Source organism: Artemia sp. Qi Xiang Cuo, chromosome 1 (assembly GCF_049724085.1).
Source record: "Artemia sp. Qi Xiang Cuo chromosome 1, ASM4972408v1, whole genome shotgun sequence".
Taxonomy (NCBI): domain Eukaryota; kingdom Metazoa; phylum Arthropoda; class Branchiopoda; order Anostraca; family Artemiidae; genus Artemia; species Artemia sp. Qi Xiang Cuo.
In genome coordinates, this window is record NC_142794.1 from 87,646,371 (window position 1) to 87,709,207 (window position 62,837).

At 36.4% G+C, this 62,837-nt stretch overlaps 1 protein-coding gene and 1 pseudogene across 1 annotated transcript; one reads left to right on the plus strand and one right to left on the minus strand.

The window, feature by feature from the left end:
* The first annotated feature begins 7,170 nt into the window (after positions 1–7,170).
* On the plus strand, positions 7,171–35,559 carry LOC148956879 (uncharacterized). The gene is made up of 3 exons (XM_089092503.1): positions 7,171–7,228; positions 30,154–30,666; positions 35,360–35,559. Exons 1-3 carry the CDS (start codon positions 7,171–7,173, stop codon positions 35,557–35,559), a joined length of 771 nt encoding a protein of 256 aa, XP_088948629.1.
* A 253-nt stretch (positions 35,560–35,812) lies between these two features.
* LOC148956880 (uncharacterized) lies at positions 35,813–46,243 on the minus strand (annotated as a pseudogene).
* Between the last annotated feature and the right edge of the window lie 16,594 nt (positions 46,244–62,837).

Sequence of the window (62,837 nt, forward strand, 5' to 3'; positions counted from 1 at the left end):
GCCCCTTTCATATACGGAATAATTTCTGTTCGTTTTAAGTTTTAACGTCGTTCCTTACTTTCAGCTAAAAAAAAAACTTGTTTTTTTTTATTTAATTTCCCAATAAGGCATCTCAGCAGTATCCTTAGAACGACTTAGGGTATTATATTCAAATTTTTGGCGCTGCTTCTGCTCTTAAAATTTAACCAAATCATAATAGCATAAGTGTATCCAAGCTATCAAAGAAAGTAAACAGATTTTTTGCGAATGATATCAAGTTTTCCATTTCAGGTCAACTAGAGGAGGTATGAAACTAGATTGAACACTACTATTTGTGTCCAGGATTTTAAGAGGGTGTATGATGTTAAAAATTGCTGGAAATTTTTCTCCAGCATAGAGATAGCTGGCCAAACTATAAATTCTTAAGAAAACGAAAAGATTTAAAGCATTATTTTCTTTTTCTCTGAAAAGACTTTGTCAATATAATTCGAACAGAAATTAACTAAAAAACTTTTTCCACAAAATAAGTTTTTCAAAGAAAAGTAGAGAACTCCATTAAACAAAAAATGAGCAAAAATAAAATCAAATATTCTACCAAGCGTGAAACTACCACAAATCAGCATCGATAAATAACTGAAACCCAAAACAAGCAGAAATTACAATAAATAACCAAGTCAAACTCAAAACGAGCAGACATTTTCAACATTTTCTTTTTTTCAGAATACTCAACCGTCTTTCGAACCTCCTATCGCTTCCGAGCTAATAAACCATAAAATAACTTTACTTGGTGTGGTGATTTCTTCTGACCTCTCATGGTTTGAGAATACAAAGACAATTGTAAAAAAAAGCTAATGCAAATGCTAAAAACACTGAAAAATTTTGAGTTCCTAAGGACAAGCTGAAACTAATATTTTACACTTTCATCTGCCCCTTAGTTGAATGTGCTTGTCCAGTTTGGCACTTTGCCCTTACCCAGGATGAAACTGATAAAATAGAACGAGTTCAAAAGAGGTCCCTGCAAATCATTTATGGCGGTTCCCCTTTACCTTACTCCTTTTACCTCAAATAATTTAAACTTGAATCCCTTTCTTCCCGCCGAGTAAAATTACACTAAAGATTTGGCTCCTCCCTCCTTCAACATCCCATCTACCGATCATTCCTTCCCCCATCTTTTGTCTCTATAAGATCTCGTCCCCCCAGGGAAGTGGCTGAGAAGGTTCCGAAACAAACCCCAGTCCACTGTAACAACATGTGCTACAATAAAAGCTCTGTGCCAAGCTTTGTGAAACATTACAATGACCCCTAGTGTTTTTATTGTTTAGTTTATTTTATCCTGACGAAGTTTTATACGACAATTTTATTCTCAATCTCAAGTGTTTTTATCCTTTGGTTTAATTATCGTGACGAAGTTTTATAAGAGAACTTTATTTTGCTAATTATGACTAAGAGACATCATATTTGAGCTTTGCCCACGAGAGCTATGTCTTGCTTTTGAATTAAATGAATTTCAATTTGAGTCAAAAGAGGTGTAATACGTCAAATTGCATTTATCGTGTATGTTCGAAAAAAAGTTAAATCTGTTATAAGGCATGCAAAATTAAGATTGATTATGTCGGTTGGTTGAGTGTAAGATCCGTAAAAAAAAGACAGGAATAAGGAGAAACAGCAAAAATTTACTAAAACCCAGACTCCACAGTCCTGCATACAGCAGACGAGTACTCACCGGTTTTATCCATTGCTGCATTAGGTTCTGCTCCTTGCATAAGAAAGTCAGACACCATCTGAGAGGAGGGATCTTGCTCATCCCCTGATTCCATTTCAAGGCCATGGCTTCGACTGCAAGCAGCGACCATTAAGGGTGTTATACCATATGGGCCACGCATATCAACATCAGTTCCACCAGACTATAAAAAAAGACAAATTGAAGAAAACAACTCATATCGGTACTTGTATAATATAGCCCTTACCGCTCAAATTGTTTATTCATAGGCGCATTATAAAACAATTCTTACTTCATAATACGCAAAATAATTGTATCTAGCACATTAGGCTGCCAGACCTGCTATACTTTATCCCCACCCCCCTAATGTGCAAACATATAGCTCAAATTTGTTTTTAAAGTAATATATTTTTAGCATACTTAGGTATATTTCCTTAGGATTGACTGTCAGGGAAACATATTAGAAGAATATTAAATAGGGACTATATCATACAAGTACCCTCATATCAAGCCAAATTTACTGTCTACCCTTACACAAAACCTAAAAATGTCATAATTGTAAAACTGAGGTTTAGACTGAATCTAATTACATTTTCTATCTTCCGTGGAATTATACATGCAACATTTTAAATGTTCTGTTTTACTAATTTGTGTTAATTGTTTACCGACCTTTTTATTTTTGATAAATTTCTTGTTTGATAAATATTTCAAAATTTATGTTGTTGTCTTGGTTGTTTTTGTTTTGTTTTCCTTTTGACGACATTAGAAGCGAATTCACCTCTCTTAGAGCCTGTGATAATCTTTTGAAAAATTATCTCTCCCTATCTCTTAAAATGATTGATAAATTTCCGATTTTCTCCAAACATTGCAGATATTTTTTATAGACTATAAAAAAAAAGAAAAAAAAAAAGATTGAAGTGGCTGTAAATGACACAATCATTTCGTCATTAAGGCTCAACTAAAATTCTTGGTTATGGTTCCTTAGCACGAACTGTTTGATTCGAAAAGTAGTTGCAACATTGACAACATTGAACACTGCTGCCTTAAGTTTTGCTTGGGGGACCAACACTGAGTAAAGACTAGAATATGCATGAGTTTCTTACAGAGCATGTTGTCAGTAACTGGAATAGCCTGCAAGACAAACAGTGACAATGCTTATTAATGCAGCCTTCAATCAATAAAGTTGACAAACAGTGGAATAAAGAGCCATAGAGGCATGAGTGAGGCATTCAATCCTACCAGTCACTGGGCCAGTTACACAGTCACTCTTCAACGTTCATCATCAACAACATGGAGCAGAAAAAATTCAGCATGGACCTTAATTTAACTGAGGTGCAAATCAGGGTAATTTTCAATGATTGGGGAACCCAATCCATGATTGTCACAAAAAATATGACTGTCAGTATGTTTTATTGAAAGATGACAAAGTTTGTTCCTAAACAAGGTCTTGTGAGCATACCTTGCTTTGACTAGCGTCTAAACTGGCTTATCTGGGGGGTCCTGGGCTGACCAAGATTTTTCTTGCGCCCGGCTTTCCCAGTTTTTTTTTTTTCGTTTTTCACTCTTTTTTTAGAATAGATTTGCCAATTTCTGGTACCTTACTTAGTAAGGTACCTAAATATTGCTGGGAAATCCGGCACCCCCTTTATAGAAATGTATTACCCCTGGAAAAAAAACAACAAACAAACAAATAAACACGCATCCGTGATATTTCTTCTGGCAAAAAATGAGAAATTCCACATTTTTGTAGATAGGAGCTTAAACCCTGAATCTGTTGTTTGATTTTCATAAATATTTTATCATTTTTAGGGGGGCTTTCCACCTCTTTTTTCGAAAATAAGGCACATTTTTTCAGGCTCGTAACTTTTGATGGGTATGACTTAGCATGACAATCAGCTACGGTCGTCTTTCCATCGGTTTTTTAAAGCTCTAACCTTGCACTACGGGATTCCAACAAGAAATTACCCAAAAGCTGTCTTTTTGAAAGACAAAAAAACATAGGCTACAGAATCAAAATCAAGGATGGGGTAAGGTTTAAATATAAGACAACCTCCTTTAGAAGCAAAAGAATAAACGATAGTAAATGGAACAGTACTCTACCGATTCCAGACTATCCATAAAAAAAGATAACATTACATGGATTCCGGAAAAATCCATGGTGTAATGGTGTTTAACGCACATTATGAAATTTATAACTGTTGTATTTAGTTATGAACTTGGTTTTGATATTTTTCCGATTTACTAACGCTTTATTTCTTTTCTATTTCTGATATTTTTTTGCTATTATTTCTCCTTCTCTACTGATTTGATAATTATTTCACCAAGCACCAACAATTCAAATCGCAACTGAATTTCCAGCGAAACTTTGTGAATAACTTACATTGTTGTGAAGTTGGGAAGGCAGAATATTCTCTTGAGACAATTTTCCATTAGCAGCATTAACATGCTGTTGAGACCAGCTTCTTATATCCGGCTTCTCGTCCAATTCAGTCAGTCTGGTTGTATCACTTGGAGAAACGCTTAAATACAAAGAAATATACTGATCAATACAGCAGACATAGAATAAATAACCGTCTATTCCACGAGTCACTACATAAGTTACGGTGAAGTTGGTAAAAAGAAATGCTAAAGAAAGGCAATGGTAAAGATGGTAAAGAAAGGCAATGGTAAAGATGGTACTGAAAGATATGTTGTCATATACTTACTTACTTTTACTTGTAGCAGGAATCGAGCATCTCCCCTCTCCCTGGCGTCCAGTAGCTTCGTCATTGTAGTAAGCCAAAAGTCTCCGTCGTTTGCGAGTGGCTCAATGAAATCGAGCCATGACTTTTCCCATCTTCGTCCATACTTCCTGAAGCCACCGATTGGATCTAGGTCAGCCTTGATGCAGGCGAGGCATGTGTTCTTTTATCCCCCACCTGGGTACCCAGATGGGGGACAGGGGGGCATCCCCCTGGCTGAATGATTCTTCCTTATTTTTATATTTTTGTTCTGAGATTTCTATTATGTAGCATTAAAAGTGCCAATAAGAACAGGTTAGTTCATAAAGCCCATAGACAAGTGCTGTCCCTCCAGACTTGTAAAATTCAGCCAGAATGGCATCAGGACCAGGGGCGTTATTGCTTTTAAGGCAATTGATTGCTTGTGGGACTTCATTTAACGTGGGGGAGCTACATTCACGTCATAGTCTTGGTCATTCACGAGTTGGTGCTCCAGAGAGTCGTCAAAGTGCTTACGACGATTTATCATTTCGGCATTATTCAACAGCAGCTTGCTGTTTTCACCTTCGACGGCGGTTAAACAGGGGTTCAGTTGCACGGGGGCTCAACTACAATGGAACCGTGGTACTCACAAATTAGAAGGGGATAACCCTAGTCATGAAATGGGCGCCCGTAAGGAGGGGCACCAGCCCCTCCCTTCCCCCTTGCTGAATAACGGTGTCATATATTTGTATTATTGTTGCTCTTACAACTAAATCACTATCAGAAATTAAATGAAACTCAAAACGAACAGAAACTATAAAAAAAGGCCAACTCAAACTCAAAACGAGTAAAAATTAACATCACTAGGGCTGACAAACCCCATGCCTTCTAACGACCAGAACATAACTTAGGCTTTACCAAAAAAAAGATGATGGTGGATTGTCAGTTTAGTGTACCTATAGGCCTACTGATATTCCTTAAAATAAAAAAAGGTAAAAAAAAGTTAGCGAAGAAAGTTGTTTACATATTTAAGTAAAAAAAGTGAAAATATTTAAACATATCTCGTTTTCAGCAAAGTGAAAATTATGTTCTGGTCTTGAGAAGGCATGAGGGTTATCGGCCCCACTTTTGTTAGTTTTTGCTCGTTTCGAGTTTGACTCTGCTATTTATTCTAATTTCTGATTATTTTGAGTTTCATTTATTTATTGATAGTGATTCGTGGTTGTTTTACGCTTGGATGATTACTTCATTTCTGCCCAATTTTGCTTAATGAAGCTCTTTACTTTTCTTTGAAAAACTTGTTTTGTGGAAAAAAATTTTTTAGATGAATTTCTGTTCATTTTTTAGTGACAAAGTCATTTTCATTAAAATAATAATATTTTATAAAACTTTTCCTTTTTTTCTGTAAGAAATCGATAGTTTGGCATAATTGTGGGGGTTTGAAATGCCCAAAATCCGTAAAGACATAGTTGCTGGACTGTTCTACTATGCTGAACAAAATAGTTGTGTCAAAATTTTGCCTAGATGTGTTTGGGAAATATATCAGCTTGAGAAACGGGCTGATTGCCCTCCAATCTCTTTTTATTCTTAGAAAGGACCCTAGAACTTTTAATTTTGAATCGAATTATCTTCTTTAAATGTTTCAACGATATTTCTAGCTATTATAGAATAGTGCTGCCTACGATATTGTTTATATGCCTTTTTGAAAACCTGCATTTATACAGTTTTTTCGTTTAATTAGAACGCCCCCTAAACACTTCCTAGAATTTTCCCCTTAGTACTCTTAGCGTCATTAGCTACAGTAGCTATCAGTGTTGGAACCAGGGGGGCGAGGGGGTGCCCCAAGGCGTAGTCTAATGTAGTGTAATTTACTTAATTAACTCAAGTTTGCGTTAATTAAACTTGTTCCTAACGCAATTTTACTGGATCAACTTATTCCCCACCTAATTCTTTTATCGGATCAACCTATTTATCGCCCCCCTAAAAAAAAATCATGGATCCGCCCCTGGTCAATGTAGCTTTAGTAGGCCTACTGAAAGTATAAACATAGTACCTTCTGGAAAGTTCAAAATCCCTCACAATGTACCCTTAAAGATCTATCTTAATAAAATAAGTTGTTCTTGAGATATTGCTTTGTCACCTTTTTGAAAGTCCACATGCTCATAGTTTGTTTTGATTTAGTGCATCGTCCCCCTAAATATTTCTTGTATTTGATTACTGAAGACGTTGTTATGTTCTCTTTGCACTATTTGCTACAAAATGACTATCTCACAATTTGAATTTCGATCGAACGTGTTTGGGGAAAAGAGGATATCAGGGAGGGAGGAGGCTGTTTTCTCTTCATCACGCTTGACTCTTAAAATGGAACTAGAACCAAGCATTTCCAATCAAATGCGCCTCCTCTCAAATTCACAAGACCACCTCTTCATAAAAACCTCACATCCCCCTGGGACATAACTTAAAACCCTAGGGGTTTTGTCAACCCCAAAGGCCGTGTTATGAGATCTCTGGACTATTTCTAAACAAATGACTATCTTAAAATTCCTATCGGATGCATTTGGGGAAAATATGATGCAGGGCCGGGGTATAGCTGCCCTCCGATAAATTTGACTCTTAAAATTGGCTCTTGAACTTCCGATTTCCAATTCAATGAGCCCCCTCCGAAGTTAATACGACCACCATTTCCATAAAAACCTGAAATGCCCACGGTGCATACCTTAAGACCCTTGCCCTGACGACTGTGAGGGGGTTATCATCCTCAAAGACATAATGTCTGGGCTTTTAAACTATGTCAAACAGAATAACTATCTTGAAATTTTATCTGGAGGTGTTTAGGGATATGATGGGCGTGGGGGGCATGGTTGCCCCCTAATCACTTTTGACTATTAAAGATGGCAATAGCCCTCTCAATTACCAACCGACGGAGCCTTTACCGAAGTTTCTACGACAAAAAAATGGTCATCTTAAAAATTCTATCCGATGCGTTTTGGGAAAATACAACGTGTGTGTGTGTCGGGAGGGGTTTTTGCCTTCTGATCACTTTGAATCTTAAAAAGAGCACTATAACTTCTAATTACCAATCCAGTGAGCACTCTTTGAAGTTTATAGGACCAGCATTTCCATGAAAACCTTATATACCCCCAGGGCGTAACTTACAACCCTTGTCCTGAGGGCTGTATCGGGGGGGGGGGGTATTCTCAAAGACATAAAGTCTCGACCTTCCAAGTACACTGAACTAAATGACTATCTAAAAAATTATGACTGAAGGTGTTTGGGAAAATGATTGGTGTACATAGGGGGGAGGGGGCTGGTTGACCTCCAATCACTTTTGCTCGTTAAAAGGCCAGTAGAACTTCTGTCCAATCAAATGAGCCCCCTCTGGGGTTTATAAGACCACCCTTTCAATACTTATATCCCCCAGTGCATAACTTGCAACCCTTGCTCTGAGGGTTGTGTGTGTGTGGGGGGTGTCATTCTCAAACTCATAATTTCTGGGCCTTTATTCTACGCTGAAAAAATGGCTATTTCAAAATTTTGATTAGATGTGTTTGGGGAAGTGATTGACGTGGGGGAAGGGGAGCTGGTTGCGCTCCGTGAGCTCTTTTTGACGTTCCTATGATATTTCTCAAACAGTTCGTGGTAACGAACTGTAAGTAAGGAGCGACCCGTCACAAAAGTAACCGAAACTCTAAAAAACGGAATTTTGATACCAATAAATACATCAGAATCAAATTTTTATGCTGATTTCAAATATATAAGTTTCATCAAGTTGAGTCTTACCCGTCAAAAGTTAAGCGCCTGAAAAAATTTGCCTTATTTTCGAAAAAAGATGAAAACAACCCCCTAAAAGTTATAGAACTTTAAGGAAAATCACACCATGAGATCCAGCGTATCAGAGAATACTATAAAGGTTTCAAGTTCCTATCTGCAAAAATGTGGAATTTTGTATTTTTTGCCAGAAGAAAGATCACGGATGCGTGATTATTAATTTTTTTCCCAGGGGTGATCGTATCGAAACAGCAGTCCTAAAATATCGTGAGAAGGCTCATTCGAACGGAAATTAAAAGTTATAATGCCCTTTTTAAGTGATCAAAAATATTGGAGGCTAACTTGTCCCCCTCCCGCGTTATTTTTTCCCAAAGTCACCCAATCAAATTTTTACATAGCCATTTCGTTCAGCATAGTCGAAAACATAATTAATATGTCTTTGAGGATGATTTAATCCCCCACAATTCCCGGGGGAAGGGCTGCAAGTTATAAACTTTAGTAGAATGGGGGGTGCTACTCGTGTCAGGGCTCCTTTTATGGGCATAGAATACTGACAGGGCTCCAAATAAGGGCATAGAGTCATTAGGGAGAACACGTGGTTAATGGGGTCAATGACCTCTTTTTCCAAGGTTGATTTATTTGATGTTTCTATGTGTAATAACTCCGGGACGAAGGTTGCACATGCGCATTGAATTCTAACGGGAAACAATGTTATTGATCTAGGACTCGAGGGGGAAGTGAATTTCCGAGAAATTGATTGCGTAATCGAAGGGGAAGTGAATTTCCGAGAAATTGATTTGCGTAATCAAAGTGTGTCAACAACAACAACATCGACCTTGACATTCACTGAGAGCGTGCACTTACAACAACAAAAACCCAGAATTTGGAACACCTCTGCTGTCGACCTCAATTCACCTATCGTGAATCAATATGTCCCCTTAGAAACAACAAATTAATTTCCCTTTCTTGACAGATCAATCAATCAATGACATCATCTATCAGACTTTATAAATTTTCGCCTAGAAACATTTCTCCAGGAATAGATTCAAGTCATTAATGTCTTTGCCTCGGGAACAGTTCTACTGGTCGAACTCCAAAAGATATTAATAACCAAAGACCATGGAAACAATTAGGCAAGAAACATCTTAGCGATGAATTGTTTTAGCGCGCGAAAAGGTTTCATATTAATTTGAAATGCGTTAGCACAGAGATGCCAATAACAAAGGAACACGCTGAATTTACGTTTAGGGATTATTTGGGCGAAACCGTTTTAGACATGTTATGGAACTATTTCGGCGAAACAGATAGAGACATTTTAAAAGAAGATTTTTGAAGAGATTTTAGAAGAGAATTTAAAGGTGAAACAGTGTTGTGAGGTCCTCTAACCCAACCCCAAAGGGTTCCAATCCTCCTACCCCAACCCCGAAGGAAGCCCCCGGTCCTCAAAGCCCCCCAAGCTCCCAAAGGACCAACGGGGTCACAAAGGCCCACCCAGACCCCCAAAGGCCATCCCCAGGCCTCAAATGTCCCCCAGGCTCCCAACTGTCCCCCGGACCCCCAAAGGCCATCCCTGTGCTCCAAAGGGCCACCGGCGCCCCCAAAGGCCCTCCACCGGCCCCCAAAGGCCCATCGAGCTCCCAAAGGACCAACGGGGTCCCAAACGCCCTCCACCGGGCCCCAACTGACCCTCCCGCCCCCCAAACGCCCTCCCTGTGCTCCAAAGGCCCTCCATGGGCCCCCAAAGGCCCTCCTCCGGTCCCCAAAGGCCCATCGAGCTCCCAAAGGACCAACGGGGTCCCAAAGGTCCTCCTCCGGTCCCCAAAGGCCCATCGAGCTCCCAAAGGACCAATGGGGTCCCAAAGACCCTCCACCGGTCCCCAAATGTCCCACAGGCACCCAAAGGCCCTCCCTGTGCCCCAAAGGCCCTCCCTGTGCCCCAAAGGCCCTCCACTGGTCCTCAAAGCCCCCCAAGCTCCCCAAAGGGCCACCAGCGCCCCCAAAGGCCCACCCAGACCCCCAAAGGCCATCCCCAGGCCCCAAATGTCCCCCAGGCGCCCAACTGTACCCCCCGGTCCCCCAAAGGCCCTCCCTGTGCCCCAAAGGCCCTCCCCCGGCCCCTAAAGGTCCCCAGGGCTCCCAACGGACCAACAGGGTCCCAAAGACCCTCCCCCGGTCCCAAATTAGCCCCAGGCCCCCAAAGGCCCTCCAGGTGCCCCAACGGCCAACCCAGAGCCCCCAAAGTCATCCGCCGCTCCCCAAAGGCCCATCGCGCGCCCACAGGACCAACGGGGTCCCCAAGGCCCTCCACCGGTCCCCAAATGCCCCCCAGGCACCCAAAGGCCCTCCCTGTGCCCCAAAGGTCCTCCTCCGATCCCCAAAGGCCCATCGAGCTCCCAAAGGACCAACGGGGTCCCAAAGGCCCTCCACCGTTCCCCAAAGGACCAAGGCGCTCCCAAAGACCCAACGGGGTCCCCAAGACCCTCCACCGGTCCCCACATGTCCCCCAGGCACCCCCCGGCCCGCCCCCGGCCCCCAACGGCCCCCCAAGCTCCCAAAGGATCACCGGCGCACCCAAAGGCCCACCCAGACCCCCAAAGGCCATCCCCGGGCCCCACAAAGGAATTATTTACTGACCTTCAGTTGTTGTGATTTTAAAAGTTCTGCTTTTGTTTTCTAAAATCATCGCCTAAAATGCCTCAAACTGTTTCACCCAAAGAGACACATACACAGAGACACACACACAGAGACACAAACAGAGACAAACACACAGAGACACACACACAGAGACACACACACAGAGACACAAGCACAGAGACACACACACAGAGACACACACACAGAGACACACACACAGAGACACACGCACAGAGACACACACAGGTTGTGGTTTACCTTGTCACAGTTACATTTTCATGATTTTTTCAATGTTCATTTTGAATTTCTTTCATTGAAATGCAAGAGTTGGAATATTTCAGCAGTGTTTGGTTGTGGTTTACCTTGTCACAGTTACATTTTCTTGATTTTTCAAAGTTCATTTTGAATTTCTTTCGTTGAAATGCAAGAGTTGGAATATTTCAGCAGTGTTTGGTTGTGGTTTACCTTGTCACATTTACATTTTCTTGATTTTTCAAAGTTCATTTTGAATTTCCTTTGTTGAAATGCAAGAGTTGGAATATTTCAGTAGCGTTCGGTTGTGGTTTAACTTGTCACAGTTACATTTTCTTGATTTTTCAAAGTTCATTTTGAATTTCTTTTGTCGAAATGTAAGAGTTGGAATATTTCAGTAGTGTTTGGTTGTGGTTTACCTTGTCAAAGTTACATTTTCTTGATTTTTCAAAGTTCATTTTGAATTTCTTTCTTTGAAAAGCAAGAGTTGTACTATTTCAGTAGTGTTTGGGTGGGGTTTACCTTGTCAAAGTTACATTTTCTTTATTTTTAAAAGTACATTTGAATTTCTTTCATTGAAATGCAAGAGTTGGACTATTTCAGTGGTGTTTGGTTGTGGTTTACCTTGTCACAGTTAAATTTTCTTGATTTTTCAAAGTTCATTTGAATTTCTTACGTTGAAATGCAATAGTTGGAATATTTCAGTAGTGTTTGGTAGTGGTTTACCTTGTCACAGTTACATTTTCTTTATTTTTCAAAGTTCAATTTGAATTTTTTTCGTTGAAATGCAAGAGTTGGACTATTTCAGTGGTGTTTGGTTATGGTTTACCTTGTCACAGTTACATTTTCATGATTTTTCAAAGATCATTTTGAATTTCTTTCATTGAAGTGCAAGAGTTGGAATATTTCAGTAGTGTTTGGTTGTGGTTTACCTTGTCACAGTTACATTTTCTTGATTATTCAAAGTTCATTTTGAATTTCAATCGTTGAAATGCAAGAGTTGGAATATTTCAGTAGCGTTCGGTTGTGGTTTACCTTGTCACAGTTACATTTTCTTGATTTTTCAAAGTTCATTTTGAATTTCTTTCGTTGAAATGCAAGAGTTGGACTATTTCAGTGATGTTTGGTTATGGTTTACCTTGTCACACTTACATTTTCATGATTTTTCAAAGTTCATTTAGAATTTATTTCGTTGAAAAGAAAGAGTTGGAATATTTCAGTAGTGTATGGCCGTGGTTTACCTTGTCACAGTTACATTTTATTGATTTTTCAAAGTTCATTTTGAATTTCTTTCTTTGAAATGCAAGAGTTGGAATATTTCAGTAGTGTTTGGTCGTGGTTTAAATTATAACAGTTACATTTTCGTGATTTTTATATGTTAATTTTTAATTTCCTTTGTTGAAATGCAGGAGTTGGTATATTTCAGTAGTGTTTGGTTGTGGTTTAACTTGTCACAGTTACATTTTCTTGATTTTTCAAAGTACATTTTGAATTTCTTTTGTTGAAATGCAAGGGTTGGAATATTTCAGTAGTGTTTGGTTGTGCTTTACCTTGTCACAGTTACATTTTCTTGATTTTTCAAAGTTCATTTTGAATTTCTTTCGTTGAAAAGCAAGAGTTGGAATATTTCAGAAGTGTTTGGTTGTGGTTTACCTTGTCACAGTTACATTGTCTTGATTTTTCAAAGTTCTTTTGAATTTCTTTCGTTGAAATGCAATAGTTGGAATATTTCAGTAGTGTTTGGTTAAGATTTACCTTGTCACAGTTACATTTTCTTGATTTTTCAAAGATCATTTTGAATTTCTTTCGTTGAAATGCAAGAGTTGGACTATTTCTGTAGTGTTTGGTTGTGGTTTACCTTGTCACAGTTACATTTTCATGATTTTTCAAAGATCATTTCGAAATTCTTTCGTTGAAAAGCAAGAGTTGGAATATTTCAGTAGTGTTTGCTTATGGTTTACCTTGTCACAGTTACATTGTCTTGATTTTTCAAAGTTCATTTTGAATTTCTTTCCTTGAAATGCAAGAGTTGGAATATTTCAGTAGTGTTTGGTTGTGGTTTACCTTGTCACAGTTACATTTTCTTGATTTTTCAAAGTTCATTTTGAATTTCTTTCGTTGAAATGCAAGAGTTGGACTATTTCAGTGGTGTTTGGTTATGGTTTACATTGTCACAGTTACATTTTCCTGATTTTTCAAAGTTCATTTTGAATTTCTTTCGTTGAAGTGCAAGAGTTGGACTATTTCAGTAGTGTATGGTCGTGGTTTACCTTGTCACAGTTACATTTTCTTGATTTTTCAAAGCTCATTTTGAATTTCTTTCGTTGAAAAGCAAGAGTTGGAATATTTCAGTAGTGTTTGCTTATGGTTTACCTTGTCACAGTTACATTGTCATGATTATTCAAAGATAATTTTGAATGTCTCTCCTTGAAAAGCAAGAGTTGGAATATTTCAGTAGTGGTTGGTTGTGTTTTACCTTGTCACAGTTCCATTTCCTGAATATTCAAAGTTCAATTTGACTTTATTTCGTTGAAATGCACGAGTTGATCTATTTCAATAGTGTATGGTCGTGGTTTACCTTGTCACAGTTACATTTTCTTGATTTTTCAAAGTTCATTTTTAATTTCTTTCGTTGAAATGAAAGAGTTGGAATAATTCAGTAGCGTTCGTTTGTGGTTTAACTTGTCACAGTTACATTTTCGTGATTTTTCAAAGTTCATTTTGAATTTCTTTCATTGAAATGCAAGTGTTGGAATATTTCAATAGTATCTGGTTGTGGTTTACCTTGTCAAAGTTACATTTTATTGTTTTTTCAAAGTTCATTATGTATTTCTTTCGTAGAAAAGCAAGAGTTGGAATATTTTAGTAGTGTTTGATTGTGTTTTACCTTGTCACAGTTACATTTTCTTGATTTTTAAAAGTTAATTTTTATTTATTTCATTTGAAATGCAAGAGTTGGAATATTTCAGAAGTGTTTGGTTGTGGTTTACCTTGTCACAGTTAAATTTTCTTGATTTTTCAAAGTTCATTTTGAATTTCTTTCGTTGAAATGCAATAGTTGGAATATTTAAGTATTGTTTGGTTGTGGTTTATCTTGTCACAGTTACATTTTCTTTATTTTTCAAAGTTCATTTTGAATTTCTTTCATTGAAATGCAAGAGTTGGACTATTTCAGTAGTGTTTGGTTGTGGTTTACCTCGTCACAGTTACATTTTCTTGATTTTTCAATGCTCATTTTGAATTTCTTTCGTTGAAAAGCAAGAGTTGGAATATTTCAGTAGTGTTTGCTTATGGTTTACCTTGTCACAATTGCATTTTCTTGATTTTTCAAAGTTCATTTGAATTTCTTTCGTTGAAATGCAAGAGTTGGAATATTTCAGTACTGTTTGGGTATGGTTTACCTTGTCACAGTTACATTTTCTTGATTTTTCAAAGTTCATTTCGAATTTCTTTCGTTGAAATGCAAGAGTTGGAATATTTCAGTGGTGTTTGGTTATGGTTTACCTTATCACAGTTACATTTTCTTGATTTTCAAATTCATTTTGAATTTCTTTCGTTGAAATGCAAGAGTTAAAATATTTCACTAGTGTTTGGTTCTGGTTTACCTTGCCACATTTACACACATGTATACACATGTGTACACACACACACACACACATACCCGCATACACAAACAAACACACACATACACACACACACACACACACACACACACATATATACAAACATACATACACACACACATACACACACACACACATACATACACACATACACACACAAACATACACGCACACATACACACACACACGTTCGGTGAAGTTAGGTTAGGTTAGCCACTGTACGCTTCACTTAGGTTAGCTTAGGTTAGGTGAGAGACAGGCAAAAAGTTAGGTGTATGATTAGGTTAGGTTAGGTTAGATTAAGTTAGGTTAGGTTAAGTTAGGTTAGGATAGGTTAGCCTACGTACGCGCATATAGGTTAGGTTAGGTTGGATTAAGTTAGGTTAGGTTAAGTTAGGTTAGGTTAGATTAAGTTAGGTTAGGTTAAGTTAGGATAGGTTAGATTAAGTTAGGTTAGGCTAAGTTAGGTTAGGCTAGGTTAGCCTACGTACGCGCGCGTACGTAGGCTAACATAGCCTAACCGAACTTAACCTAACCTAACTTAATCTAACCTAACCTAACTTAACCTAACCTAACTTAATATAACCTAACCTAACTTAACCTAACCTAACTTAATCCAACCTAACCTAACCTATATGCGCGCGTACGTAGGCTAACCTAACCTAACCTAACTTAACCTAACCTAACTTAATCTAACCTAACCTAACCTAATCATACACCTAACTTTTTGTCTGTCTCTCACCTAACCTAAGCTAACCTAAGTGAAGCGTACATTGGCTAACCTAACCTAACATAACCTAACGTGTGTGTGTATGTGTGTGTGTATGTGTGTTTGTATATGTGTGTGTGTATGTGTGTGTGTGTGTGTATGTGTGTGTGTATTTATATGTGTGTGTATGTGTGTGTGTGTGTGTGTGTGTGTGTATGTGGGTGTTTGTATGTGTATGTGTGTATGTCTATGTGTGTGTATACACATGTCTATAAATGTGTGTAAATGTGGCAAGGTAAACCAGAATCAAACACTAGTGAAATATACCAACTCTTGCATTTCAACTAAAGAAATTCAAAAGGAATTTGAAAATCAAGAAAATGTAACTGTGATAAGTTAAACCATAACCAAACACCACTGAAATATTCCAACTCTTGCATTTCAACGAAAGAAATTCGAAATGAACTTTGAAAAATCAAGAAAATGTAACTGTGACGAGGTAAACCATAACCAAACACTACTGAAATATTCCAACTCTTGCATTTCAACGAAAGAAATTCAAATGAACTTTGAAAAATCAAGAAAATGTAACTGTGACAAGGTAAACCATAAGCAAACACTACTGAAATATTCCAACTCTTGCTTTTCAACGAAAGAAATTCAAAATGAGCATTGAAAAATCAAGAAAATGTAACTGTGATAAGGTGAACCATAACCAAACACCACTGAAATAGTCCAACTCTTGCATTTCAACGAAAGAAATTCGAAATGAACTTTGAAAAATCAAGAAAATGTAACTGTGACAATGTAAACCATAACCAAACACTACTGAAATATTCCAATTCTTGCATTTTAACGAGAGAAATTCAAAATGAACTTTGAAAAATCAAGAAAATGTAACTGTGACAAGGTAAACAATAACCAAACACTACTGAAATATTCCAACTCTTGCATTTCAACGAAAGAAATTCAAAATGGGCTTTGAAAAATCATGAAAATGTAACTGTGACAAGGTAAACCACAACCAAACACTACTGAAATAGTCCAACTCTTGCATTTCAATGAAAGAAATTCAAAATGAACTTTGAAAAATCAAGAAAATGTAACTGTGACAAGGTAAACCACTACCAAACACAACTGAAATATTCCAAATATTTCATTTCAACTAAAGAAATTCAAAATGAACTTTGAAAAATAAAGAAAATTTAACTGTGACAAGGTAAACCACAACCAAACACTTCTGAAATATTCCAACTCTTGCATTTCAAATGAAATAAATTAAAATGAACTTTGAAAAATCAAGAAAATTTAACTGTTACAATGTAAAACACACGAAAACACTACTTAAATATTACCAATATTTATTTTCAAATATATAAAATAAAAATTAACAAATAATTATAATGATATTCTAAATTTGACAAGGTAAACCACAACCAAACTCTGCTGAAATATTCCAACTCTTGCATTTAAACGAAATAAATTCAAAATGAACTTTGAAAAATCAAGAAAATGTAACTGTGACAAGTTAAACCACAATCGAACGCTACTGAAATATTCCAACTCTTGCATTTCAACGAAAGAAATTCAAAATGAACTTTGAAAAATCAAGAAAATGTAACTGTGACAAGGTAAACCACAACCAAACACTGCTGAAATAGTCCATCTCTTGCAATTCAACGAAAGAAATTAAAAATGAACTTTGAAAAATCAAGAAAATGTAACTGTGACAAGGTAAACCACAACCAAACACTGTTGAAATATTCCAACTCTTGCATTTCAACGAAAGAAATTCAAAAATGAACTTTGAAAAATCAAGAAATATAGCTGTGACAAGGTAAACCACAAGCAAACACTACTGAAATATTCCAACTCTTGCTTTTCAACGAAAGAAATTCAAAAATGAACTTTGAAAAATCAAGAAAATGTAATTGTGACAAGGTAAACCACAACCAAACACTAGTGAAATATAACATAAATATAATTAAAAATTAAGACATTAAAAATTAACTTTTAAAAATAAATAAAATGAAAATTTGACACGTTAAACCACAAACAAACAATAATTAAATATTCCAACTCTTGCATTTAAGCGAAAGAAATTCAAAATGAACTATGAAAAATCAAGAAAATGTAAGTGTGAAATGTTAATCCCAAACCAAACACTACTGAAATATTCCAACTCTTGCTTTGCAATGAAAGAAATTCTACATGAACTGTGAAAATTCAAGAAAATGTAACTGTGACAAGGTAAACCATAACCAAACACTACTGAAATATTCCAGCTCTTGCATTTCAACGAAAGAAATTCAAAATTAACTTTGAAAAATCAAGAAAATGTAACTGTGACAAGGTAAACCATAACCAAACACTACTGAAATATTCCAACTCTTGCATTTCAACGAAAGCAATTCAAAATGAACTTTGAAAAATAAAGAAAATTTATCTGTGTCATGGTAACCCACAACCAAACACTACTGAAATATTCCAACTCTTGAATTTCAATGAAAGAAATTCAAAATGAACTTTGAAAAATCAATAAAATGTAACTTTGACAAGGTAAACCACAACCATACACTACTGAAATAGTCCAACTCTTGCACTTCAACGAAAGAAATTCAAAATGAACTTTGAAAAATCAGGAAAATGTAACTGTGACAAGGTAAACCATAACCAAACACCACTGAAATAGTCCAACTATTGAATTTCAACGAAAGAAATTAGAAATCAGCTTTGAAAAATCATGACAATTTTTCTATGACAAGGTAAAAAAAAAGAAAACACTGATTATATAGTCCAATTAGATAATTACAACGAAAGAATATGTTAGGAGAATTTAAAAATCAAGACTCAGTAACAGCGACACGGACAAACACAACCAAACAATCCAGACATATTCCAACTCTAGCATTTCAGCTAGCGACCTTCAAATTTAACTTTGAAAATTCAAGAAAATGTAACTGTGACAAGGTAAACCATAACCACACACTACTGAAATAGTCCAACTATTGCATTTCAATTAAAGAAATTCAAAATGGTCTTTGAAAAATCATGAAAATGTAACTGTGACAAGGTAAACCACAACCAAACACTACTGAAATATTCCAACTCTTGAATTTAAATGATGTAAATTCAAATTTATATTTTAAAAAAAAATATATTTTATATTTTAAACGTTACAAAAAGACCAACAACTAATTAAATAATCAAACTATTGCATTTAAACGAAAGAAATTCAAAATGAACTTTGAAAAATCAAGAAAATTTAACTGTGGCAAGGTAAACCACAACCAAACACTTCTGAAATATTCCAACTCTTTCATTTCAAATTAAAGAAATACAAATGAACTTTGAAAAAATCAAGAAAATGTAACTGTGACAAGGTAAACCACAACCAAACACTACTAAAATATTCCAACTCTTGCTTTTCAACGACAGAAAATCATAATGAACTTTGAAAAATCAAGAAAATGTGACTTTGACAAGGTAAACCAAAACCAAACACTACTGAAATATTCCAACTCTTGCCTTTCAATGAAAGAAATTCAAAATGAACTTTGAAAAATCAAGAAAATGTAACTGTGACAAGTTAAACCACACCCGAACTCTACTGAAATATTCCAACTCATTCATTACAACAAAAGATATTCAAAATAAACTTTGAAAAATAAAGAAAATGTAACTGTGACAAGGTAAACCACGACCAAACACTACTGAAATATTCCAACTCTTGCATTTCAACGAAAGAAATTCAAAATGAACTTTGAAAAATCAAGAAAATGTAACTGTGACAAGGTAAACCACAACCAAACACTGCTGAAATATTCCAACTCTTGAATTTCAACGAAAGAAATTCAAAAATGAACTTTGAAAAATCAAGAAATATAACTGTGACAAGGTAAACCACAAGCAAACACTACTGAAATATTCCAACTCTTGCTTTTCAACGAAAGAAATTCAAAAATGAACTTTGAAAAATCGATAAAATGTACGTGTGACAAGGTAAACAACAAACAACCACTAGTTAAATATTCCAAATAGATAATTACAAAGAAATAAATTAAAAATTAACTTTGAATAATCAAGAAAATGTAACTTTGACAAGGTAAAACACAACCAAACACTACTGAAATATTACAACTCTTGCATTTCAACGAAAGAAATTCAAATTGAACTTTGAAAAATCAAGAAAATGTAACTGTGACAAGGTAAACCACAACCAAACGCTACTGAAATATTCCAGCTCTTGCATTTCAATGAAAGTAATTCAAAATGAACTTTGAAAAATCAAGAAAATGTAACTGTGACAAGGTAAACCATAACCAAACACTACTGAAAAATTCCAGCTCTTGCATTTCAACTAAAGAAATTCAAAATGAACTTTGAAAAATCAAGAAAATGTAACTGTGACAAGGTAAACCATAACCAAACGCTACTGAAATATTCCAACTCTTGCATTTCAATGAAAGAAATTCAAAATGAACTTTGAAAAATCAAGAAAATGTAACTGTGTCATGGTAAACCACAACCAAACACTACTGAAATATTCCAACTCTTGCATTTCAATGAAAGAAATTCAAAATTAACTTTGAAAAATCAATAAAATGTAACTTTGACAAGTTAAACCACGAACATACACTACTGAAATAGTCCAACTCTTGCAATTCAACGAAAGAAATTCAAAATGAACTTTGAAAAATCAAGAAAATGTAACTGTGACAAGGTAAACGATAACCAAACACCACTGAAATATTCCAACTCTTGCATTTCAACGAAAGAAATTCAAATTGAACTTTGAAAAATCAAGAAAATGTAACTGTGACAAGGTAAACCACAACCAAACACTACTGAAATATTCCAACTCTTGCATTTCAAGGAAAGAAATTCAAAATGAACTTTGAAAAATCAAGAAAATGTAACTGTGACAAGGTAAACCATAAGCAAACACTACTGAAATATTCCAACTCTTGCTTTTCAACGAAAGAAATTTAAAATGAGCTTTGAAAAATCATGAAAATGTAACTGTGACAAGGTAAACCACAACCAAACACTACAGAAATAGTCCAACTCTTGCATTTCAACGAGAGAAATTCAAAATGATCTTTGAAAAATCAAGAAAATGTAACTGTGACAAGGTAAATCTTAACCAAACACTACTGAAATATTCCAACTATTGCATTTCAACGAAAGAAATTCAAAAGAACTTTGAAAAATCAAGACAATGTAACTGTGACAAGGTAAACCACAACCAAACACTTCTGAAATATTCCAACTCTTGCTTTTCAACGAAAGAAATTCAAAATGAACTTTGAAAAATCAAGAAAATGTAACTGTGACAAGGTAAACCACAACCAAACGCTACTGAAATATTCCAACTCTTGCATTTCAATGAAAGAAATTCAAAATGAACTTTGAAAAATCAAGAAAATGTAACTGTGACAAGGTAAACCATAACCAAACACTACTGAAATATTCCAAATCTTGCATTTCAATGAAAGAAATACCAAAGGAACTTTGAAAAAACAAGAAAATGTACCTGTGACAAGGTAAACCATAACCAAACACTACTGAAATATTCCAACTCTTGCATTTCAACGAAAGCAATTCAAAATAAACTTTGAAAAATCAAGAAAATGTATCTGTGTCATGGTAAACCACAACCAAACACTACTGAAATATTCCAACTCTTGCATTTCAATGAAAGAAATTCAAAATGAACTTTGAAAAATCAAGAAAATGTAACTGTGACAAGGTAAACCACAACCATACACTACTGAAGTAGTCCAACTCTTGCACTTCAATGAAATAAATTCAAAATGAACTTTGAAAAATCGAGAAAATGTAACTGTGACAAGGTAAATCATAACCAAACACCACTGAAATATTCCAACTCTTGCTTTTCAATGAAAGAAATTCAAATTGAACTTTGAAAAATCAAGAAAATGTAACTGTGACAAGGTAAACCCCAACCAAACACTACTGAAATATTCCAACTCTTGCTTTTCAAGGAAAGAAATTCAAAATGAACTTTGAAAAATCAAGACAATGTAACTGTGACAAGGTAAACCATAATCAAACACTACTGAAATATTCCAACTCTTGCTTTTCAACGAAAGAAATTCGAAATGATCTTTTAAAATTCATTAAAATGTAACTGTGACAAGGTAAACCACAACCAAACACTACCGAAATCGTCCAACTCTTGCATTTCAAAGAGAGAAATTCAAAATAATCTTTGAAAAATCAAGAAAATGTAACTGTGACAAGGTAAATCATAACCAAACACTACTGAAATATTCAAACTATTGAATTTCAACGAAAGAAATTCAAAAGAACTTTGAAAAATCAAGACAATGTAACTGTGACAAGGTAAACCACAACCAAACACTACTGAAATATTCCAATTCTTGCATTTCAACAAAAAAAAATTCAAAATGAACTTTGAAAAATCAAGAAAATGTAACTGTGACAAGTTAAACCACAACCAAACACTACTGAAATATTCCAACTCATGCATTTCAACAAAGGAAATTCAAAATGAACTTTGAAAAATCAATAAAATGTAACTGTGACAAGGTAAACAACGACCAAACACTACTGAAATATTCCAACTCTTACATTTCAACGAAAGAAATTCAAAATGAACTTTGAATAATCATGAAAATGTAACTGTGACAAGGTAAACCACGGCCATACACTACTGAAATATTCCAACTCTTGCTTTTCAAAGAAATAAATTAATAATTAACTTTTAAAAATCTTGAAAATGTAACTTTGACAAGGTAAACCATAACCAAACAGAACTGAAATGGTCCAACTATTGCATTTCAACGAAAGCAATTCAAAATGAACTTTGAAAAATCAAGAAAATGTAACTGTGACAAGGTAAACCACGACCAAACGCTACTGAAATATTCCAACTCTTGCATTTCAACGAATGAAATTCAAAATGAACTTTGAATAATCAAGAAAATGTATCTGTGACAAGGTAAACCACAACCAAACACTACTGAAATATTCCAACTCTTGCACTACAATGAAAGAAATTAAAAATGAGCTTTAAAAAATCATGAAAATGTAACTGTGACAAGGTAAACCATAACCAAACACCACTGAAATAGTCCAACTCTTGCATTTCAACGAAAGAAATTCAAATGAACTTTGAAAAATCAAGAAAATGTAACTGTGACAAGGTAAACCACGACCAAACACTACTGAAATATTCCAACTATTGCATTTCAACGTAAGAAATTCAAATGAACTTTGAAAAATCAAGAAAATTTAACTGTGACAAGGTAAACCACAATCAAACACTTCTGAAATATTCCAACTCTTGCATTTCAATGAAAGAAATTCAAATGAACTTTGAAAAATAAAGAAAATGTAACTATGACAAGGTACACCACACCCAAACACTACTGAAATAGTCCAACTCTTTCATTTCAACGAAAGAAATTCAAAATGAACTTTGAAAAATCAAGAAAATGTAACTTTGACAAGGTAAACCACAACCAAACACAACTGAAATATTCCAACTCTTACATTTCAACAAAAGAAATTCTAAATGAACTTTGAAAAATCAAGAAAATGTAACTGTGACAAGTTAAACTACACCCGAACGCAACTGAAATATTCCAACTCGTGCATATCAAAAAAAGAAATTCAAAATGAACTTTGAAAAATCACGAAAATGTAAATGTGACAAGTTAAACAACAACCAAACACTACTGAAATATTTCAACTCTTGCATTTCAACGAAAGAAATTCAAAATGAACTTTGAAAAATCAAGAAAATGTAACTGTGACAAGGTAAACCACAACCAAACACTGTTGAAATATTCCAACTCTTGCATTTCAATTAAATAAATTCAAAATTAAAATTGGAAAAATCAAGACAATGTAACTGTGACAAGGTAAACCACAACCTGTGTGTGTCTCTGTAAGTGTGTCTGTGTGTGTGTGTCTCTGTGAGTGTGTCTCTGTGTTAGTGTCAATGTGCTTGTGTTTCTTTGTGCGTGTCTCTGTTCGTTTGTCTGTGTGTGTGTATCTCTGTTTGTGTCTCTGTGTGTGTGTCTCTGTGTATGTGTCTCTTTGGGTGAAACAGTTTGAGGCATTTTAGGCGATGATTTTAGAAAACAAAAGCAGAACTTTTAAAATCACAACAACTGAAGGTCAGTAAATAATTCCTTTGTGGGGCCCGGGGAGGGCCTTGGGGGGTCGGGGGGGGCCTGTGGGGGCGCCGGTGATCCTGTGGGAGCTTGGGGGCAGTGGGGGGCCGGGGGAGGGCCTTGGGGGGCCGGGGGGACCTTGGGGGACCGGTGGAGGGCCTGTGGGACCCCGTTGGGCCTTTGGGAGCGCGATGGGCCTTTGGGGACCGGTGGAGGGCCTTTGGGACCCCGTTGGTCCTTTGGGAGCTCGATGGGCCTTTGGGGATCGGAGGAGGACCTTTGGGGCACAGGGAGGGCCTTTGGGTGCCTGGGGGACATTTGGGGACCGGTGGAGGGCCTTTGGGACCCCGTTGGTCCTTTGGGAGCGCGATGGGCCTTTGGGGACCGGAGGAGGACTTTTGGGGCACAGGGAGGGCCTTTGGGGCACATGGAGGGCCTTTGGGTGCCTGGGGACATTTGGGGACCGGTGGAGGGTCTTTGGGACCTCGTTGGTCCTTTGGGAGCCCTGGGGACCTTTGGAGGCCGGGGGAGGGCCTTTGGGGCACAGGGAGGGCCTTTGGGGGTCCGGGGGGACAGTTGGGGGCCTGGGGGACATTTGGGGCCTGGGGATGGCCTTTGGGGGTCTGGGTGGGCCTTTGGGGGTGCTGGTGGCCCTTTGGGGAGCTTGGGGGGCTTTGAGGACTAGTGGAGGGCCTTTGGGGCACAGGGAGGGCCTTTGGGGCACAGGGAGGGCCTTTGGGTGCCTGTGGGACATTTGGGGACCGGTGGAGGGTCTTTGGGACCCCATTGGTCCTTTGGGAGCTCGATGGGCCTTTGGGGACCGGAGGAGGACCTTTGGGACCCCGTTGGTCCTTTGGGAGCTCGATGGGGCTTTGGGGACCGGAGGAGGGCCTTTGGGGGCACATGGAGGGCCTTTGGAGCACAGGGAGGGCCTTTGGGGTCCGGAGGGGCAGTTGGGGACCAGTGGAGGGCCTTTGGGACCCCGTTGGTCCTTTGGGAGCTCGATGGGCCTTTGGGGGCCGGTGGAGGGCCTTTGGGGGCGCCGGTGGCCCTTTGGAGCACAGGGATGGCCTTTGGGGGTCCGGGGGGACAGGTGGGCGCCTGGGGGACCTTTGCGGCCTGGGGATGGCCTTTGGGGGTCTGGGTGGGCCTTTGTGACCCCGTTGGTCCTTTGGGAGCTTGGGGGGCTTTGAGGACCGGGGGCTTTCTTCGGGGTGGGGGTAGGAGGATTGGAACCCTTTGGGGTTGGGTTAGAGGACCTCACAACACTGTTTCACCTTTAAATTCTCTTCTAAAATCTCTTCAAAAATCTTCTTTTAAAATGTCTCTATCTGTTTCGCCGAAATAGTTCCATAACCTGTCTAAAACAGTTTCGCCCAAATAATCCCTAAACGTAAATTCAGCGTGTTCCTTTGTTATTGGCATCTCTGTGCTAACGCATTTCAAATTAATATGAAACCTTTTCGCGCGCTAAAACAATTCATCGCTAAGATGTTTCTTGCCTAATTGTTTCCATGGTCTTTGGTTATTAATATCTTTTGGAGTTCGACCAGTAGAACTGTTCCCGAGGCAAAGACATTAATGACTTGAATCTATTCCTGGAGAAATGTTTCTAGTCGAAAATTTTTAAAGTCTGATAGATGATGTCATTGATTGATTGATCTGTCAAGAAAGGGAAATTAATTTGTTGTTTCTAAGGGGAATTATTGATTCACGATAGGTGAATTGAGGTCGACAGCACAGGTGTTCCAAATTCCGGGTTTTTGTTGTTGTAAGTGCACGCTCTCAGCGAATGTCAAGGTCGTTGTTGTTGTTGTTGACACACTTTGATTACGCAATCAATTTCTCGGAAATTCACTTCCCCTTCGATTACGCAATCAATTTCTCGGAAATTCACTTCCCCCTCGAGTCCTAGATCAATAACATTGTTTCCCGTTAGAATTCAATGCGCATGTGCAACCTTCGTCCCGGAGCTATTACACATAGAAACATCAAATAAATCAACCTTGGAAAAAGAGGTCATTGACCCCATTAACCACGTGTTCTCCCTAATGACTCTATGCCCTTATTTGGAGCCCTGTCAGTATTCTATGCCCATAAAAGGAGCCCTGACACGAGTAGCACCCCCCATTCTACTAACTTTGCCCATTATTTTCATATAGTATTGGTTATTGGGAAGTATACAGGCGTTTTTAGGAGTAAATTTTTTTAGTGGAGGGTCGGGGTCGGATTAGAAGATACGGGGGAGGATCTTTCCATGGAGGATATTTCCTTGGGGGAAGGAAAATTTCCATGAAGGGGACGCCAGATTTCCCATCATTATTTAAAAAACGATCAGAAATTAAATAAGAAAACAAGTTTTTTTTTTCAATTGAAAGTAAAAAGCAACTTAGGGCTGTTAAAAAAAATAAATTAAAACAGCCCTAATATCATTACTTCAAGGAAGTTGCTTGAAGTAATGATATTAGGGCTGTTTTAATTTTTTTTAACTTTTAAGTTTTAATTGTTGAATTTTAATGTAAGTTTGTTTTATTTTGTTTTTTATTCTCTTCGTTTGTTTTGCTGAGGACGGCCGTTGGATATAGGGTCGAAATATTTATTTAAAATTGCGTTCCACTGTCTTGTATAAAAATTTCCCTGTTTTTCTACTTATTGTTTACCATGGAAATATCCTCCCCAGTAACGCTCTAGTCTGACCCCCCCCCCCCTCCCCACCACCAGAAAGAAATTGCTCCTGAAAACGTCTGTATACTTCCCAATAACCAATACTATATGTAAACAATGGGCAAAATATATAACTTGCAGCCTTTCCCCCGGGAACTGTGGGGGATTAAGTCATCCTCAAAGACATATTCATTAAATTTTCGACTATACTGAACAAGAAGGCTATCTCAAGATTTTGATTGGGTGACTTCGGGAAAATAATGAGCGTGGGAGGGGGCCAAGTTGCCCTCCCATTTATTGGGTCATTTAAAAAGGGCATTATAAATTTTAATTTCCGTTCGAATGAGCCCCCTCACGATATTCTAGGACTACTGGATCTATCAGAGAATACTATAAATGTTTCAAGTTCCTATCTGCAAAAATGTAGAATTTTGAATTTTTGCCAGAAGAAAGATTACGGATGCGTGTTTATTTGTTTGTTTGTTTTTTTTTCTTTTTTTTCTTTTTGTTCAAAGTTTCTTTTATATTGTTTTTTATTCTCTTCGTTTGTTTTTCTGAGGCCTGCCCTAGGATATAGGGTCGAAATATCCATTTAAAGTTGAGTTCCACTTTCTTGTATAAAAATTTCCCTGTTGTTTTACTTATTGTTTACCATGGAAATATCCTCCCCGGTAACGCTCTAGTCCGACCCCCCCCCCAGATCAGAAAAAAATTGCTCCTGAAAACATCTGTATACTTCCCAATAACCAATATTATATGTAAACAATGGACAAAATATGTAACTTGCAGCCCTTCCCCCGGGAACTGTGGGAGATTAAGTGATCCTCAAAGACATAATCATTAAATTTTAGACTATGCTGAACAAAAAGGGCATCTCAAAATTTTTATTGGGTGATTTCGGGAAAAGGATGAGCGTGGGAGGGGGCCAAGCTACCCTCCAATTTTTTGGGAAATTTAAAAAGTGCACTAGAACTTTCAGTTTCCGTTCTAATGAGCCCTCTCACGATATTCTAGGGCTACTGGATCTATCAGAGAATACTATAAAGTGTTCAAGTTCCTATCTGCAAAAATGTGGAATTTTGTATTTTTTGCCAGAAGAAAGATCACGAATGCGTATTTATTTGTTTTTCCCCAGGGGTGATCGTATCGATCCAGTAGTCCTAAAATATCGTGAGAGGGCTCATTCGAACGGAAATTAAAAGTTCTAATGCCCTTTTCAAGTGACCAAAAATATTGGAGAGTAACTTGTCCCACTCCCACGCTCATTTTTTCCCGAAGTCACCCAATCGAAATTTTGGCATAGCCATTTTGTTCAGCATAGTCGAAAATCTAATTAATATGTCATTGAGGATGATTTAATCCCCACAGTTGCCGGGGGAAGGGCTGCGAGTTATAAACTTTGCTCATTGTTTACATATAGTATTGGTTATTGGGAAGTATACAGGCGTTTTCAGGAGGTATTTTTTTTGTGGAGGGTCGGGGTCGGATTAGGGGTTACGGGGGAGGATCTTTCCATGGAGGATGTTTCCTTGGGGGAAGGGTTATTTCCATGAAGGGGGCGCCAGATTTCCCAGCATTATTTAAAAAACGATCCAAAATTAAATAAAAAAACAAGTTTTTTTCAACTGAACGTAAAAAGCAACTTATGGCTGTTTAAAAAAAAATTAAAAGCCCTAATATCATTACTTCAACGAAGTTCAACCAGGACTCAACCAGGAGTCCTGGTTGAACTTCCTTGAAGCAAGGATATTAGGACTGTTTAATTTCTTTTAAAACTCTTTTCTGTTTTAATGGTTGAATTTTAATGTAAGTTTCTTTTATATTGTTTTTTATTCTCTTCGTTTGTTTTTCTGAGGCCTGCCCTTGGATATAGGGTCGAAATATCCATGTAAAGTTGAGTTTCACTGTCTCGTATAAAAATTTCCCTGTTGTTCTACTTATTGTTTACCATGGAAATATCCTCCCCGGTAACCCTCTAGTCCGACCCCCCCCCACATCAGAAAAAAATTGCTCCTGAAAACGTCTGTATACTTCCCAATAACCATTACTATATGTAAAAAATTGGCAAAATTTATAAGTTGCAGCCCTTCCCCCGGGACCTGAGGGGGGGGGGGATTCAGTCATGCTTAAAGACATAGCCATTAAATTTTCGACTATGCTGAACAAAAAGGCTATCGCAAAATTTTGATTGGGTAACATCGGGAAAATAATGAGCGTGGGAGGGGCCAAGTTGTCCTCAAATTTTTTAAGTCACTTAAAAAGGGCACTAGAACGTTTAATTTCCGTTCGAATGAGCCCTCTCACGATATTCTAGGGCTACTGGATTGATACGATCACCCCTGGAAAAAAAACACAAATAAATACACATCCGTGATCTTTCTTCTGGCAAAAAAATACAATATTTCCACATTTTTGAAGATAGGACCTTGAAAATTCTATATTACGGTTCTCTGATACGCTGAATCTGATGGTGTGATTTTCATTAAAATTCTTTCACTTGTAGGGGATGTTTCCCCCCTCTTTCAAAAAAAAGGAAAATTTTCTCATTCTCGTAGCATTTTATAAGTAATACTAAACTTAATTAAACTTAAATATTTAGAATCAGCATTATAAGCCAATTCTTTAGATACATTTATTGACATAAAAATTCCGTTTTTTAAAGTGTCGATTACTATTGAGCCGTATCGATTGTTCTTTTTATTGTTTTTTTTTTATTACGTATATTGGGACGACAGTTTTTTTTTTTTTTTTTTTTTTTTTTTTTTTTTTTTTTTTGCCAAGTAATTACCTCTTAAACATAATATGTATATTTAAAAGACTATGCTAAACAAAATGGCTATCTTAAAATTTTAAGTGGCTGACTTCGGACTAAAATGAGCTTGGTAGGGGGCCAAGTTGCCCTCCAATTTTTCTGGTCACTTAAAAAGGGCACTAGAACTTTTAATGTCCGTTCAAATGAATTCTTTCAAGATATTCTAGGACTAATGGATCGATACGATCACCCCTGAAAAAAAAAAAAAAAATCACGCATCCACGATCTCTTTCTGACAAAAATTACAAAATTCCACATTTTTGCAGATAGGAGCTTGAAACCTCTACAGTAGGGTTCTCTGATACGCTGAATCCGATGGTGGGATTTTCACTAAAGTTTTACGACTTTTAGGGGGTGTTTTCCCCTTTTTTTGAAAGTAAGGCAAATTTTCTCAGGCGCATAACTTTTTATGGGTAAGACTAAACTTGATGAAACTTATATATTTGAAATTAGTATAAAAATCTGATTTATTTGACATATCTATTGGCATCACAACTCTGTTTTTTAGAGTTTCGGTTACTATTGAGCCGGGTTGCTCCTTACTTACAGTTCGTTACCCCGAACTGTTTGATTTCGGCTCAAAAATGCGTCACCTCTTTATCTTTTACCGAGGACTCTCTGGGGGGGGGGGGGGGCTTCCTTGCAAAAAACTGAATAAAATGAAATAAAAAAAATTCACTAATACAGTTTAGTGTTTGGTTGAGAGGGAAAGCAGAGGAAGATGTCAGATCCATCGTTTTCAGTATAAGTAGGCCTATAAGCGTAAATGAATTTAAAGTCAAGTTAAAAAAAACAACAACAGTTGATTTTTTTAGCGCCTTGTTTATATATTCTTCTACATTCTGTATTGTGTTTTTATTCTTATGTATCTCTCCTTCATCTTTCAGTTATTTTATCCTGTTAAATGTTATGCTTTTAAAAAGGGATAAAAAGGAAATATCCTCCCTTTTGAAAAAAAAATCCCTTACAAAATTATGAATTATTTTTTTTGACTGAAGCAAAAAAAAAATGTTGATTTAATCTTGTTTTAAAAAACTGATTTCATCTTAAATAGTAGATGTGCAAGTGTCATAATTTCGTGCTGCGTTTCATAAATTTTTTTAATAAACGTATCTTCGATAGGGTTTACTGGTACAAACCGCGAGATCAATATTGACGACTGTCCGGGAAATCTATGCCAAAACGGTGCAACATGTGTACATGGTGCCAATGGCTTTATCTGTACATGTCCACCAGCCTTTACTGGGGAGTTTTGCAGTGAAGACATCGATGAGTGTGCTTTTCGCCCTTCTTTCTGTCTGAACGGTGCAACATGCGCTAATAAACACGGTGGATATTCTTGCATTTGTGTGAATGGTTGGACAGGAGCCGATTGTGGTGAAAATATCGATGATTGTTCTGGAGCAGCTTGTTTTAATGGTGCCACTTGCCATAACCGCGTTGGAAGTTTTTACTGTCAGTGTGCACCAGGCAAAACCAGATTATTATGTCATCTTGATGATGGCTGTGCATCTAACCCTTGTCACCCTGCTGCTGAATGTATGACATACCCCGTAGATGGCACTTATTCATGCGATCGTCTGAGAGGATACAAAGGAACACACTGTACTGAAGATGTTGATGAATGTGAAGGTGGTAAGCTCTTCTACGCTATTTTCCATGCTGCTTTGTGCTTTTGGATTTTTGATTGCAGTATAGTGCTAAACAGCTTAACGTGAATTGTAGCTGATTTTTTTTCAAATTTTTTTCTTCTTTAGCTAAATTTTGTTTATTTCTTCTCTTTGATTATGGTAGATATCGCCTATTATTTTGGATTCTAACCGCAAGGCTACATTGTATTTGATGACTTAGAATATCTATTAGCACTAATTTTTCAAGGGTGTTGGTTTAATAAGTAATGCTTCGTGTCATAGTTGACGCTAATCTTTTGCTCTAGGCAAGGCCGTACCCAGGATTTTTTCCGAAGGGGATTTTATTCAATTTTTTTTTTTTATGGGAGGGGGTACACAGAAAAACATCAAAAACGCATGCAAAATTTGTTTAGTTCTCGTTTTCAATACATTTTGTCATTTTTGATCGTAAACTACCCATATTCAAGTTTCGATGGTTAACTTGAGTATATTTACATAAAATCCTGCCTATTAGCATTAGTACCTATTTTTCCATTTAGATGTACTATTAAGAGTATCTTAGGTGTGGAAGACACGAACAAATTTTCCCTCCTCAAGAGCTGATACAAGAATATATTCTGTTTGCCAAAATTGCAATATAAGCCTATATCCACGCAAGTGTACCAAATACCTAAAAAAGGACTCATAGAAGTGCAATAACTAATTCAAAGAAGAAAAAAAAATGTCAATTACAACTATTGGTATAACGGTGACAATAGGTTTTCACAGGCACGGTAGGTGCACTTTGCATTGGGCCTGAGCATTTGAAATGAGAGGGAGAGGGATTGAATTGACAAAATCATGTAGGCTCCTGTTGGTCCACTTCCACAGGGGGTTAGGTAACCCGACTAGTATCAGGAGTGGGGACTCACTGTTTTCTTTATATGCCAAAGTCATATATAAAATGGTCTTCTAAGATTATTCCCAGGACAAGGGTTTTCAGGTTTTTGCCCCTGCACTCCCCCCCCCCAAAGTTCTAGAATTTCATATAGCTGAAAGCTTTCTGGAACAGCTCAAGAATCACCCAGCCACGAACCAAATCGTGGGGTAGTTGGTGTGTTACGAGTGTTACTGGGTTACTAGTATTACTAGTATCGTAATTATGGTTGCAGTGGTAGCAACAACCTAGTAAAGAGCGAACCACACCCCATAGTAACCAAAAGTTGAAAAACGTGTTTTCAAAAAAAACTGTCTAATGAGGAAAAATTCATCAGGAATGAATTTCTGAATCAGGAATGGTAACTATTGTTTCGGTTAATCTTAGAAGTAAAAGTTTATTGAAAAGAAATTTATGGTAATTTCGGAAAAGAGCCCGAAACCCCTTAAGAATTGCGTCAATATTGACGCCATTTTTTGTCGCCATTGGAATCAGCATGCTCCAAAACCTTTTGTAGGATAATTAAAATCCGCCACCTTAAACACCAAGGAAAATGACTTCTTTGCGTGGGTAGCACTCATCTCTCCCCTTTTTTTTTTTTTTTTTTTCTACCAGGGCTAGGGAATGGCCAGAGCATCATAGAGAGGTGTGTAATAGCTCCTTCGAAAGGGATTTAAATTTGTAAGTACCCTTTTTAAGTGACCAAAAAGATTGGAGGAAAAATTTCCCCCCCCTCTCCACAGGCCCCGTCTCCCAACTAGTCCTATAAAAATTTTGAGATTATTAACCATTTTGTATAACATAGTTCAAAGGTCCAATATATATGGTTTTGATAATTATTTGGCCCTTCATAGTCCCTGGGGAAGGGCTGTATGTGTTATCGGTTGTATCGATATCGCGCGGATCGTTATCGTGTGCATTGGTATCGCATGTGTTGTATCGGGACTATCGGTATCCGCTATTGTCCTGGCAAGATATCATGGTTGCAGTGGCAGCTGCAACCTAGAAAAGAGCGAACCACAGCCTATAGCCTAGTAACCAAAATTTAAAAAACACGTTTTGGAAAAAAACTGCCCAGTGAAAAAATTCCTATCTGACACTGACAGAGGAACGTTAACTGTTATTTTGGTTCGTCTTAAAAGTAAAAGTTTATATCGAAAAGAAATTTATGTTGATTTCGTACAAAAACGTCACAACGCTCGAAAATGGCGTCAAATAAAAATGAAAAGTGTACCATTAGAATCAACATGGTCAAAACCTTGTACAGGGAAGTTACAGTCCCCCTTCCTGAACAGCACGGAAAATCACTTTTTTGCATCGGTAGACCTTATCTATCTCCCGTTCATTTTTATTTATTTTTTCAACAGGTCTAGCGGGCTACTAGAACATAATAAAGAGATTTTTAATGGCTCAATCACAATCTATTTCTCATATCTATGTGCTTTTTATAAATTAAACAAAAAAACAAGTTTTTTTTTAACTGAAAGTAAGGAACGACGTTGAAACTTAAAACGAACAGAAACTATTCCATATATGAAAGGAGCTGTCCCCTCCCCAACGCAACACTCTTTACGCTAAAGTTTTTCATTGTTTAAAAAAATATAGTTGTGAGAAAGTCAAACTTTAGCGTAAAGAGCGAGGCGTTGAGGAGGGGAAGGCCCCTTTCATATATGGAATAATTTCTGTTCGTTTTAAGTTTCAACGTCGTTCTTTACTTTCAGTTAGAAAACTTGTTTTTTAAAATTTAATTTTTGAACGTTTTCGAATTAATTCCGGTTTTGACTTTGGCTCACCGTACATGAATAATTAAAACAAAATTTGAATATTAATTTTACTTTTATTTGGTTAACATAAACAGCAATGTATTGAAGAGGAGGTAACCCTTCATATACGGAATAATTTCTGTTCTGTTTGATATACGTATATGAGGCGGTTCGCCCCCTGGTCTCTTTACGCTAAAATCACAAAGGCCGTTTAAGTAGAATAAATATTACGCACACGCACAATACACACGCACACGCACACGCAAACGCACAGAGATAACGGAAGTGCACAGAGATAACAGACTGGGACTAAAAATAAAAGTAGTTACTTCCCGTGGACTTGGTCTGGTACTGACCAGGAGCGTTATTATCCAAAATATTTTTGGGGGAGGGGTAATGGATTTTACCCACTAGATGGTCATTTTTACCCACTGATGTGAGTGATGCTGCTATTAAAAAATTGCTTCATTTTTTGTTCTTTTGCCGACTGAATTTGATCTTTCATTAATTTTATGTTTTATATTACCATCAGCCCATAAGCCCTAATAAAAAAAATATCCATTAAAATCATTGCAATTTGCGCCACTATATCGCCAACTCAAACTTATCATCCATCTGGCTAAAAATCTTAGAGGAGGGTCTCCCCCCTACCCTGTACGTTAAGCCCCTACCAACAGCTATAGTATATGATAACAGCGCAGCACTTGCAATAGAGAAAGTGTCCACTAGGCGTATATCAGAAGGTTTTCACGTCTGTACCTTTGAGGGGCTTTTTTTTCTAATTTAAAAACGAGGAGTTGAACTGTAAGTCAGAACCAAACAAATTAAAAACTGACAGAGCTCCTTATTCCAAATATGCAAGGAATTTTTTAAGCAAAGAAAGTTTTCAAAAAGTCATAAATCCCCATTCGCAAAAATTATTGAGTGTTGTCCACTAGGTGTGCTTCAGAAGGTTTTCCACTCGGAAGTACCTTTACTTTTAAGGATTTCGTGACTTTTCAGGAACGAATGCACAAACGTGCGGAATTACTTCCTCTACAACTCGGAAGCTCGAAATAGAGTTTGTTGATTCTTTTGAATCGATGGGATATCCCTTAATTTTAAATCATTTGCAACGGGGGCCTTAATGGTACAAAGTCGTTGTTTGGCTTATTTATAAAATTGGCATAAAACGCCACTTTCCCACGACTCCGTCTTTTTGGTGACTTTAAAAGGGGTCTAGAACTTTTAATTCTCGTTCGAATGAACTCTCTATTCGATTTTTTAGGACTCGTTCGATATGATCACTCCTGGGGGAAAAAAATAAATAAAAACAAATATAAACATGCATCCGTGATCTTTCTTCTGGGGAAAAAAAAATGCAAGATTCCAATTTTTTTTAGGTAGGAGCTTAAAATCTATGCAATATAGTTATATACTATGCATAATCTAATTGTTTGTTGTTAATTATGTTCAGGGGCCCGCCTTTTCGGGGTGTTTTCCCGTTTTTTTTTTTTTTTTAATAAGGCAGGATTTTATCAGGATCGTAGCGTTTGATGCGGAGTATTAACCTTAATGTATTTGGAATCGGCGTAAAAAAAACAATTATTGTATTTATTAATTATTATCAAAATTCCTTTTTTTATGTTTAGTTACCGCCTCGAGTAACTCCTTACTTACAGTTCTTTAACACGAACTGTTTGATTCTACACCATAGATTCTACGTGCATTTTGGAATATAGGTGAAATATTCTATCCCTAATTTTCTTCATTCTTTTTATTTGTCTTAATTTCCTATAGGCTGCTCAATCTTACACGTGAGGAGAATTTTTCAGGAGAGGATTGTCGTGGAGGGATAGAATTTTATAAAGAGAGGATTTTCCGAGAGAAGAATAGGGGGATCTCGCTAATAAGACGTTAAACTTTTTGCCTGAAAAAGTGGTGTTATTGATCCAGGTTAAAGCGTTTATTTCAATGTAGTTTTTTAAGTTTTATTGCTGTTTGAACCGTTTGTAACTTTAGTCTTTCAATTTCTCAAGAATTTGATAATTCAGAAGAAGAAAATAAATCGGATTCAGACGAGGACGAAGTAGTAGCTGCCATAATAAAAGCCGCAGAGCCTAAGGCTCGCAGATATCCCAGACCAATTACTCTTGAGACCGAAGCTTCCGCAATTTCTTTCCACCCGTATAAAGAAGCGATAGCTGTTGGAGATATGGATGGATCTGTTTTAATGTAAGGATCATTGGCAGCGCAATAGCGCTGCCTAAGCAAAGAGCAATGCAGGCACAATGTTTTTTTTTTTTAATAAATAAGGGAGAGTACAATGGAATTCAGAAAACAAAGGAAAAACTATTTGGATCGCGTGCCATACATCTGGTTAGAGTGAATATTGATGACCTGGTGCATAAATGTCCAGATATACTCATCCTCTCAAATTTTGACTTTGTATATATTTCTGTAAAAATGAAGTAACTATAAGAATGGCAGACCTATAATGCCATCTTTTCCGGTCTCTTCAGTAAGCTTAGCTGTGAAGGCTCCCTATCACATGTCGATAGTTTTGTCCTGAGGAAAGGGGATCTGGACATTAAATCTCCTTTGAAAAATTGTTGATATAGGCTAATTTGTATCAAGGTTTTCACTTCCAATATTACAAAAAATAGTTTGAATAATAGGGCAAATTTTGGTTTTTAATCAGATTAAATTAGAAAAACAAATCTGTTATTCCTAGTGAAATTAAAAGCCAGCGTTAAGAATCTCAACAGATAGAATTATCGTAAATATATTGAGGTCATGCCCCCTAAGCCCCTCTCCTTGTTCTAAGCTAAGTTTTAACTTTATTTTTATCACAAAACACTTTCTCACAACTCAATTTTTCACAACTCAATTTTTTTAAACTTTTAGACTTTCTCACAACTCAATTTTTTTAAACAATGAAAAACTTTAACGTAAAGAGTGAGGCGTTGAGGAAGGGACAACCCCTTTCATATATGGAATAGTTTCTGTTCGTTTTAAGTTTCAACGTCGTTCCTTACGTTAAGTTAAAAAAAAAACTTGTTTTTTTGTTTAATTTATAAAAAGCACATAGATATGAGAAATAGCTTGTGATTAAGCCATTAAAAATCTCTTTATTATGTTATATTAGCCCGCTAGACCTGTTGAAAAAAAATAATAAATAAATGAGAGACAGATAAGGTCTACCGATGCAAAAAAGTGATTTTTCGTACTGTTCAGGAAGGGGGACTGTAACTTCCCTGTACAAGGTTTTGACCATGTTGATTCTAATTGTACACTTTTCATTTTGATTTGACGCCACTTTCGAGGGTTGTGAGGTTTTTTTACGAAATCAACATAAATTTTTTTCGCAATTAACTTTTACTTTTAATACGAACCAAAATAATAGTTAAGGTTCCTCTGTCAGTGTCAGATAGGAATTTTTTCACTGGGCAGTTTTTTTCCAAAACGCGTTTTTTAACTTTTGGTTACTATGGGCTGTGGTTCGCTCTTTACTAGGTTGCAGCTGCCACTGCAACCATGATATCTTGCCGGGACATGCTTTAAAAAAATGAGCCTAGAAAATGACTGAAAAAAACAATAGCGGATACCGATAGTCCCGATACAACACATGCGATACCAATGCACACGATAACGATCCGCGCGATATCGATACGCCCGATAACACATACAGCCCTTCCCCAGGGACTATGAAGGGCCATATAATTATCAAAACCATATATATTGGACCTTTGAACTATGTTATACAAAATGGTTAATAATCTCAAAATTTTTATAGGACTAGTTGGGAGAGGGGGCCTGTGGAGAGGGGGGGGCAATTTTCCCTCCAATCTTTTTGGTCACTTAAAAAGAGTACTTAAAAATTTAAATCCCTTTCGAAGGAGCTATTACACACCTCTCTATGATGCTCTGGCCACTCCCTAGCCCTGGTAGAAAAAAAAATAAAGAAAAAAGGGGAGAGATGAGTGCTACCCACGCAAAAAAGTCATTTTCCTTGGTGTTCAAGGTGGCGGATTGTAATTATCCTACAAAAGGTTTTGGAGCATGCTGATTCCAATGGCGACAAAAATGGCGTCAATATTGACGCAATTCTTAAGGGGTTTCGGGCTCTTTTTCGAAATTACCATAAATGTCTTTTCAATAAACTTTTACTTCTAAGATTAACCGAAACAATAGTTACCATTCCTGATTCAGAAATTCATTCCTGATGAATTTTTCCTCATTAGACAGTTTTTTTTGAAAACACGTTTTTCAACTTTTGGTTACTATGGGGTGTGGTTCGCTCTTTACTAGGTTGTTGCTACCACTGCAACCATAATTACGATACTAGTAATACTAGTAACCCAGTAACACTCGTAACACACCAACTACCCCACGATTTGGTTCGAGGCTGGGTGATTCTTGAGCTGTTCCAGAAAGCTTTCAGCTATATGAAATTCTAGAACTTTGGGGGGGGGGGGGAGTGCAGGTGCAAAAACCTGAAAACCCGGTTCCTGGGAATAATCTTAGAAGACCATTTTATATATGACTTTGGCATATAAATAAAACAGTGAGTCCCCACACCTGATAATAGTAGGGTCACCCAACCCCCTGTGGAAGTGGACCAACAGGAGCCTACATGATTTTGTCAATTCAATCCCTCTCCCTCTCATTTCAAATGCTCAGGCCCAATGCAAAGTGCACCTACCGTGCCTGTGAAAACCTATTGTCACCGTTATACCAATAGTTGTAATTGACATTTTTTTCTTCTTTGAATTAGTTATTGCACTTCTATGAGTCCTTTTTTAGGTATTTGGTACACTTGCGTGGATATAGGCTTATATTGCAATTTTGGCAAACAGAATATATTCTTGTATCAGCTCTTGAGGAGGGAAAATTTGTTCGTGTCTTCCACACCTAAGATACTCTTAATAGTACATCTAAATGGAAAAATAGGTACTAATGCTAATAGGCAGGATTTATGTAAATATACTCAAGTTAACCATCGAAACTTGAATATGGGTAGTTTTCGATCAAAAATGACAAAATGTATTTAAAACGAGAACTAAACAAATTTTGCATGCGTTTTTGATGTTTTTCTGTGTACCCCCCCCCCCCCAAAAAAAACATTGAGTAAAATCCCCTCCGGAAAAATCCTGGGTACGGCCTTGCCTACAGCAAAAGATTAGCGTCAACTATGACACGAAGCATTACTTATTAAACCAACACCCTTGAAAAATTAGTGCTAATAGATATTCTAAATCATCAAATACGATGTAGCCTTGCGGTTAGAATCCAAAATAATAGGCGATATCTACCATAATCAAAGAGAAGAAATAAACAAAATTTAGCTAAAGAAGAAAAAAATTTGAAAAAAAATCAGCTACAATTCACGTTAAGCTGTTTAGCACTATACTGCAATCAAAAATCCAAAAGCACAAAGCAGCATGGAAAATAGCGTAGAAGAGCTTACCACCTTCACATTCATCAACATCTTCAGTACAGTGTGTTCCTTTGTATCCTCTCAGACGATCGCATGAATAAGTGCCATCTACGGGGTATGTCATACATTCAGCAGCAGGGGACAAGGGTTAGATGCACAGCCATCATCAAGATGACATAATAATCCGGTTTTGCCTGGTGCACACTGACAGTAAAATATTCCAGCGCGGTCATAGCAAGTGGCACCATTAAAACAAGCTGCTCCAGAACAATAATCGATATTTTCACCACAATCGGCTCCTGTCCAACCATTCACACAAATGCAAGAATATCCACCGTGTTTATTAGCGCAGCTTGCACCGTTCAGACAGAAAGAAGGGCGAAAAGCACACTCATCGATGTCTTCACTGCAAAACTCCCCAGTAAAGGCTGGTGGACATGTACAGATAAAGCCATTGGCACCATGTAAACATGTTGCACCGTTTCGGCATAGATTTCCCGGACAGTCGTCAATATTGATCTCGCGGTTTGTACCAGTAAACCCTATCGAAGATACGTTTATTAAAAAAATTTATGAAACGCAGCACGAAATTATGACACTTGCACATCTACTATTTAAGATGAAATCAGTTTTTTTTAAATTAAATCAGCATTTTTTTTTTGCTTCAGTCAAAAAAAAATAATTCATAATTTTGTAAGGGATTTTTTTTTTCTAAAGGGAGGATATTTCCTTTTTATCCCTTTTTAAAAGCATAACATTTAACAGGATAACATAACTGAAAGATGAAGGAGAGATACATAAGAATAAAAACACAATACAGAATGTAGAAGAATATATAAACAAGGCGCTAAAAAAAACAACTGTTGTTGTTTTTTTTAACTTGACTTTAAATTAATTTACGCTTATAGGCCTACTTATACTGAAAACGAGGGATCTGACATCTTCCTCTGCTTTCCCTCTCAACCAAACACTAAACTGTATTAGTTAATTTTTTTATTTCATCGTTTTCAGTTTTTTGCAAGGAAGCCCCCCCCCCCCCAGAGAGTCCTCGGTAAAAGATAAAGAGGTGACCCATTTTTGAGCCGAAATCAAACAGTTCGTGGTAACGAACTGTAAGTAAGGAGCAACCCGGCTCAATAGTAACCGAAACTCTAAAAAACAGAGTTGTGATGCCAATAGATATGTCAAATAAATCAGATTTTTATACTAATTTCAAATATATAAATTTTATCAAGTTTAGTCTTACCCATAAAAAGTTATGCGCCTGAGAAAATTTGCCTTACTTTCAAAAAAAGGGGAAAACACCCCCTAAAAGTCGTAAAACTTTAGTGAAAATCCCACCATCGGATTCAGCGTATCAGAGAACCCTACTGTAGAGGTTTCAAGCTCCTATCTGCAAAAATGTAAAATTTTGTAATTTTTGTCAGAAAGAGATCGTGGATGCGTGATTTTTTTTTTTTTTCAAGGGTGATCGTATCGATCCATTAGTCCTAGAATATCGTAAAAGGATTCATTTGAACGGACATTGAAAGTTCTAGTGCCCTTTTTAAGTGACCAGAAAAATTGGAGGGCAACTTGGCCCCCTACCAAGCTCATTTTTTTCCGAAGTCAGCCCCTTAAAATTTTGAGATAGCCACTTTGTTTAGCATAGTCTTTTGCATATACATATACGCAATAAAAAAAAAAAACAATAAAAATAACAAGCGATACGGCTCAATAGTAATTAACACTTTAAAAAACGGAATTTTTATGTCAATAAATGTATCTAAAGAATTGGCTTATAATGCTGATTCTAAATATTTAAGTTTAATTATGTTTAGTATTACTTATAAAATGCTACGAGAATGAGAAAATTTTCCTGATTTTTGAAAGAGTGGGAAAACATCCCCTACAAGTGAAAGAATTTTAATGAAAATCATACCAGCAGATTCAGCGTATCAGAGAACCGTAATATAGAATTTTCAAGGTCCTATCTTCAAAAATGTGGAAATATTGTATTTTTTTGCCAGAAGAAAGATCACGGGTGTATATATTTGTGTCTTTTGTTTTGTTTTTTTTCCCAGGGGTGATCGTATCAATCCAGTAGCCCTAGAATATTGTGAGAGGGCTCATTCGAACGGAAATTAAAAGTTCTAGTGCCCTTTTTAAGTGACCAAAAAAATTTGAGGGCAACTTGGCCCTTCCCACGCTCATTATTTTCCCGAAGTTACCCAATCAAAATTTTGCGATAGCCTTTTTGTTCAGCATGGTCAAAAATTTAATGAATATGTCTTTGAGGATGACTGAATCCCCTTCGCTAACTTTTTTTTTACCTTTTTTTTATTTTAAGGAATATCAGTAGGCCTATAGGTACACTAAACTGACAATCCACCATCATCTTTTTTTTGGTAAAGCCTAAGTTATGTTCTGGTCGTTAGAAGGCATGGGGTTTGTCAGCCCTAGTGATGTTAATTTTTACTCGTTTTGAGTTTGAGTTGGCCATTTTTTATAGTTTCTGTTCGTTTTGAGTTTCATTTAATTGTTGATAGTGATTTAGTTGTAAGAGCAACAATAATACAAATATATGACACCGTCATTCAGCAAGGGGGAAGGGAGGGGCTGGTGCCCCCCCCCCCCTTCCCTATGGACACCCATTTCATGACTAGGGTTATCCCCTTCTAATTTGTGAGTACCACGGTTCCATTGTAGTTGAACCCCCGTGTAACTGAACCCCTGTAACTGAACCCCCGTGCAACTGAACCCCTGTATAACCGAACCTCCGTGCAACTGAACCCCCTTACAACTAAACTCCCGTGCCGCTGCCATTTTGAAAATCTGCATGCACATAGTGTCTTTTGATTTAGTTCAAGTTCCACCTCAAATACCTCATTCTGTCAAATTTTCAACTTGATATGCGTAGCCTTAATAGTGCTAGTTTAATAGTTGCAGAGGTCGTAGTACGACCAGTAAAATTGATAAGAATGTTGAATTAGTAGTAGTAGTAGCAATATTAATAGCGGTAACAGCAGGTAGATACACCAGAAGTTTCATCTTGATAGGCAAGGCTGTTCCAAAAAAAATTGCTGATACACTTGTATCAGCAACCTGAATGTTATTGCAAGTTACCAATTGTAAAAATTTTAGGTTTTTATAGAAGGGATGATCGTAAAAACTTTGAAGGAGGCTCATTCGATTGGAAATTGAGAGTTTAAGTTCAATTTCGAAGAATCAAAGGTAATCACAGGACAATCAGCCTTTCCCTATTAACCGACTTCCTTTCCCCCATAAACATCCGATCAAAATAAAAATAAACATTTTGTTTAAAATTGTCTTAAGATCAAATAACCATGCCTTTAGGGCTAACAACCCCACAAGTAGTATCTGGGGCAAGGGCTGTAAGTCAAGCTAGTTGCTCATTGCTAACACATAAGGTTTTTGTAGAAAACATTTTGTATGAACTTTGGGGGGGGGGGCTCATTCGATTGGAAATGAAAATTTCCAGTGCAATTTTTCAGAGTTAAAAGCGATCGGAAAGCTTCCACCCCACGCTATTTTTCCCCAAATACATCCGATCTAAATTTTGGGACGGCAATTTTATTTAAACATTTTAAAGGTTAAATAACTATACCATAGTTAAATAACTATGGTTCATAACCCCATTGTGTTTTGCCCAATGTAAGTACGGTGGTTGAGTTGCACGAAGGGTTCAGTTGCACAAGGGTTCAGTTGCACGGGGGTTCAGTTGCATGGAGGTACAGTTGCACGGTGGTTCGGTTATACGGGGGTTGGGTTGCACGGGGGTTCAGTTACACGGGGGTTTAGTTAAATGGGGTTGAGTTGCACGGGGGTTGAGTTGCACGAGTGTTGAGTTAAAGGGGGGTAAGTTGCATGAGGGTTCAGTATCACGGGGGTTCAGTTGCACGGGGGTTCGGTTATACGGGGGTTCAGTTGAACGGTGGTTCGGTTATACGGGGGTTCAGTTACAGGGTGATTCAGTTACATGGGTTCAGTTACACTGGGGTTCAGTTACACGCACAAAGGGGACCACACCCAATATTTCATCACCATTCCTTAAAAATAAAAGTACGTACGTAGTGCGTCAACCATCCCAATAAAAATAATATAGACGCATAATACCCTGACACCTTTTTTATGACCATTTACTTCCACTTCCGGCTTCTAGATGCTAGACTCATGAAATCCGTGAAATTTTATCGAAACGTCGATAAGAAACTTAGCATTCTGAATGTTTTGGAATCACAACGAAATTAGCAAAGCAGACAGGGTGAGTTTTTTACTTCCGTCAGCAACAGTTACAACGAGTCAAACACAAAAGTAAAGAATAACACCGTTTTTTGTTAGTTTCTTCGTTACTTTAGAAATACATTTGCGCTATAGCTTTGCACATTAGGGGGGGGGAGGTAAGCATAGCACGCCTGCATGCAAAATGTGTTTGGTACGACTGTTCTGCACATCAGATAGGTAGACAAATAAGTATTTTCCAGGGAGGACGGTATTTTTCGGGGGGGGGGGGGATTTCCATGGGGATATTTTCAGCGGGGGTATTTTCCGCTAGGGTATTTTGTTCAGTGTAAAGTATTTAGAACATCAATTCGAGAAGCTTTTCCGGGTGTCTCATTTCTTAGTTATTTGGCCATTTATGTGTCAGCGAGAGTGGTCCAGGGGGGGGGGGACTCTTGGGACTAAAGCTAGTCGTGGGAAAGGGCTCGTTCCCAGGCATGGTCAAACAACCAATAGCTGGAACGTCCGTTCCAGGAAAGTTATATTCTTGGTTCATTTAACTAAATAGAGGTTTACATCACCATAGTCGAAAGTTTAATAAATATTTTTTTGAGAATGAATCAATCCCCCACAGTTCCCAGGGGATGGGCTGCGAGCTATGAACTTTGCCCATTGTTTACATATAGCATTGATTATTGGGAAGTATGCAGCCCTTAATTTACCAGCAAATTAAGGGCTTAGCGATGGGCACTCCCCTCTCCGGGTTACTGGCGAATATTTATGTGGAACATATTGAAAATTGGGCATTAGATTCGTATTTTTTGAAACATATCTTTTGGGGAGGGTACATGGATGACGTAATTTCACTCTGGAACTATGGGGAAAATGAGCTTAAGGTTTTTTTAGATCAATTTAATACATACGATAGAAATTTACAGTTTACTTTAGAAATCGAAATCGCAAATAAAATCCCATTCCTAGATGTGTTAGTTATTCGTAGCTTTGATAAACTAAATTTTACTATTTATAGAAAACCAACACAAAATAATATATATTTATATTTTACATCAAACCCCCCCCCCCCCAAGTTAAAATAGCAGTCGTAATATCCCTCGTTGATCGTGCCCTAAACATTTTTTCTGATTCCCACATCACAGCAGAATTAAACTTTATCAAGGACATACTTTTTGGAAATGGGTATCCTATGTTATTTATTCATAATGTAATTAACTGTAGACTGAAAAGACATTCCGTAAAATTAATGATAGTTTACCAAGTGACATGTCTGACAAGCCCTTAAATATAATTTACCTCCCCTATATCCCAAAAAATCACTACAAATCTTAAAAAAGTTTGCACAAAAATAATCTGTATGTAGTATTCACAAATAATTTTAGAATCATAAATTTTCTAAATTCTGGTAAAGATAAAACCCCAGTTACTCGCCAAAGAGGGGTCTATCAAATACCATGCGATTGTGGCAGAATTTAGAAAAGCGCATACAACAGCATAAAGATGATATTGTCAAAGCTTTAAATTCTAATATTTCCACTGTTTCATCTGATTCTGCATTAGGCAGCCATATTTTTGAAAACCCTAACCACAATATACTTTTTGATGAATCCACCCTTATTAGCAATGACCTGGGCATAAAGCAGGTAGTCCGAGAATCAATTGAAATCAGACTTAAGATTAATAATAATATTTCCTTAAATAGGGACCTGTGGGAATATACACTAAATGCTCTATACACAAATTTAATTAAAAATGATCTTACAAAATATTTTAAAAAACCGATAGACATTAACACAGAACCGGTCACAAAAGGACCTTTGAGGTTAGCTGCCAAAAAAGCTGGATTAGCAATAAGAACGTGTTTTTAATTTATTTTTCATTCATTTCATTGAATCGTCTTGTTTTACCTTACTTTTTATCAGTCCTGGTTGAACTTCGCTGAATTAATGATGCTAGGACTGTTTTGAAAAAATTCTCACTTTTTTGATTTTATTGGTCGCATTTTGTTGTGAGTCTTTTTTCTTTTATATATTTTTGTCTTGCTGAGGACGGCCCTTGGATATAGGGCCGAAATATGCATTAAAATTATCTCCACTGTCTTACAAAAAGATTTCCCTTTTGTTCTTCGTACTTTTGTTGTAAGTATGCAGACGTTTCCAGGAGGGATTTTTTCTGGGGGGGGGGTCGAAGGAGGAGGCTACATGGGAGGATCTTTCAATGGAGGATGTTTCCTTGGGGGAAGGGACATTTCTACGAAGAGAGCATCGGATTTCCCAGCATTATTTGAAAAACGATCAGAAATTAAATAAAAAACAAGTTTTTTCAACTGAAAGTAAGGAGTAACATTAAGACTTAAAACGAACAGAAATTATTACGTATAAGAGGGGGTTCACCCCCTAGTCAATACCTCGCGCTTTACGCTAATTTCTTATGTACTTTCAAGAACTATCTAGTCTAATTAAACAGGCATTGTTATTCAAGGATTTGTGATTCGAGCAAAATTTGAACTTTAGCATAATATTTGAACCCACAATACACGAGTAACAAAACTCCTTCTCTCTACAGAAATTCAAAAATAAAACTAAAATAAAATTATCAAATTTGGAAAGCCTTTTTTTCACGGGGTAAAAGTATTTAGACAGTTTGAAGTCAGAAAACAATTCTTTCTAGGTCTATAGCGACTTAAAAATTACAGAAGAATAGAGATGTATCTGGAAATTTTGTTAACTAAAAAAAAGTATATATATATATATATATAGCCGTTCCTGGGGGGGGGGGCAAAACTGGGTTAGCTTTCTTGTACGCCGTAGCTGTGGGAGGGGGCACCGCAGTTTGGGTATCGTCTACTCTGATCAAATTTTTTACTTTTATTTGGCTCTTTCTGCTTATATTTGAGTTTGATAAGAAGTGCTGTAAATAATTTTCCCCTAACACCACCAAAGTGTTGCCAGGTTGTGCTATTTCCCACCAATAGGGCTATAAATTTTCACCTTCGTGGGACGAGCTACTAAAAACCGGCAAGGCGGATATGTGGAATCTCGCTACTTTTGGGGTAGAAATTTCATTCGCTTACCCCCCCCCCCCCCCCAAAAAAAAAATTATGTTTGAAAATTATACCTATTTGGTCGTTTGCCTTTTTTTGTAGATTTGAAACACAATATAATTACAATTTATCTTGACTCATGGGCACCAATTGGCAATTTTTTTTGGGGGGGGGGGGCTTACCTGGTCTTACCGGCACTTCCATTGCTGTATAATTAAATCTCAAGACAAAATATCAAAGGCAGCGTAGTGCTGCTTATGATATTAGCGATGTGGGCATAATATAATGTTTTGTTTTTTAGACCAAGGCACTTCTTATAAAATTCAACTAAAAAAACAAGTTTTTTTTAACTGAAAGAAGGAGTGACATTAAAACTTAAAACGAACAGACTTAATTCCGTATATGAATGGGGCTGTCCCCTCCTCAACGCCTCGCTCTTTACGCTAAAGTTTTTTATTCTTTAAAAAAAAAAGTTGTGAGATAGAGTCAACCTTTAGCGCAAAGAGCAAGGCGTACTTGGGATACCACCAGATGGCTAATTTGACAGTGTATATATATACAAATCTTTGAATTAGCCAACCAACCACCAGCATTTTAAGCCTTGGAGTCCAGCTGCACATAAGGAAACATATTAAGAAAACAATTCTTACTCTATAATATGCAGAATAATCCTAGTTACACATTTTGAAGGGGGAGGTGGATGTTTAGCCATCTGGCCATGTTTAGCTACATTTTAGCCATGTGGTGAATGTCCTACCTTATTCGTAAGTCAATAATATGAACAAGGAAAAATTTTCATCGGAGGAGGGATTTTGAATTGAAAGTTAAGTATTTTCCAGTAGTTATTTTTGCATGACTTGTGACCACATGAGAAGGACAAAGCTATAAGATTAAGGAAACAGAATGTAAAAAGGGAGCCTTGACATTTATCTAGTAACAAAGCGTAAGAATTTTCTGGAAGTGAGGGAGATATTTTAATAAAATTAAAAGCCAGACAGTAACTATATCAAAATAATACCTCATTTTGTTCATGCAGTTTTTCACACAGGTCATCACAATAGGTTTTCTATTCTGTTACTGACCCATTAAATTTTATAACATTAAGCGTGCAACCGATTGAAATGACTGTCCCTAAATTTGGGTTAAGGTTTGAAATTCGAGAATATGATAGATAGGGAAAATCGTCCGTATCAAATGTGTGTCTTTTCTGGGGCATACGCTTACAAACCTTCTTAAACTTTTTGGTGCCATATGTTTTAGCTTAATAGTGATGATTGTTTGCCTAAATTGTTATTCTTCTTGATTTGTTTTTTTAATTTGGCACCCGCTACTGCCAAAAGTTGTAGAAAATCATATAGAAGCCTTTTCAACACAAATGGATTGGTGGTTTTTTTCTTAGTTTTTAAGACACTTCTGGTGTGTAATTTCCTCTTTTTCCCGATCCTTAGCACTTTTCAACAAAACTATAAAAAAATACTAAAATAAAAGTTTCAAATTTAGAAACCTTATTTCCCACGGGGGGAGGGTCTTTTCCAAGGAGGGGGTATTTTCTGCGGGAGTACTTTCCGAAGGAGGGGGAGGGGTATATTTCCCGATGGAGGGCATTTTTTGGGGGTTACACCTCCCCCCCAATTAACTATATTCATTTATGTTATTTACTGTGTTCATGACCGTTTAATTAAATTTAAAATACAGTTTTTTTTTTATCAACTTAATATCCAGAATAATTTTACGAAATATATTTTGCATGTAGACTCATTATGATTACCCTGACCCCCTAATGTGCCAATCTATAGAGCAAATTTATTTGTAAAGTAACGAAGAAACTAACAAAAAAAACAGGTGTGTTCTCGAATATCACACAGCTTAAACTTGAGTGAGTGGCGCATAATACACAAGTACAAAAATTCAATCCTCCTACGGAAATTAAAAAAAATAAAACTCAAATAAAATTCTCAAATTTGGAAAGCCTTGTTTTCCACGGGGGGTATTTTTCGGGGGGATGGGGGTTCTGCGGGGGGGTATTTTACGGCAGGGTATTTTTCGCGGGGGGGGGGAGTTCTGTGGGAGGATTTTCCGGGGGGGGGGGTTTCTGCAGGGGCCATTTCCCCCGACTGAACGAACAGAAATTACAATAATTAACCGAGTCAAACTCAAAACAAGTAGAAATTAAGACAAGTTGGGCGCAAAACCCCTATGCCTTCCCCAGACCAAAACAAAGTATCACTTTACTGAAAAAATATAAATTTTTTACTTTTATAACTATGTCAGTAACACTGCATAGAAAAAAAGTTTAAACTGCGTGTAACAAAATGGCTATCTAAAAATTTGATTGGATATGTTTGGGGAAGGGGTGTTAGTTGCCTTCCAATCGCTTTCGACTATTAAACAGGGAACTAGCCATTTCAATATCCAATCGAATGAGCTCTTTTTGAATTTTCTACGACGACGCGTTCTATAAAACCTTATACGCCCCCAGGGCATAACTTACAACCCTTGCCCTGAGAGCTGAGGGGGTGTCCTCCTCAAATACAAAATTTCTATCTGGAAATCCATGACACTGAAAAAAATGGCTATCTATAAATTTTGATTGGATGTCTTTGGGGAAAAGGTGGGCGAGAGAGGGGAGCTAGTTGCCCTCAAATCACTTTCGACTATTAAAAGGGCACTAGACCTTTGAATTTCCAATCGAATGAGCCCTTTTTCAAGTTTCTGCGACAAATATTTGAATACAAAATTGTTTGGCCCCAGGGCATAACTTATAACCCATGCCCTGAAGACTGTGGGGGGAGTGTCCAGCTCAAAGGTAGAATTTCCTGATTTTTAACTTCGTGGAAAAAAATGGCTATCACAAAATTTTGATTGGATGTGTTTGGGGAAATGGGGGGCATGAGAGGGGTGTTAGTTGCCCTCCAATCACTTTCGACTATTAAAAAACGGCACTAGCCCTTTGAATTTCCAATCGAATGAGCCTTTTTTGAAGTTTCCACGACAACGCCTTCTATAAAAACCTTATATGCTCCCAGGGCATAACTTACAACCCTTGCCCTGAAAGCTCTTGGGGAGTGTCCTCCTCAAAAACAAAATTTCAATCTGGAAATCAACTACGATGAACAAAATGGCTATCTCAAAATTTTGATTGAATGTCTTTCGGGAAATGGTGACCGTGGAAGGGGTGTTTGTTGCCTTCCAATCACTTTCGACTATTAAAAAGGGCACAAACCACTCCAATTTCCAATTGAATGAGCCCCTTTCGAAGTTTCTAAGACAACTTCTTCAATACGAAGTGCCCTTCTCTAAAGCAAAAAAATAACAAATGATACATTGTGCCAACATCGTTCTTGTATGTTCTGAGGGAATAAGTTAAAACCCTTGCCCTGAAGGTTTTGGGGGTGTCCTCCTCAAAAATATATTTTTCATTTGGAAATCAACTACGCTGAACAAAATGACTATCTCAAAATTTTGATTGGATTTTTTGGGGGGATGATGGGCGTAGGGGAGGAGGGGCTAGTTACCCTCCAATCACTTTTGACTATTAAAAAGGGCACTAGCCCTTCGAATTTCCAAACGAATGAGCCTTTTTTGAACTTTTTGCGACAACACCTTATATAATAATCTTATATGCCCCCAGGGTATAACTTATAACCCTTGCCCTGAAGGCTGTAGGGAGTTTCCTCCTCAAAAACATAATTTCTATCTGAAAATCAACTACGCTGAACAAATTGGCTATCTCAAAATTTTGATTGGATGTGTTTCGGGAAATGGTGAGCGTGAAAAGGGTGTTTGTTGCCTTCCAGTCACTTTCGACTATTAAAAAGGGCACAAGCCACTCCAATTTCCTATTGAATGAGCCCTTTTCAAAGTTTCTACGACAACTTCTTCAATACGAAGTGCCCTGCTTTAAAGAAAAAAAATAATAAATTGTGCCACCATTGTTCTTATATGCTCTTTGGGCATAACTTAAAACCCTTGCCCTGAGGGTTTTGGGGGAGTGTCCTTCTCAAAAATATAGTTTTTATTTGGAAATCAACTACGCTGAACGAAATGGCTAACTCAAAATTTTAATTGGATTTGTTTGGGGGAATGGTGGGCGTGGGGGATTTGTGGGGGAAGGAAAAAATATTCTACAACAATAAATTATTTTTTCCTGGTTAACTTAGAATTCCGAGTCAAAAAAGATCATCCAGGATGAAGTTATCTCCTGGCTCCCATCTCCGGGTTTATCTCCCTGACCTAAAATTGCTTACCCTACAGCTCTGAAAATAAAAATTATCCTTAAAAAAACTCCTGACACTTACAGCTCTCAACTGATACCAAATTTTTGAATTTTTTTGCTGTTTTTGATATTTTACTTAAAAGTACAAATATAAGCGTGAACTTAAAATTAATGACTGAAACATTTTTTTTACAGAATTTTTCATTGTTATTTTGAATTCCTTTGTTAAGAGCTTTCAAATGAGGTGTTACATGACTATATTAAAAAAAAATATTATTTTAACTGTTAGGCCTATTGAGGTGGAGGCAAACAAATTTTGTTGCTTCATTTTTTATTCAAAAGCTATCAATCAGCACATCATTTAAAAGCATGAAAATTCGTAAAGAGATTTGTTATAGTAAGATATATCTTAAATGGAGAATTTTTCATTGCCTAGGAATGTCCTAGCTCCATAAACCCCCCTACCCTTGAATATAAGTACCTCCCAAACAAAAACATGACAAATTTTAATTTGGTTAATAAACTATTTGATAAAAATTGGATATTTAAAATATTTATGTCAGGAGCTTTCAAATGAGGTGTCGCATTACTATATTCAATTATATTTTATTTTTACTGTTACAGAGGTAGTCTAGAGGTAGGCCAAATGAGGTCTTTCATTTTTTGTCAAAGCTTATGAAACAGCATATCATTTGAAAGCTATCCTTCTTCTGAACATGTCCCTAGCGTTGTTTTCTACATTAAACCTAAAAGGGCCACACATATCCTCTTTTGCCTCCCATCTCCCCTTTCCTCTCAAACCCTCCATGTCAAAACAAGAAAACTGAAAGTTCGTAAAAAGATTTTTTATAGTAACATACATCTTAAATGGAGAAGTTTTCCTTGCCTAGGAATGTCCTAGCTCCATAAACCACCCTACCCCTGAATATAAGTACCTCCCAAAGAAAAACATGGCAAATTTAAATTTGGTTCGAAACTATTGAATAAGACTTAGATATTTAAAATCTTTATGTCAGGAGCTTTCAAATGAGGTGTCGCATGACTATATTCAATTATATTTTATTTTTATCGTTATGGAGGTAGTCTAGAGGTAGACCAAATGAGGTTTTTTGCTTTTTGTCAAAGCTTATCAAACAGCACATCATTTGAAAGCTACCCTTCTTCTGAACATGTTTCTAGTGTCGTTTTCCGAAACAAATCTAAAAGGGCCGCACAAATCCTCTTTTGCCTCCCATCTCCCTTTTCCTCTCAAACCCTCCATGTCGAAACAATAAAACTGAAAGTTTGTAAAAAGATTTTTTGTAGTAACATATATCTTAAATAGAGAAGTTTTCCTTGCCTAGGAATGTCCTAGCTCCATAAACCCCCCTACCCCTGAATATAAGTACCTCCCAACGAAAAACACGGCAAATTCAAAGTTGGTTCGAAAACTTTTGCATAAGACTTATATATTTGAAATCTTTATTTCAGGAGCTTTCAAATAAGGTGTCGCATGACTATATTCAATTATATTTTATTTTTATCGTTATGGAGGTAGTCTAGAGGTAGACCAAATGAGGGTTTTTGCTTTTTGTCAAAGCTTATCAAACAGCACATCATTTGAAAGCTACCCTTCTTCTGAACATGTTTCTAGTGTCGTTTTCTGAAACAAATCTAAAAGGGACGCACAAATCCTCATTTGCCTCCCATCTCCCCTTTTCTCTCAAACCCTCCATGTCAAAACAAGAAAAATGACAATTCGTAAAGCGATTCGTTATAGTAAGATATATTTTAAATAGAGAAGTGTTCATTGCCCAGGAATAACCTAGCTCCATAAACCCCCCCACCCCTAAATATAAGTACCTCCCAAAGAAAAACATGGCAAATTTAAATTTGGTTCAAAAACTATTTTATAAACTTGGATATTTCAAATCTTTATATTAGGAGTTTTCAAATGAGGTGTCGCATGACTATATTTAATTATATTTTATCTTTACTGTTGCACAGGTAGTCTAGAGGTAGGCCAAATGAGGTCTTTCATTTTTTGTCAAAGCCTATGAAATAGCACATCATTTGAAAGCTACCCTTCTTCTGAACATGTTCCTAGCGTTGTTTTCTACATTAAACCTAAAAGGGCCACACAAATCCTCTTGTGCCTCCCATCTCCCCTTTCCTCTCAAACCCTCCATGTCAAAACAAGAAAAATGGAAACTCGTAAAGAGATTCGTTATAGTAACATCCATCTTAAATGGAGAAGTTTTCCTTGCCTAGGAATGTCCTAGCTCCATAAACCCCCTACCCCTGAATATAAGTACCTCCAAAAGAAAAACATGACAAATTTAAATTTGGTTCAAAAACTATTGGATAAAAGTTGTATATTTAAAATCTTTATGTCAGGAGCTTTCTAATGAGGTGTTGCATTACTATATTCAATTATATTTTATCTTTACTGTTACAGAGGTAGTCTAGAGGTAGGCCAAATGAGGTCTTTCATTTTTTGTCAAAGCTTATGAAACAGCACATCATTTGAAAGCTATCCTTCTTATGAACATGTTCCTAGCGTTGTTTTCTACATTAAACCTAAACGGGCCACATATATCCTCTTTTGCCTCCCATCTCTCTTATCCTCCAAAACCCTCCCTGTCAAAATAAGAAAACTGAAATTTTGTAAAAAGATTTTTTGTAGCAACATACATCTTAAATAGAGAAGTTTTCCTTGTCAAGGACCGTCCTAGCTCCATAAACCACCCTACCCCTGAATATAAGCACCTCCCAAAGAAGAACATGGCAAATTTAAATTTGGATTCCTATACGAAATTCTTTTATCTGTCTTGCTTTCCCTCTGTCAACTAGATTTAGCATGTGGAGATATTTGGAGGGAATTTTCAGCGGTTTTGGACGCCCGGAAAAAATTACCATGGAAGGTGGGATTCCCGGAGTGATTGGGAAAACGATTAGAAATTAAATTGTTTTTTCGAACAAGATTATGCTGAGCAGAATTTTTTTGTCCGCAAGAAATTTTACGGAGAAGGGAGGGGTTGATTTTCAACGAGGATGGAATTGTCTAGAGAAAATTTTAACTGAAAGTAAGGAGCAACATTAAAACTTAAAACGAACAGAAATTATTCTGTATTTGAGGGCGGATTCCCCTTTCTGAAATCCTCGCTTTTTAGGCCAAAGTCTTAAATTTCTTTAAAAATACTTTCCATAAAAATTAAACAGAACTTGTATTTGAGCATTCTTTCCTAAAGAACTACTACTAGTACTAACAAGTCACCGGAGTACCAAGCCGAATAAGGCCAACACAGCTACGCACGCTCCTCCTCCATTTTTCTTTTATTTATTAAATAAGTGGAACAAAAATTCCAACTTCAGCTTAAAGAGTTGAAGAAGGGGCAGCCATCCTCATATATGCAAAAATATATATTTGTTTTCAAAAAAACCATGTATAGTCTATATTTTTATTATTTTTTGGAAAATTAAATATTTTTTTTACTGTATATTCTTACTTACAGATGACGAAGTTTATTTTTTGTTTAGTCAGGAGTAAGATCGGTCCTGATCAGTTTTTTTTAAAGGGCTTTCTCAGTATTTCAAACTGGGACAGCAAAATGATTCTCATGAATTTTTAATTACACTCGTGAATAAAATGGAAGAGGAGACGGACACGAAGAATAAAGTCTTTGAAGGCTCAATCAAACAAAAATGCATATGTCAGGTCTGTGACTACGTCTCAACGAGGGCAGAATCGTTTAATTGCCTTTCGATAACTTGGTCTGGAAACACACACAAAGATATTTTGTCAAAAACCTTTGAGTCTGAAGAGGCTGATTCCAGGTAAAATCAATCCCTATGAACATAAACGCATGGTTTTTGGTACTTTAACACACTGGCGCTTAATTTTTTTGAAATCTTGGAAAATAATTTTGGGTTTACCTTACCACAAGCATAGCTTGTTTTGAAATATCATCGATTCTGTGCTAATATGAGGACCCGGAAAAATAACTGACATAATTCAAATTTATAAATAATAAACATTCTTGGTTATAATACTATACTTTTTGAGTCTGTGAAGCCAGCGCTTTTCGGTTCAACTAGTTCCCGCGGCCCATCAGTTGCGTACTTCCGTCCACACCCTGGGGGGGGGGAGAGTTGGAACTAATTAATAAAAAAAATTAAAAATTACCGTAAAAATAAAAAAAACCCATTTATTATCATGAAGGTAATTTTTATTGCTATGAAAGTACTATAAATGTACTTTATAGTACTATAAAGATAAATAATGTAGGCTACTAAAAAAATTATATATTTCTGTGGATGCTTGAATTATGCAGGTTTATCTAAATTTTGGCAAGATTTTGGAAGAAACAAAATTTCGGCTGGGGGGCAAACTTGGGTCTGTGGGGGGGGGCAAACTCGGGTCTGGGGGTGGCGAACCAATATCCAAGAGCGTCAGTTGCCCCCCCCCTGTCTCAGAGGAAATTACGCCACTGCTTCCCAGCGTATTTAGTTACTAGGGATAAATAGCCAATAAAACATTTCGTGGTAACTAACTGTAAGTAAGGAGTGACCCAGTTGACCGAAACTCTAACCGAAATACTAACCAAAACTCTAAAAAGCGGAATTTTAATACCAGTAGATATATCAAAATAATTTGATTATCTTGCTGACTACAGACATATGAATTTCATTAAGTTTTGTCTTACTTATTATTGTGGAGAGGGGGATTTCTCCCCCTGGGAAGGGGGATTCCATATTTCCGTGGGGAGGGGGATTTCTCCATTGACGTGGGACCAAATTATCTGGAATTATTTAAAAAATGATCAGAAATTAAATAAAAAAAACTATTTTTTTTCAACTGAAAGCAAAGAGCAGCATTAATACTTAAAACGAACAGAAATTATTGCGTATATGAAGGGATTTGCTCCCTCCTCAACACCTCGTTCTTTACGCTAAAGTTTGAATTTTGTCCCAATTCTTTAAGAACGACTCTTCAAACACATGAGTTGTTTAATTAAAACAATGAGAAGCTTTTTTAAAAGTACTATGAACCTTTAATGTAAAGAGTGTGGATTTTAGGAGGGGGAAATCCTTTTAATATGCTTTATAACTTCAGTTTTTTTAATTCCTATGTTGATCCTTACTTTCAGTTAAAAATTGTTTTTTTTTTTATTTAATTTATAAAAAAAAGATAATATAATGAAAAGGAACAATATATTCTTATTAATGTTTAAATTTTATAAAAAAAAATTGAAAGGAGGGTAAACTGGTCAGCTGATCCAGGCAATCCAGCTGGGGCGAGGGGGGCATCACATATAAGGGTTTCATCACTTTGACCAAATTTTTCACTATGAACGGTTTGGATTTTACATCCAATAAGTTTCGCATTTTATAAATTTTTGAAGATGTTTTATCTATGAATCACTAGTGATGTGTTTAGATAATCCCTATGCATTGCTCTCTCCAATATATATATTTCTGTAGTAAAATTTTTCACGACTAGCCTATTTTTGAACTGTTTTTTAATTTTTGGTTTTGCTTGCTTTCAATATAAAAAAAAAATGAATATGCCTTATACCATGTTTTCGAAAACAAATGTATAATAAAAATATGGTTATGGATTAAACGATTTGATTCTTAAGGTTTTTTGTTTCATTATTTTTCTGTACACATATCCTTCTCTTTAAAATATAGTTCTTATTTTAATTTAGGTGCAATCGCTGTAATTCATCTTGGAGTATAAAGGAGTGCCGTATACAATCATTACCTCAGGTCCTGCTACTCCGCTGTAATTCATCTTGGAGTATAAAGGAGTGCCGTATACAATCATTACCTCAGGTCCTGCTACTCCGCTGTAATTCATCTTGGAGTATAAAGGAGTGCCGTATACAATCATTACCTCCGGTCCTGCTACTCCATGTAAAAAGGTGAGGCTTATTCATTTTTTTTTTTTTTACATCACTTCATTACGATAGATTCGACATTGCTAACTACTGTTAGTCGTCAACTCAACGTTTTACACCCACCTCGCACATAATATACTCTATTATGACTATCTGCTCAAGGAGAGCATAAATATGAAACTTATAAAACTATAATCCTTAATTGTCAAGGGGTATTGTTGGGCAGGAGAAGTCTGTGACCTACATGCTTAAGTCTGATGAATATGGACAGCAGTATTTTTCTCAGTATCCTATAAAAGACAAAAATATGTGAGATATATAAAATTTGCTGTACTTGGGATTATTTCATACAATCCTGGGAAAACTGTTGATTTTGGTATATATCAGAGGCAAGATTCTAGCGTTGCCTATAGCAAAAAGGCACATATAAAGCTTCAATGTATCGTTTTTATAAAAACCTCCAACAGCCACTTTAAATGGATGAAATGCCTGTATAAACTCAAACGGTGAACTCATTAGATTAAAAACAAACTTTGATCTTTTATATAATGTAGACTTTTCACTAGTCTCATTTAGTGTGCTTCGCTTATGGTTTTTTTTTCTTCTCTTAGTAATTTACTTGTTTTCATTCACCCATCTTTAAAGGCCGATTAACAGATGTGGGACTATGAGAATTCAATATTTTATTTGTATTTCATGATTAATAAATCCTGTTTAATTGTTTATTTTAATTCTGTTCGTTTCAGGTTTTATTTATTATTTAATAGTAATTCCTTGTCGTTTAAAGTTTCAGTTATTGTAGGACTTTTCTGGCGTCTTAAGCTTAATATGGTTATTTACTTTTCTTTTAAAAATTCCTTCTTCGGAAAGTTTGTTTTTTGATTAATTGAGAGTGTAAACCTCTTTTTAGTTCTTTCCATATACCCTTATTGTATTGGCAGATGTGATGGTTTACGTAAGTTCCAAAGATAGACGATAAACGTTGGTACATGGTCTTTATTAAATAACGTGAGAATACACATAGAGAAAATAAGGTAGCACAAGAACAACTAGCTACGACGGAGGTGAAAGATGGACTCCCTTTAGAAATGAGCCAAGAATTTAACTTTCCTGGAACGGAAGTTCCAGCTATTGGTTGTTCAACCATGCCTGGGAACGGACCCTTTCCCACGACTAGCTTTAGTCCCAAAAGCCCCCCCTGGACTGTTCTCGTTGACATATACATGGCCAAATCTCTAAGAAACGAGACACCAGAAAAAGCCTTCTCGAATTTATGTTCCAAATACTTTACAGATTCTCCTCCCTGTTTTAAGTTAAATTTCCCAAATTTGGCTTATCCCCTTCTCATTAAACCCTCAAACTTTAATAGAATTCAAAACATTCAATACCCTTCCCAAATTACTCACTTCTCACCTACTAACATTCTTCAGCATAAACTAGTAAAGAATTACATAATATAAACACTACACAATACTTGCATAAGTAAAAACTTACATAGTATAAACGAACCGCACTAATAACAGTAGTCGGAAACTGGATATTTTAACACTTAATTTTTCTCTCTATACTTTAAAATAGACTTGTTCCCAATACCCCTGAATTTTGATGAGGACAAGAAAAGTTGGGATTATGTATAAACTTCAGATTAGGGCAAAAGGAATGACCGAGAAAGGCTAATTAATCCTGAAAATATTGGCGACAAATAAATAAAATTGCATAAACGTATAAATAATGGAATAGATATGTCAACCATTGCAGTTTGATTGGCTTACCATGCTGCAATGACGTCAAGATATTATTACCAATAAAATCCTCGGGGTTTTATTGCTGCGGAACGCCTCGGTTTTGACCTATTTGGTTTTGCTCTACTAACTTGTGGTTCGACTACTGTTGATATCTCTACATAACTATTAGCGCTACGCATTAAAACCATCCCGTGAGGCATCAACCTCATCCCACTGGACCTCAAAACCAGCCCTCTTTTCCTGGGTATCCATGCCGCCCTGCGAGGCATCAATACCATCTCGCAGTGCAGCAACAAAAATCATCCCGTGAGGCCTCAGTAACATCCCACGGGACCTCAAAACCAGCTCCCTTAACCTGGTCAGCCAAACTGCACTGCGAGGAATCAGTACCATCTCGCAGTGCAACAAAAAAAACCATCCCGTGAGGCAGCAGTACCATCCCACGGGACGTCAAAACCAGCTCCCTTTTCATGGGTAGCCAAACCGCCCAGCGAGGAATCAGTACCATCTCACAGTGCAACAAAAAAAACCCATCCCGTGAGGCATCAGTACCATCCCACGGGACCTCAAAACCAGCTCCATTTCCATGGGTAGCCAAACCGCCCTGCGAGGCATCAGTACCATCTCGCAGTGCCTTCTCATTATCATTGAGTCCAAATTTCACCCTCGTCAGCGCAGAAAAAGATTCATCGGAAAAAGAAGACGTGTCTCCTTTCCCCACTATCTGTTCTATCTGTTCATATTGTATTGCAACCTTATACGCATCACCTAAACAAAAAAAATTCTGCACTATTCTCTAACAACTAGCGTTAGGCCTATATTTTTCCAGATTCTCGTCCCAGAATACAAAAGACTCCAGATCTATATCAATTGCAAATGAGTTGGTAGTTGATCATAAAATTAAGATTGACCAACCTACCAAATTACAACTTGCAAGCTATGTTCAGCATGTTGGCCGTTCCGTTTTTTAGGGGCATTTCGTTGGTGTGGCCGTAAACTTTTTTTTCAACGCAGCATAGGTTTGTCAATGCCATATTTTTTTTTTTTTTTTTTTTTGGTGTGTGTGTGTGTGTTCTAAGATCAACACAAACTATATTTGACAATTACCTAAAAATAATATAATATATTTTTTAATATGTATAAAAAATATAAAGATAATTTAAATTATTTCGAAAAAAATAGTTGAGTCAATACTTTATTAGGACGTCTTAGGAGTTGCACTGGGATTTGGTAGCAAAAATGAGCACGGGCCAAATCCAAAATCCAAAATGAACTTTGAAAAATCAAGCGAATGTAACTGTGACAAGGTAAACCACGAAGAAACACTACAGAAATATTACAACTCTTGCATTTTAATGAAAGAAAACCGAAATGAACTTTGAAAAATCAAGAAAATGTAACTTTGACAAGGTAAACCACAACAAAACACTACTGAAATATTCCAACTCTTGCATTTCAACGAAAAAAATTGAAAAATGAACTTTGAAAAATCAAGAAAATGTAACTGCGACAAGGTAAACCACGAGAAAACACTACTGAAATATTCCAACTCTTGCATTTCAACGATAGAAATTCAAAATGAACTTTGAAAAATTAATAGAATGTAACTGTGACAATGTAAACCCTGTCAAATCACTACTGAAATATTCCAACTCTTGCATTTCAACGAAAGGAAATCCAAAAGGAACTTTGAAAAATCAAGGGAATGTAACTGTGACATGGTAAACAACGACAAAACACTACTGAAATAATCCCACTGTTGCATTTCAATGAAAGAAATTCAAAATGAACTTTGAAAAATCAAGAGAATGTAACTGTGACAAGGTAAACCACGACAAAACGCTACTGAAATATTCCAACTCTTGCTATTCAACGAAAGAAATCCAAAATGAACTTTGAAAAATCAAGAAAATGTAACTGTGACAAGGTAAACCACAAGCAAACACTACTGAAATATTCCAACTCTTGCATTTCAATGAAAGAAATCCAAACTGAACTTTGAAAAATCAAGGGAATGTAACTGTGACAAGGTAAACCAAGACAAAACACTACTGAAATAATCCAACTCTTGCATTTTATTGAAAGAAATTCAAAATGAACTTTGAAAAATCAAGAGAATGTAACTGTGACAAGGTAAACCATGACAAAACACTACTGAAATATTCCAACTCTTGCAATTCAAAGAAAGAAATCCAAAATGAACTTTTAAAAATTAAGAGAATGTAACTGTGACAAGGTAAACCACGACAAAATACTACTGAAATATTCCAACTCTTGCATTTCAACGAAAGAAATCCAAAATAAACTTTGAAAAATCAAGAGAATGTAAGTGTGATAAGGTAAACCAACAACAAAACACTACTGAAATATTCCAGCTCTTGCATTTCAATGAAAGAAATTCAAAATGTACTTTGAAAAATCCAGAGAATTTAAGTGTGACATGGTGAACCACAACAAAACACTACTGAAATACTCCATCTCTTGCATTTCAATGAAAGAAATCCTAAATGAATTTTGAAACATCATGAGAATGTAAGTGTGAATAGGTAAACCACAACAAAACACTACTAAAATATTCCAACTCTTGCATTTCAATGAAAGAAATCCAAAATGAACTTTGAAAAATCAAGGGAATGTAACTGTGACAAGGTAAACCACGACAAAACGCTACTGAAATATTCCAACTCTTGCATTTCAACGAGATAAACCCAAAATGAACTTTGAAAAATCAAGAGAATGTAACTGTGACAAGGCAAACCACGACAAAACACTACTGAAATAATTCAACTCTTGGCATTTCAATGAAAGAAATCCAAAATGAACTTTGAAAAATCAAGACAAAAAAATTTTTAAACAAGAAAAACGGGTTTTAATTTTCTATAAAGCAGTGAAATACAAAACAATTAATTATGCACAAAAGCCCCGAATATTTCGGCCCCACATCCGGGAGCCTTTCTCAACGGAAAAAAATAAAATAAAATAAATAAATAAAATAAAAAAACTTAACTTACATCATAATAAAACATACTAAACACATAAAGAGAAAGAAAAAAAAAATATAAATAAATAAGAAAAAACAAAATTCACATTTTAAATAAACACTTCCATGCACTGATAATGATTCTATAATGATTCAACTTGCCTCCTCCCAGTATATAAATGGAAATCTATCAAAAATGAAGAAATATTTATACTTAGATCAACACAATAACAGGTCAACTAACCCCCCGGCCCATAACCCCTAATTAAATTTCACAAGTTCATCAACCAATTTATGAATTATAAATTGAATGGATTCTTTTGGTTGCACGCTTAGCTGCAGTTCGTTTACTTGTCTCATCATTTAACTCGTTCTGACCTTTGTTCGCAAGGTCATCTTTCGTTTCAGAAATAATATTAAAATCAGTACTGGTTGAATATCTTGCCTGCATTTTAATTAAACTATTATAAATTGAATTGATCCTAACTTCCCCTTCATCTTTATTGATACTAGTGCCCCCATATATTATCTTTTTTATTTCTATAATTTCCCTGAAGCTTTGTAAAAGTCCTACAGACGTATCTACTATTTTTGTTTGATCAAATAAAATACTGTGATGAGGAAAATTATAAAGATGTTCTGCAACAGCTGACTCAAACGTTTCTGGTTGAAACATTATAGACATTCAGTGCATGGAAGTGTTTATTTAATATATTTCCATTTAGACATTATAGACATTCAGTGCATGGAAGTGTTTATTTAACATATTTCCATTTATATACTGGGAGGAGGCGAGTTGAATCATTATAGACATTCAGTGCATGGAAGCGTTTATTTAATATGTGAGTTTTGTTTTTTCTTATTTATTTATATTTTTTCTTTTTTCTTTCTCTTTATGTGTTTAGTATGTTTTATTGTGATGTAAGTTCAGTTTTTTTATTTTATTTATTTATTTTATTTTATTCTATTCCGTTGAGAGAGGCTCCCGGATGTGGGGCCGAAATTTTCGGAGTTTTTGTGCATAATTAATTGTTTTGTATTTCACTGCTTTATAGAAAATTAAAACCCGTTTTTCTTGTTAAAATTTTTTTTGTGTTTTTAATGGAAAAGCAGTGTGGTCTAAGAAATTATTTTGAAAAATCAAGAAAATGTAACTGTGACAAGGTAAACCACAACAAAACACTACTGAAATATTCCAACTCTTGCATTTCAATGAAAGAAATTCAAAATGGACTTTGAAAAATCTAGAGAATGTAAGTGTGACAAGGTAAACCACAAAAAAACACTACTGAAATATTCCAACTCTTGCATTTCAATGAAAGATATCCAAAATGAACTTTGAAAAATCAAGAAAATGTAACTGTGAGATGGTAAACCACAACAAAACACTACTGAAATAATCCCACTCTTTCATTTCAATGAAAGAAATCCAAAATGAACTTTGAAAAATCTAGAGGATATATCTGTGACATGGTAAACCACGCCAAAACGCTTCTGAAATATTCCAACTCTTGCATTTCAACTAAAGAAATCCAAAATGGACTTTGAAAAATCAAGCGAATGTAACTGTGACAAGGTAAACCATGACAAAACATTACTGAAATATTCCAATTCTTGCATTTCAATGAAAGAAAACCGAAATGAACTTTGAAAAATCAAGAAAATATATCTGTGACAAGGTAAACCACGACAAAACGCTTTCTGAAATATTCCAACACTTGCATTTCAACTAAAGAAATCCAAAATGAACTTTGAAAAATCAAGCTAATGTAACTGTGACAAGGTAAACCATGACAAAACACTACTGAAATATTCCAACTCTTGCATTTCAATGAAAGAAAACCGAAATGAACTTTGAAAAATCAAGAAAATGTAACTGTGACAAGGTAAACCACAACAAAACACTACTGAAATATTCCAACTCTTGCATTTCAACGAAAGAAATTGAAAAATGAACTTTGAAAAATCAAGAAAA

Coding starts and splice junctions, on each gene's coding strand:
- LOC148956879 (XM_089092503.1), top strand. CDS start 7,171: ATGTCTGGGCTTTTAAACTATGTCAAACAGAATAACTATCTTGAAATT. Junction 7,229..30,153: donor TCTTGAAATTTTATCTGGAG/GTGTTTAGGGAT, acceptor TATCTTCGATAG/GGTTTACTGGTACAAACCGC. Junction 30,667..35,359: donor TGTTGATGAATGTGAAGGTG/GTAAGCTCTTCT, acceptor CAATTTCTCAAG/AATTTGATAATTCAGAAGAA.